General features: G+C 41.1%; 2 protein-coding genes across 2 annotated transcripts; one reads left to right on the top strand and one right to left on the bottom strand.

Annotated features, from left to right (window-relative positions):
• Positions 1-325: 325 nt before the first annotated feature.
• On the bottom strand, positions 326-12,929 carry KLHL31 (kelch like family member 31). The gene is made up of 3 exons (XM_059467286.1): positions 12,776-12,929; positions 9,189-10,392; positions 326-7,428 (listed from the first exon to the last, which is right to left on the bottom strand). Exons 2-3 carry the CDS (start codon positions 10,358-10,360, stop codon positions 6,696-6,698), a joined length of 1,905 nt encoding a protein of 634 aa, XP_059323269.1. The 5' UTR covers positions 10,361-10,392; positions 12,776-12,929; the 3' UTR covers positions 326-6,695.
• Positions 12,930-17,472: 4,543 nt separating this feature from the next.
• Positions 17,473-34,316, top strand: LOC132071477 (elongin-A-like). The gene is made up of 11 exons (XM_059469075.1): positions 17,473-17,648; positions 24,142-24,198; positions 25,854-25,966; positions 27,020-27,719; positions 29,092-29,191; positions 29,994-30,167; positions 30,704-30,801; positions 31,541-31,721; positions 32,039-32,162; positions 33,883-34,001; positions 34,113-34,316. Exons 1-11 carry the CDS (start codon positions 17,490-17,492, stop codon positions 34,169-34,171), a joined length of 1,884 nt encoding a protein of 627 aa, XP_059325058.1. The 5' UTR covers positions 17,473-17,489; the 3' UTR covers positions 34,172-34,316.
• The last annotated feature ends 26,334 nt before the right edge of the window (positions 34,317-60,650 follow it).

Raw genomic sequence — 60,650 nt, forward strand, 5'->3', positions numbered from 1 at the left:
CATACTCATTCATATTCACTTTATTGATCTTCATATTGACTGTAATAACTATTGGTATACTTGCTAGCAGTTATCTTTGCGGTAGTCTGAAATGAAGTAGAAAATTTTAGAGGATAAAGCCTCTGTGTCCTTGAGTGTTATGGAAACTTAGGAACCCACAGTCATGACCTCTGCACAGCCACAGGCCAGGCAACCCTTCAGGTTGTGACCTATAGAATCACAGTTTGAGCCAAGTCTTTGGTGTCACACAACAGGGATCAATTTTTGACATCTCAAACCCTCTCATCTGCGGCACAACTTAATTGCTCTTCAGAATTTGGACTAATTTTTTTTCCTTGAAATGTAGATGTTTTTATTTTTGGTACTGTTAGCCATACAATCAAAATGAAAACATATTCAGTTGCTAGTCAGACATCTGATTTATCATCACTTCTTGTCAGGCACTTTGATTACAACAAAAGACTGTGAAGTTAATTGTAAAAAAGCAAGTTGTTGTCTTTGTTATAAAATGGAAAAAATAAAAGTGGCTCCAGTGTCACATTGTGCAGCTTATTGTGAAGGTGGTTCGATAGCCTGGGTGTAACAAACATTCCAGTTGGCTGATATGAAAGCAAGGATCAGCCCAGGGCTCAGAAAACAAAGCATATTTCAACTGCAACCAGGCGTTTGTCAGAAAGGCAGTCTCGCAGTTTCCAACTGATTTTACAATAATTTGTTTGTGCCATGTGTCAACAGTTTTATTTAAAGCACGCAATGAAAAATACCAACATGCTGTTTTCCTCTTAATGACAACTTGCTGCACCACAAATTTTAGTTTTTAAGTTGTAACATTCTCACATTATACTTACAGATTTTTTTTCTGTTGTATTATGTTCCCTTGTGTTATCACAGTCCATCTTTAAAGTGTACACTTAGAAAACCCTTCTGTATAAGCAATCTAACAGTTATAAGCCAGGAAAATGCTTTATACAAATAAGTTATATTTTTAACTTTTCTTGTCAATAAAGAAGCTGATAAGACTGCAATTAGAGTAACAACATCTTCCATTCACAGTGTATCTAAATGTGTGTGTTCCCATTCTTACCAATAGAAATTGCCTATTCCTCAAAAGTTTATTAATTGCCTATATTGTTACTGAAAATTTTCATTGAGACAAGTATGTCTTTAGCATGGCAAAACTTATCTGGTATTAACCAAATCTCTCACACCAGCTGTATAGAATTGCATGTATTTTCCTTTATTCTTTAGGGAACTTCTGGGAACAGAGCTCTGTGCAGGGTCACACTTGCAAATGAGCACCAGCAACTCATTTCTTGACAAGGTTGTGGGTGTGATCCCCATACAGGCCATTCACTTAAAAGTTGGACTCTGTGATCCTTATGGTCCATTCCAACTCAGAATATTCTGTGATTCTGTGATGTTTCACCCTTTTTATCCAGCAGGCATTTCAGAATGTTTCCTTTTCTTTATTGTTGCCAACAGCAATGAGATTTTTATAGATTCACAGTTGAGATTTATGTACTGTTCACATCTGTGCATCTTCTTTGGTGCTCTGATAGTCATTCAGTTATGGATAAGAAAAGAGAAACTAAAAGAGACAAGAGATCTTCCTCTTTCAAGGAGAAGCCAAAGTATAAATCTGTGCATTACAATGTGCTTATACGCATTACAATGAGTACTTATACAAAGCAAATCTTTGACAAAAGAGAGGATTCATTGTAAAAAGGTCAAGAATCTATAGTAGGACTACTGGTTCCAATTGTATTCTCTGAGCAGGTGAATTCAGACTTTGAAAAAGATCTCCCAGCTTGGCTAAACAGTTAAAACAGACTGAAAATTCAGTTCAACTGAGAATTGAAGTTACAGACAATTGAAAATTGATATTTGTTTTCTATCAGAAAGATTATGAAAATCAAAGTACTGGAACATAAGCAAAGTGCTTATGGAAAGGGATATGTTCAAGTAGGTGCTTCTTTCCAGCACATTTTCCTCAAACATCCTTGAGGACTCGGAACAAAATCTTATTTTGCTTATGGCTCTAAGTGGGTCCATTTTGGCTTTTCCATGGACTACAGCACTTCCCATCCTGTGTGTGGCACAAAATAAACCTTTGGAGTACACATAGGATTTCACTGAACAGCCATTCCCAGGAAATATTATCCTTATATAGTAATTGAGTCTCAGAAAATGCCATGGGCTGGTATGGTAAGTGAATGGTGATGTTGAGGATCAGTCTAACACCCTCATGTTGGCTTTAATTAGACATTGATGTTTGCCTGCTCATGGATTTAGTTCTTATATTTTATTTTTCCAAATATAAATCCTTGAGAGTAACTTCTGTAGCAGAAGTCCCTCTGAATGCAAGAAGGTATGCATGCTCATACAACTATTTGTGTGACTGCTGGGTTTGCAACTAGAATTACCAAGCCAGCTGCTAAGGAAAACCTGCTCCCAAACCCAGTATGATTTGGTAAGAGTTAGAACTGTGAGGTAAACTAATCTAGGTTTCAGGATAATATAAATGTTCTCACTCAGTCATTTCATTCCTTGGATCCTTTTTTCCTGCAAGAACTGCCATTTAAAAATCTCAACACAAAGCCCTTTTTGAGACCTCACTGAGCTTGGTTGATGCTAATTTTGCCTGCTTCCCTCTTTGAAAGATTCAAGTTTACTGGACTCTTGACTGATCCACAGATGATCTTGCAGTTTAACTTCAAGAGAATAAATGATCATGATCTCGTCTTGGTTAAGAACTAAATACAACATCTTCCTTTCAGCACAACTTTCCAACAGTAAGTTCCTCCCTCACAATCTCTAACACACTCTCCCATACAACTAACAGTCAGGAATAAACAAGAAAACAAACCCTTGCAAACTGCTTCTCTCACACACTGAAGAAAGGCTCTTTCTAGATCTGAATTTGAAGCACAGCTATTTGAAGTACAAAATGCATGGGCGTTTTATATAGAATTTTGAGGAAAACAGCTTACATTAATTTGTTTTGTTTGGGTTTTCTTTTCCTATTACTAATATAGCATTAAAGAAGATCCCTAGTGCTTTAACAGTCTGTATCTCATACAGTTGGAAGTCCTCTGGTCTACTTAATATTACCGCATACAGTACTTCCTTGCACTTTAAAACTTCTTTTTGGTACACACAGTATTTCAAGTTCAACTGAGATGTCATTGTTAAACATGTAGAGATTGAATATATGGTAACAGACAATTAAAGAATACCATCCCATAAAACAGAACATAAAAGTAATTTTCACAGTTCTAACAAAAGAAGGTCACACATAAAATGTCACAAATAGCTCAGTATGTAGCATGATTCAACATAATATTAAGTCCAGCTAATAGTGTCACATATTAAGGGCCAAATCCTGGCTCAATGTGCAGTTGAAGCCTAAACAGATGTTTACAGAAAATAATGTAAAGCCAAACTGTAGTGTTCTATTGGTAACAATACAATTTGTTAATCTACCTAAGATTTTTGGCCTGAAATATGTACCTAACTTGTGCTACAGAAGGAACACATGGCCAGTGGTATTTGGCTCCTGTCCTAGGACATGTCTTCACAGATTTGTCATGGCCAAGGGCACTGGAGGCAGAGCAGCAGTCTTCCTTCTGGGTATGACACTTTCATCTACTGTTTTGCCAGAATTTGGCCAAGAGTTCAAAATCCTGTACATCTTATTCAGCAGTCCCACTGAAGTCAATGGAACCTTTTTTGTGAGTAAGATGAAAAGGATTTGGCCCCCAAAGTTTTTAACCCTTTAAGTAGTAAGAGAGAGGTTTCATTGCACTTAGCCCATCATTCATAAATAATTTACTGCTCAAAAGCAAGATGGTTGTTGATGTACATGAAGTGCTAGATCATATACAGGAAAGCATGCAGCAATGTCTGAATATTCATGGCATTTTGGAACTGAATTCCTAAAGGGAAAAAGAGACACTTGCATATGGCAATTCCATCCAATATCTGTTTGAGGCCACAATAGTTGTTTTTTCAATTCATAAATACAACCTCATGGATATGTTATAAATACTATGTAACTACACCATGAATACAGTTATAATTGAATTTGTACAGGTGTCTTCATTCGACTGGATGGATTAAAAAAATTGCAAAAGAATATTGGAACAGATGGTTATTTCTAAAGAACTTCCTAAATGCATTCATATGGAACATGTGGTCATGACTTAGGAAAAGAGAATTTTTTTCTCTCCTTCAGTAAAAGCTTTTGGTGACTGAAGGAGCAAGAATTTTCATACTTAAAGTAAGACTACTCTGTTACACTGTTCCACATTTGTTATTATTTGAATTACACAGAGTAGAGAACAACTATATGTTGGGATTTTAGCTAGCTAGAGATTGGAAAAGTACAAGGCCGTGGCTAATTCCAAGTCCTGCACCTGCAAGATAGCGTGTCCTTGGGCCTAGCTGGGTATGATAACAAGTAGACAGAGAGACGTGGGAAATAGGGAATGTAGGCCCAAAAGAATGAGGAAGAGTTGATGGTATAGTTTAACCAATCGATTGCTTGGATTACAGAATATTCATAACTTATTACTTGCTGTATAAGTGTCTGATGCTCTCTTCAATAAACAGAACTTGCTGAACACTCATATTGAGTGTCCGAGTTTTCCCCGCACCCGACAAACGGCTCATCCCCGACAAACCGCTCTTTCTGCAACAACTATATGCCAATTAAATGAATCAAAATTATAAGACAGTGCTACTTTGACCACAAGTCATTGGTGACAGTATATTCTAATAATATGCAGCACTCAAAAATACAGTTTGAAGCTTAAAATTGTGTATTTGGGATGCAAAGATGAACTCTAAGTTAGAACTGGAAAACAGGACTGAGTACCATGGAGTTTAATCCCAACCAACAGAGTGAATTACTTCATCTCTAATACCATGTCACGCTCATGCTGATCCTCAATATGCAGCTTTAACACAGCTATAAAGAGCTTGAGTCCTGAAAATGCTTGTCTTGACAACATCTGCACTGACAGACAATTTTATAGTGTTCCCTTTTTGCAAATGAGATAAAAATTTGTCTGCCTTATAAGCGTTGCTAAGAGCATGGCTTTTCACTGGCACTGAAGCCTGGAGCTGTCAATGATAATCTGAGGAAACTGAATGTGAAGCCTCCATGAATAGGTTAAGGTGAGTGCCCTTCTGGTTATAATAAATCATTTTAATTCCTTGTATTCTGTCTTTCCTCCCCAAAAGAAGGATGTAGACATTTCATGCTGATGTAGACATTTTGTGCTGACAGCAGTCCTTCAGTATCAAATCTTCACAGGACATGATGGACTGCATATCCCTTTGGCTATGGGAACAGGATTAGGTTTCATGCTTAATTCCCTCACCTCATGCTGAAATCAGGAAGAAAAGTTCTTGGAGGCAAACTAAGTTGAGTGAAGACTCCTGGGAAAACTTCAACACACAGAGCATTAGTCTAGCCTTTGGAATAATATGAATGAAATCTCCAAAGAAAGGGCTCTAATGAAGACTTCAGAAGGAGATGCATTATGTAACCCAGGAGAAGGTTACTTTGGGTGTTGTTGTGCCTACACCTGGCAAGAAAGGTGTTAAGGTATCTCTTTATTTCTAAAACTCTCTAAGGGAGTTTTCCCATGATTTCCTGTTTTCCACACAAATTCTGAAGGGCAGATCCTGAAGTCTTTATTCCATCTTTGTTCCTCATTCCAACTGGTTATTTGCTGGGGTAATGTAAGGAAGTTTGCTCTGTGCATCTTCCCCATGTTCACATGCCATTAGCCCTAGGTGTCTCCTGGCATGAACTCAGCTTTGAGGTTTTTCCACCTGGAATGAGAGGGGTGTCTCCCTGGCATGAGGAGGAGGATGAGGTGATGTTGCCTGGTGTACACAGGTCAGGAGAGCCATCTGACACCCAAAGTAGCCTCTTGGGGCTGGCCCATAGCGCTTATGGGAGCTACACTATTTTGTGGATTCAGATCTTGAAAGCCATGTCACAGCATTTGATACAGGAATTAAAGGGTTTCATGGCAGAAGATGAGGAACTCTTTCTACCTTCTGAAGGAGAAAATGCTTTGAGAAGTTTTTGTGAATACCACTGCACCAAAAGGAAAGTATGCACGTGCTATGTGTGGTATTTTTAGTTTGCCTTTTTTTCCCCCTTCTATTTGTGAAAATAGAAAATACTTAGAAAAGAACAAAACTGATCAATGTTATGATGACATGGCACATTTCTGATCTATATTGAGATTTATTAGTAGTCATATTTGACTTTCATTTTGGGTTCTGAAAGTGTCTAAAAATTAGTATTAAAAAGCCTCGTAACAAACTTCTCAAGCAAGTTTATCTCAATTTTACAGGTAAGGAAAACAAGGAATAAAGGAATTAAATTATTTGCCACAAACAGTATAGTAAGTCAGTGGCAAAGTCATGAAGAGAATGAAATTCATGGTTATGGGTTAACTCTCTTTTCCTGCTAAGAAAATCGATCTTATCCCTAATGTGCTGTTTCATGCCACCTGTACTAAAGTTCATGAAAACTGGCCAGTTTGCACTGTTACAAAGCACATTTGCAAAGCCAATGATTTTTTTTTCTATATAAGCACAAAAATTCTACTTAAAGGGTTAATTATATTGCTGTGCTGGTAAACATTTTTACTTATTGCTGGTTAGACCTGTCTTTAGATACTGACTGGGACAGAAGAGACTGAGCTGGCCCTGGACTCCCTCGTCTTGGTGTTGGGCATGGATATGGTACAACAAGATACGCCCACAGTGGCCTCAGGCAGCTCATCTTCCTCTGTCCATTCATTGAGATCTGGGTTATAGCACTGAATGCATTTCTTGTACTTTTTCTCTATTTCATTCCAGCCCCCCACTAAGTAAATTTTCCCGTTGAGGGTGGAGGCGCCAGCCGTGCTAACTCCGGTTTGAAGCGGCGCCACATAATTCCACTGGCCCGTGTACGGACTGTAACGCTCCACAGGGAGAACATCGACCCTCTCTGCTCGCCCCCCCAGCTGAGACCCACCCATGACATAGACCCTCTCCAGAAGGGACACTGCGCAGTGCCAGCCCCTCGGGGTGCTGAGGCTGGCCTTGTCCTGCCAGCTATCTTTGCTGGGGTCGTACATGCACACCGAGCGAGAGTAAGCATTATTGATGTAACCTCCCGTGACCAGGATCTGGCCATCCACCACGGCGCTGGCATGGCAGCACCGTGGCACCTCCAGCGGAGCCTTCATCTGCCACTGGTTAGTTGCAGGCACGTAGCACTCGACAGAGGAGAGGCAGCCCTCGGAGTTGCGGCCTCCCACCGCGAAGAGGAGCCCATTGAACACGTTCAGGCTGAAGTGCGTGCGCCGCTGATTCATGTTCGCCAAGTGAATCCAGCTATTGAAACGAGGGTCATATCTGAAAGGATTCAAGAGAGAAGATAAGTCTTACTTACTGCTCTGCTAAATTATACAGGACTCCTATGCCACTGCTGCAAGAGCAAAGTTGATAGAATTTTAGTTAGTTATTTTGCCTATTAAAAGTCAGCATAATTAAACTGGTATTCCTGATTAAATTTCAAAATAAATTTAGCTTTTGATTGGAGAAAAAATATTTTTGTATCATTCAAACCTGGTATTATTTTAAAGAAGTAAATCTGATTCTTCTGTAATTTGATTTTGTACAATAATTTCATTAGAATACTGGGAAGAGAAAATTTCAAGATGCAACAGAAATTTTAGAAGTTCTTTTGCAATTTACACCCACAGCAAAGATATGTAAATTTACTCATAGAGTTTTTAAAAACTTTAGGTTGTGATTTATACTTGCACCCTCTTTATGCTTTCTAAATGGTGAGGATGCTTACCCTGCCACTCCCATGGAGTAAGTTTTATGTGGAAAGAGCATCTGTGCTTCCTAACACCTTTGCTATCTGAAATAACATTCTTTGTCCTTGGCATTTAAATGACCTACTTTGAAATAAGAAATGGCAAATTATGACTCCTGAAGATGCTACGTGAAGTACATTAGCGGACCCACACACTTGTACTGCATGCTAAGGGGATCAGAGAACCACATGAGAAAAAGACTATGGGAAAGTAAATACTAATTATCATTCAGCATTCAGCATTGTCATCTGCAAGTCCACAGACATACTGATGTGACTTGACATGCTCAAGGTCAAAGGCACAACGAGGATTCCCCCACCTACTCCCTGCAACCAAGGTCAGCACTGAGGACACAACTCCTTGTGACAACGTGAGGCATAGCTTAAGGGCAGAAGGTCAAGAGAGCAGATATTTTTCTGACAAAGTAGATTACGCAATAAAATTGATTTAGAGAATGTTCCTCATTCATTAACTCCTGGTGTCCTCAGGAGAAGCAGACTGTTCCTTCTGGCAGCAGAAAAGGAAGCACTGGTAGGACTGTGGCTGTGTAATGCCATTGCATGTCCATAGTCTGTTAGCAGATAAAAGGCAGATAAAAATTTTCCCACCTCCAGCCTTTGCTTCAAGCTGCTGTGCACTGCCAGCCTTTAGACTGAACTATTTAAAAACATGTGACATTGCATATTAGTGCATGCACTCTTCTGACCTTGCTATCACCAGTGCAGTCTCGGATGACTATAGATAGGAACTGCAAAATTTTAGAAGCAAGGTTTTATTTGGGGTACACTGTAAAAGACAGCCTTCAAGCAATGGTACCATTGTTTTTAAACTCCTGATGATAATAATTAAAAAAAAGAGGACATGAAATTCAATACAAAAGCTGTTGAAAATATGGTGAATGAACAGAAAATGAAGGCTATATCTAAAAGATGTTTTGCCAAATTTTCTGTGAGGTATCAAAAGGTTTTGAAAATTTGAGAAGTCTTCTTAGATCATCCCATGACTTCCTACTTATGTTCCTATCTATTTCCTTCACTTGGAATAAGTTTTCTTCAGTTTTTCCTCACTTCTCAGTGTGCATGTGTAACCATGGTGAAATTTTTTGCATAACTTCAGTTGTATATTTCTGTTCATTCAAAGTTTAATATAGAATAGCATCTATACCTCCCCTACATTGTCCCCTTTTTCTTTATCCAAGTGGTTCATGTTGCATGACACAAGCCAGTTTAGTCTATCTACCTGCCCTCTGTGAACAGATACCTACATCCCTTTTAAAGAAATAGCAGTTACCTGCAGAAATTGCTGACTGCATGCTTGGCTTGGTTTCTGGCATCATTCTGGTCTTCCCCACCAGCCACATAGAGAAATCCATCCATCACTGTGACACACTGATTAAAACTTTTAGCAGGCATTTCACTTAGCTTCTTCCATCCGTTTTCAGGATCTCTGTATAAGATGTCTCTGCTAAGAGACTTTTCTGTTAAAGCAGGGCGTCCCCCAACAGTGACTAAGACTCTGAAACCTCCACGGATCCTTGTTCTTCTGGACTGAAGTGTATTCTGGTGATAGGGAAGCAAGTGATAGTTCATGGCATCCACCAGGAGCTTGTGGCAGTCTGCATCTTGCATCATTCTTGGCACAGTTTGAACATAATTGACAAGGTCTTGGGCCGAGATGGTACCAAAACGGATATTACTTAAGAGGTTGGCAGCAAACTTTACTCTTTTTTGGTCAAATTCCAGCCATTTTATTGCAATCTGGAATGCAACAATTTCAGAAGGCAACTGTAAGTCATCATCTGCAAGAAGTTCATTAATCTGATCAAAAGTAAGTTTTAGGAACTGATCAGTTTCTGAAAATTCAATGAAGTTGTCTCTAATAAATTTGTGCGCTGCTTCCTTGGTTGCTTTTAGTCCGTATGTTTCTGCAATATTTGCAATGTACATGCAGTTCTCAACACTGATTTCTTGGACTAGAAAATCACAGCACATCTTTGTAAGGGTGTGAATCTGTAGATAAATGGCTGTGGAAATAATACTACCTATTGTGTAAAGTGAGAGAGTAAGTTTTCCAGTGTAAGCATAGGTGATAACAGTAGCTAGACCCACTGGGGACACATCATTGAGGTCCACTCTTTGAGTGGACGGATCTTTCTTTAAGATGTTGTGAAAGTATTCACTGCTTGAAGCCATCACTACCTTATGAACATTGAAAGATTTGGTTTTGGTACTGATAGTCAAGTCACAAAGGAAATTTTCTTGTCTCATTTTGCTTAGACCTTCCAAGAGGTTTGGGCAGTATGATGGGTCAGAAACCTCAGACGAGATGCAGCTGAAACCATTTCCTCCTTCCAAGAGTCCATTCAAGCCATTTAGTTTACTGAGGGGGCTGTCTTCCACAATGATAGTTGTTTCGTTGATATCTGCTTTGTTCTTTTTCACATTCTTCTTCTTGGGGGCCATGACTGCAATGAAATATTACAGCCAAGCACTTGCTAAAAATAAAATTAAACACCACAGTTGTGAAATTTAATAGCTAAGTGATTATGCAACAAATTAACCTTTGTCAACACGTATAATGCCACAAAACCAAACACACAGGATAATCTGTCTTCCTAAGTTCTAGGTTGCAACATGGCTGCTTATTAGTAACAATCAATACTCCAACTGTGAAGAATATACCTACAAGTAATTCAGTAATTCCTGTTTGTTTTAAATAAAATGATCATAAATTAACATTCACCTATTATCACCACATTCAGAGAGTTAAATTCTCTAAATGGGTTTGCCAGAGTTTGTCATTAGAGAATGGCAAATCCATTCTCCAAATGGGTTTGCCAAATTTTACATTCTGGCAAACCCATTTAGAGAATTTAATTTTATATAATAAAGGTATGTATTTATTTAGAATTTAACTTTATATAACAAATTTATATATTTATTTAAATTAGACAGGTTCTAGACCTGAATTCATTAGCCTGAAGCACAGGAAAAATATGGGCCCCCAACTTCATTCATCCTTACTCGAGAGCTACAGACTTACAGGTGAGTTCAGAATTTGAGCAGGAAATATAAAGACTGGGAAAAATTATTTAAGAAACAAAAGCCAGATGAGACATAAAGAGAAAGAGGATTGTAATATGATGTCATATTGATTTTAGATTTAGGTCCTGCTTGAAAATACTTCCAGGTTTTTGTAACTTTTGGTTTTATAGACTGATAGTGTTCTATTTCCTGTGTCAGATGTGCAAATATTTTCTGCTCATAGCATAGTTGGATCGATTTTCAGTATCAGTAATTTGAAATCTATAATCATACTTCTAGGATTTTGTTGAGATTTAGGGAGAAGACGTCTAACTTCTATTTGAAAGAATGTCATACAAACTCTATCAGGATGTGTTATTTTAAACAAGTTCTGCACATGGAAAGGTAAGAATCAGTCCCACTGTTATGTTAGAGCACATATTTAAATTATATACATCAGCTCTAGGCGAGCTCTCAATGAAATAAAGAGCCACTTTTTTGTCCGATGCAATGCGAGACAGCCCCTAGTAACAAAGGAGTTACTTTGAAAAAATATATGTATGTACAAATATACTTGAAAGAAAGCACTGATCTTCAATAACACAGTTTAAACAGAATTGTGGAGATCAGCATTCAAATAGATTCAAACACAGCATTTATCTTCAGTGTTGATTTTAAAACAATTTACACATGCTAATTTTCCTTGTGATCCTTGCAGTCATAAAAACTTGAACATGAAAAAATGATGTTAATTAATTATAAATCAAATGACTGGTTTATTGCAGATAATTAAATCAAAAAACTTCAGTAATATTTCAATCTAGAATCTCAGCACACCACTTCTTCCTTAAGCACAGAGCATGTAACAAAATGGTAATTTAATTATAGAAAGGAATGGTTGCTGCCTGTGAGCACCAGCAGTTTTTTGCTGCTGCTGGGTGCCGGCCATGTGCAGAGCAGGCGAGGGAGAGGGCCATGTGTGCCCGGAGTGTCAGTGTCAGCCTGCGCTGACGCGAGCTGTGATCCCTGATATGCCACCGTGCCAGCGCAGGGGTCAGCTGCTGCCCGGCTCCCCCGCCCTGGCTGCATTCCAGGGCTGCATCTGTTGAGACCTATCAGAGTCACCTCCCAGAATAGCAACCTCCCAGCAGCTTGCCATTTTAAGACAGGTTCAGTTGAAGGTATAGCTGGTGTTTTAGTATACTTGGCTGTTTAACACAACTTTTGTTGCAAAAACACTATGATGTTGCAAGTGTCGCATATGTTTGTTGGCATGAAAAAGAAGCAAAACAAAACTTTTGGATAACTTTGTATGTTACACACATAGTTACAGCTTTGCATATTAATAGTCACAATTTTAAAGTTGGAGAGGGCATATTCTTTTGGCAGATTTATCTGTTGTTCTAAGTATTTTTAGAGGCCTGTAACTTAAAATTTTTAATACATGTAGCACTTCATGTTTATTGTCTCATTGCATCATTGCAGAGCTCATTTAAATACAACATTTTAAGCTCTCTGTTCAAAAATGCTCACTATCCAAAGTTTTTTCCTGAGAAATGCTTTTTCATCAGCAGAAATTTCACAAGATAGCTTAGTGTACTTGCACTGTAAGTGACAGGACATGCAAACCTACTGAAACAATTCAAACAATCCTATAAAACCAAGTTACTGAACTTTGAAAACACAGAGCGATTTGGTTTTCTATGATTGTTTGCTTTCACCTACTTTATTTTAGCTTAAGTACCAAAGGACACTTGGGGTCCCAAAACAATGCATTATACCAACCAGCCTCCCCCCTGCTTTAAAATGCCACCTTCTAAAAGCTATCAAAGTGAAGGGTTAAAAACTTCTTACCCTCCTCAGAAAGATACTGTTCCAGAGCTGTCCGTGAAAATGCCTCTTCCTTGGAAAACGTGAACACAAAAAGAGAGGAATTGTGGGGAAAAAGAGTGAGAAAGATCAGAGGCCACTTAAGTCCCAGCTCACTGGTTTTCAGTGAGGCACTTGGCTGTCACAGCGAGCAAGAGAGACCGGAGCCTGTGCTCGGGTGCTCTTTACAGTGACCCCTCCTCTCCATGCCTTGCTCCCTGCCTCTGCCCAGCCACAGGAGCTCAGCTTCCCTGAGCTGCCTGGCCACTGGAAATCAGGAGGACAAGCCTGGACCCTGCAAATGCACAGGTACACGGGAGAAAAGGGAGGGGAAGGTGAAGATAACTACAGCAGGTAATAACAGCCTCAGGTAAGTGTAGGGTGAACACTGGGAAAGCCCTATGGTTAGGGAAGGGCACAGATTTAGACTGGACATAAGGCAGGCACTTTATGATGAAGTGGTGAGGCACTGGAACAGGATCCACAGAGAAGGTGTGGAATCACCCCATTCCTGGAAATGTTCAAGGCCAGGTTGGACAGACTTTTAAAAATCTTTGTCTAGCAGAAGATGTCCCATGGCAGGGGGGTTGGAGCTACATGGTCTTTGAAGGTCCTATCAAAACCCATTCTATGATTATTATTATTCTATGACCTAAAATAACCCACAGAAAACAGCATGAAAATTCTGGCACTTTACACTTTCTTAGATTTTCCATGCTTTACTCCAGGCAGAGGAAAGGAGACCAGCTGATGGGGATTCAGTCATGTTCTGTTTTATGGAGTTAGGTCACTGCTTCCATAAAGACCTGCCTCAGCTTTCAAAGATTATGTCTCACATCCTGATATATTTTCAGAGATGTGAACTTTGATCTTCTGTCTCTCATGTGTGTATCCTAACTTGAGGCTTATACCATACACTGGAATAATTTATCTCTGCATCCTTGCCAGGCAACCTCAGGAATAATATAAAGCCAAATTGCCACATCCCAGGAGAATTTCATTCCACAGGAGAGATGAAAAGAGTCTAAGTATCTGCATGGGAGGGGAAGAGTACTGGGGGAAGTGGAAGTCTGAAAACATGAAAACTTTTTCTTGGATGTGCTTTGTATAATGCTTAATCATACAGATTTATTTGGCTGCCTTCAGGCTCAGATGGGCTTTTACAACATCTGTTGCAAAGTAACACTTGTCATTTTGAACAAAAGGGCATCACTGTATAGGTGGAGCTACATCACAAGGTAAGAATGAAAAAACAGAATAGGAAATTAGTCAGTCAAATGTGTGAAATGAGAGTGGACGAGAGGGACATAAGGCTCAGCCCTCTCAACAGCAACAAGGTAACCAGCTTTCCTTTTGAAAAACAGGGCCACAGCTACAAAAAACTAAGGACAAAGCCTCATTTTCATAGAATCATGGAATACCAGGTTGGAAAGAATACCAAGGATCACCTGGTTCCAACTTTCTTGACAAAATCATTGTCTTGACCACACAGCCCAGCACCCTCTTACAAATCTTAAAAGTGTCCAAGCTTGGGCAATCCACCACTTAGTTCCCTGGGGAGATTATATTCTCATTGTGAAAATTTTTCCTCTTGTGTCAAATCATAATCTCCTCAGGAGCAATTTGTAGCCACACCCCTTCACCTTTTCCTTGTGATTTCCTGTAAAAAGGGAGTCTCCATCTACAATGTTGTTGTGGTTTGACACTGGCCAAATGCCAGGCACCCACAGGAGTCGCTCACTCACCCTCCCCTGCTACGGCTGGGCAGAGGAGACAAAAATAACAAAGGTTTCATGAGTGAGATAAGGACTGGGAGAAATATTTCAAGGGCAAACCAGGCTCAACTTAAGTTACAAAGTGAATTACTAAAAAAATCAGACAAGGATAATGAGAAGTAAAATAAGCCCTTAAAACATTGTTCCTGCCCCAGCCCCTTCCTCCTTCCCACTGACTGTGCAGGAAGACAGGGCATGGGAGTTTGGTCAGTTCATCACCCGAGGTTTTCTTCTGCTTCTCAGGGAGAGAAGTCTTTCCCCTGTGAGGCCATGGAGTCCCTCCCATGGGAGACAGTTCTCCATGAACTTTTCTGGCATGGTTCTCTTCCCATGAGCAGCAGTCCTCCCAAAACTGCTGCAGTGTGAGTCTCCCCCACAGGCAAGCAGTCCTCCCAAAACTGCTGTGACGTGGGTCTCTCTTCCCTGGGGTGCAGTCCTCCAAGGACAGGCTGCTCCAGCCTGGAAGCAAGGGCTCTCCCTCTCCATTTGGGCCTCCCACTGGATCACAGCCTCCTCCAGGCATCCACCTGATCCAGCATGGGCACCTCTCCCACAGGCTGTGCATGGATCTCTGCATTCCCTGTGGATCCCCACGGGCTGTGGGTGGATCTCTGCATTCCCTGTGGATCCCCACGGGCTGTGGGTGGATCTCTGCATTCCCTGTGGATCCCCACGGGCTGCAGGTGGATTTTCAAATGCACTAATCTGAATGTATTGGGTAATCACACCAGTAATACCTTTTAGGAAGGATGAAATTCCTTACGTAGACAGGATGCAACTGTGAAAGCATACTGAATTTCAGTGGGAACTGCAGTCTTTTTAAAAAAAAGAGATGGAAAAGAAATGTGGGGTTTTTAAGCTGCTGAATTAATGTAAAAACAACATTGTTAGGAACAAATGCACAGGGTTTGATTTCACAGAGGTGGCTCTGAGGTACTGTGTTCAGCAAGGCACCCAGCCCCAGTGGGCCACTCAGACCTCCCCCTGTACTTGATCATCTCCTCTCACCTCCTTGCCTAGTTTGGCCAGTCAAGCCTCATTGATCCATCCCCTGAAATTCTACCAGGCTCTTCCCCTGAGCTCAAACAAAGCCTATTTCTCTTTCTGGTTTCAATCTTTCCTTGGAAACTCACTAAGCACTGGAAGTAGGGCATAGGGAGGTCCTTAAAGGTCAGAAGAGAGTTTGCAAGCCTTCAGCAGAGCTGACGGTACAACACATCCCTTGAGCATGGAGTGTCAGAGCAATTTTTGGAGCAATATGTGTATGTCAAGCCCACTTCTTCCTAAGAGGAGTCATGCATCAATGCCAAATAAACAAATCCTTGTAATAACCAGCATTGGCTGCAGTTTTGAAGGACTGAGTAAACTTGGAATTCTTTCCTCTTGACAGTTATGACAAGCAATACCAAAAATGCTTCAGTTAGGTCTGGGCTAAAAATATTTTTTGTGTTCTATTGAGATTTTAAATATTGTCTTCACTGCCCTGAAATCATTATTTTGCAGAATAACTGGGCAGCAAGAACATCCTCCTCATCCCAGGAAATCCAGGAGTTTGATAATTAGGCTTTCAAACAACACAGGGGAATTCCAGCTTCAATCACACAATTCATATGACAATCTGACCCTCAACTTCCCTACTCAATAAGGACTTTAATCATAATGCTGGTGTGGGCTGAATTTTTCTGAAGATTTCTTTGGCATAAACGCCACTCTGAACAAATAACGTTATATTATTTGGGCCAGAAAACTGAAGAGTGACTAGTTGTGAATGGCCTATTTTAAGGTAGGGTTGATGAAGTCTCTACATTCTGTGAAAATGAGTTAATTATTTCTGTAAAATAAAAACATGAGTATGGTAACTGGAGAGACAGTCTGCATCAGGGACGTGGATTTATTTTTTCCATTTCCAACCAGAGTGCTCTACCTACTGTATTGCCCTATCAGCTATTTTGGTTTCTCTAGCGATGAATTTGCTATAAAGTGTGCCAAGCTGTAATAAGATCTATTTTGCAAGAGCAGCAATCCTAACGTGCAAATATCAACTTTTGCCTACTTAAAATTCTGTTGTAGTTAAGACTGGATGCAATTTTTTTTAACATTTCCCTCAACACCACTTTAAAGGTGAAAGGGGGTCTGTGCACCTGGTCTGATTACATCTATAGTAACTTCACAGGGAATTCTGCAAACACACATTTTTAGGAAGGACTCATTCATCTTGGGAGTCTCACAAGCAAATGCTCAACCTCAGCAAGCTCCACGGCAGAGATCTCACTTCAGATGCGCAGTTCACACAGCGCAAAGACTGATTCCTTGTCACAAGCTTTTTAGGTAGTCCATGGGAGAGCCTTGCTGGAAGTTGCGGAGCCCAGAAGGGCTCAGGCCCTAAAAAAAAAAAAAAAGGCAAAAAAAAAAGCAGGACCTAAAGAAAAGGGTGTCCCCTTCAGTCCGAGTCAGGAGTGCAGCGGACTGCCTGCGGGCTTCACGGCTCGGCCTCGCCACCCCAACACACAGCACCGTTCCACAGGGCAGCCTCGCTGCCACAGTCACCAGGGATGCCTCGGGGTTGCTGCAGGTAACAGGGCAGGTACCAGCAAGTGACACTGTCCGTGTCCCACCTGCCGCACGCAGCACAGGGCCCGCGCCGAGGCGTTCCCTGGGCAGGCCGCTCCCTGACCCCTCTGCAGGGGCTCGCCCCAGCTACGCTGTGCCTGCTCAGTACCGCACTGTGCGAGCAAATGGAGCCCAGCGGGGCAGAGGAAAGCACACAGTCCGCGCTGTTGTTGCTGGTAGCTGGGCAGCCAACAAGCAGCCCGGCCGGGATGAACGGCCAATGGCGGAGTGGGCGCGTCTACAAGAACGCCGGGCGGCAACAGAGGAGCCCCCGCGGCGGTGCCAAGGCGGGGAAGCGGCGGAGTGGCGGTGCCATGGCGGAGAAAGGGCGGAGCGGCGGCGGTGCCGGCGGCGGTGCCGTGGCGGAGAAGGGGCGGAGTGGCGGTGCTGCCATGGCGGAGAAAGGGCGGAGCGCTGTGCGGAGGCTGCTGGGGCTGCAGGAGCGGCTGCGCCGTGCACAGCAGCCCGCAGAGGTACCCGGTCTGGTGGCCGAGCGTGGCAGCTGCTGGGCTGTTGTGAGAAATAGGTGCTTCTGCTTGGTTTTAGCGGCGCACAAAGAGGAGCGGGGCCTGTCACGCCCTGCTTTGTTGTTCTTGCTGGTCCAAGGAGGACTAAGCTGTTCTGAAACCAGCCCTGTAGGGTGTCGGGGTGCTCAGTAGCTGTGAGGAGTAGCTAAGGGACACCTGAGGCAGGCAGAGATGAGTGGGGAGCGCGATCAGAGCCGGTGCAGAGGCTGCATCGGGTTTTGGAGGGGCAGAGGGGGACACCCCCCGGCTGTGGGGCACAGGGGACCAAGGCGCACAGGAGACGCTCCCGTGCTGTGGGGAAGGGAGGACACCCCCGGGCTGTGGGGCAGAGGGGACACCAAGGCACGCCCCGCTCTCTCTGAGCAGCAGCCGGCACTCCCGAGGAAATGGGAGCACAGTAGCGTGTGCCAAATTGGCCTCAACGTTTTGTGAAATAATAAATTATATTTGACTGAGGATGGTGTATTCGAAACAGTGATGTGGTTTCTGCTTTTTTTTTTTTTTTTTTTTAATTCAATTTTTGGAGGGTCACATTCGCTTTGAAAATACAGGATGCTTTTATCTTTATGGGCTTCAAAGGCATTAAAACTTGATAGAAGTTTGTGGTTGGAGGCAGAGGGCAGCGGTAAAAATGGCATTGTATTTTGTAGTTGATGAGAATCTTAGCTATTAATCATGTCTACAGCGTGTTTTCCAAGTATGTGTGTATACAGATAGAAGAAATACTGGTTTTCATAGCCAATAATGGCTTATCTTCTTGAATTGTGATGTAGACAATATCTGTCTAAAATGCAAATATCTGTGTAGGTGCTTCTTAGAAGTTTTAATATGCAGTTCAATGAGCCTAAGATTTCTTCCTATGCTACAGAAACGATCAGCTATTACAGTGTCTGAATTTGTACTCGGGATTAGTGTTGGTACGCTATTTGAACAAGAGGTAGCAAAGGAAAAGAAAACAATTCTAGAAGTAATAAGTTCTTAAGTAACCTCAAACCAGTAAGTTTCAAAGCATTCTACTAATGTGAAAAATCAGACCAATTCTGGCTAATTTAGATTCATTGAGGGAGAAGATACAATGTTTTTATATGGCATAGCTTCACAGGCGCTGCATAAAATGGAGCTAATGGTGGTGCTGCAGCACTTCTGTCCCTGGTAAAACTGTCTAGTGAAATAGAAGTATTTATGGGTAACAGCCTGAGGAGTGGCAGGGAAAGTGAGAAACTGATAGCTGTAAATTGGCAGTCATGAAAGGTGCTCCTAACAGAAGTTGAATCTAGCAAGAGAAATCATGTGGTTAGTATCTTTAAAGGCAAAAAGCTGAGTTCTAGAAATTTGTGAAAAGAATTGCAAATCAATATCACAGATGTGTATGTAGGCTAGTGTTGTTGTTGTCAAATACTTCTGTTCCATACTGAGAATATTTAGCTTTGGATTTTTTAATATTGCTTAAAAGTTTTTGATAACCACAAAGAACATCAATTGCCTATTTCAAAAGCTTCCTGATGTGTGAGGTTTGATAGGTACCCACTGAGTTTTGAGAGAATTGACAAAGGAAAAACCAGTTATTGAATGATGCTTATGGTTCTAGGGAAAGTATGGAGAAAAAAGTACTGTGCTAGCATTAAAGGTCAGTGAGATGGTCTTCATTGGCATTGATCATACAGGAACGATGCATGAGCTTAAGATTGTCCCTGATGTAGAATTGAAGGGTAGTGCCGTGATCCTTACCGCTCCATGAGATGTTATGTAGATACATTCTGCCAAATCTATCTCAAATTGTATTTGGCTGACACTAATTGTTGTGAATTAGTGTAGGCAAACTTCAAGGCATCTGACTTGCTTCTGTATGGTGCTGATTAGAGCAGCAGTGGCATGGACCTGATAAAACACATGAAACTGATTTCAGCTGTGCTCGCCAAAAATAAGTGCCAGACCTCATAAGGAGACAGTGCTGGGTTGTGGGTTTGTGGTGGTTTTTGGGGGGTAGGAGAGTGATTATGCATCTCTTTGTGACGTGATGCTGCTGAAACTTACTTAATTTAGAAGACAACAAACATTGTAGGGAAATGCTACCCATACTGAAGTCATTTGTATGAAATGAAGTGAATCCCTTCTAGAAACCAAATTTGATCATGTGGTAGGCTACATTCATTTGAGCAACACATGTTTTACCATGGCTCAGTGGAAAGTCACAGCTAGGAGCTATGAATGTAGGTCATTCAGCATAGGAGACTGTATTTTGGAAAGCATTGACTCAGAAAATGATTTGGAGCTCTGATGTATTACCAGTTGAGCATGAAATTGCAGCAGAGTGCAGTGGCTTATGGGGTAAATGCTATCTTTGGGTAGCTTAGCAGGGTTATGTTATTATTGCTATATAGCATTAGAGGGACAATTACAGGAATATTATGTCCTGTTCTGAGGACTGTTTTTAAAAACATCACTGGCCTAGCTGGAAAGATTATAAGATAGCCAGAGAATGGCTGTAGCTCTGGCTAGCATAACTTAATGAAACTAAAGAGCCAAGGTAAAGTGTGTGATTAGTATTTACATTTATTTCTGCATTGTGTAAGATGATTGGAAGAAAGCTTCTTTAGTTAATTAACAGATCGTTAGATTTAGTAGCTAAACACAAAACTAAGAAATTGTTTTAGGTGAACAGCTGTGCTTGCCTTGAGAGGGTATTTGTTCAGGATTTTTTTTGGTTAGCTGAGGGCATAGGGATTATCTGCTTGGGACAGAGTTGGGTTTTTCTAAGGTGTTTTCCTCAAAGTCCAGGTAGTCTTTCAGATGAGTTGTCTAGCTCAGCCAGAAGTTAGTGACATGATGGAATTTCACAGGCTTTGTTATAGAAGAGAATAAGCTAAAGAATCATATGGATCTCTGTGAAAGGGAAATGCAGCTATTGAGTGAAGAGAGAGAAAACAGGAGTTACAATAGAGAAATGTAATCAGTCAGGACAGATGGTCTGGGAACCTGTTAGTGGGTGCCATCCTTCCTGAGGTTCCAGTCTCAGAGAGGAAAATAAGAGGAGACTACAGCACTTGGAGGAAGGATGGTGGAGCAACACTGGTGTAGTGGGAAAGACCAAACCCAGTGCACCTGGCAGCTGTTGTTACCACTCTGCTTTCAGTTTTGGCTCTGGAAAATTTTGTTTGCTTACATGCTTCTTTGCCATTGCTTATTACCATTGATCTCTGCTTTCCAAATTCCAGCCTGCTTTCCCTTCTTCCCTGCATCTTTGCTTGCTTTTGTTCCTCCTGTCATCTTTGCTTTTGTCTCACACCACGATGTGGATGCCAGCTCTCAGTTTGTCCACGAGGTTCTGCCTGTTTATATTGCATGAAGACCTAGGTCTTGGTTTTTCTTGGAATGTATTTTATGGGAAAAAAACCTGTCCTATAGGGTTTTGATTGTTCTTTATAAATCAGTATTTAGGAATTATGTAGACTAGTTTAGGAATTGTATATGAAGATAAATTTTCTTCAAAATTTTTCTATGAAGTTTACAATCTCTTTTAAAGTAGATAGTTTTTCCACGAGGATATAGCTGATAGTGATATGTGAGGTAAAACAGTCTGAAAACCAGTGGAGGTTTACATATGTATGTGTGTATATGGAAGCTCTTCCCTGAAGAAATTGCTAGAGCCAGTCCAGTGAGATGAGGGCCAAATAGGCCACAAATGTTGTGGTGAAAGAAATTGTTAGAGACAGATCCCTTGATAGTCAGTCTTTATTTTGTTTTTGAAGGCCTGCTCAGAACAGACTTCATCATTTTGCCTTATTTTATGCAATAATTATAATGGCATACTATATATAGGTATTAGGACAACAAAGTTGGTGTTTCTAGCAAGCTCTGGTTTTGGTGACAGACTTTTCTGTATCTTGTGGATCACAGTATACCTTTGCCCAAAGCCCAATATATAGTACTGGAGCTTTGTATTTGTGCTTTGTCTTTGGTAGAGAAATCACAGATCTCTAGCAAATAGGATAAACACAAAGTTTCTCTGCTGCTACAGATGCTTGCCACAAATTACATTTGCTTATTTTCTGATCGTTTCTGTAAGTAAGTTTGGTTCTACATCCCAAGAACTTGGGGATGTGTGATTTCTACTGGCAGGCTGGATGCAGCCATTTACTTTGTCCAGGTACAGAACAGAGTCTTGTACTAGTCCTGCACGTGCAGAGCTGCTGATTGCCCTGCAGCCTGAGTGGTTGGTATCACTTCTAAAAACCTTATCAGTGTGTCTGGTCCATTTTTTCTATTTTTCAAAATGAAACAGTGTTTTTTGTCTTAGTTTTCCAAATGTGATACACATTTCAAATAACCAAAATGAGCGATGTGGTCTGTAGTTTAGAAGACTTTGAAAGTTTTGTTTTTCATTAAAATGTGTTGACTGCTTTTGAACATGCTTGTCATCTAGGTACTTTTGTAATTTAGCCTGTTGGTTTGAAGTTGTATGAATAGTAATTGCCTGCTTCCTGAATTTTTTCTTCTGAAATAAACTTGGCTTTATGAGTTAACTTAATCCAAAATCCATCAAGAGAAACTATTTGAAACCCTAATTCTCTGTATTTTGATGAAAACATCCCTTAGTATTCCTCCACAAATAGGTTTGTCTCTGGCAAAGTAAATGGGATTTATTCCCAGTGGTTTGCATTGCTTGATTTTCTAGACATGTTAAATATCCCAATATAACATGTCAGCAGTGGGCTACTTCCTTTTTCATTGCAAAATAGATTTTATCAATGAGGATATAATTTTTTTAATTAAATAAAAGTGAACTAACTTGACACTGATCATCTCAAGCATTAAAAACTATGTCAACATTGTGAGCAATTACAATTTTTCTTGGGGATTGCCTTATTTAAGGCAATATATAAGCAGAACTTCGTATGGCTTTTGTGCTGGTTCTGAAATCTTGGTGAGGAAGCTTTTTTTAAAATTAATTATTTTATTTAATTTATTTTTAGGTGTCCTGCCATTTTGTAGCTAGCTGAACTTTTTGGGAGAGATTTTATTTGTTGCCTCTGGTCCTAGCTGTATGTTTTACCTTGTCTCGCAATTTCCCAGGCTGTGAAGCATTTCTGCTGTGCTTGTTTAGACCCAGAAGCACTGTTTCAGGGTGGAAGATTTACAGAAGAGCTGCATGCCAGGCATGTAGTTAGGTCCCACTGAACACAATGAAGATCAGTGTCAAGTGTGGGATTCCACTACTCAAATGCATTGTAGGAGCAATGAGACTTGCAGCAACAGTAGAGCAATATATCTCTGGAGTGCAACTTGTAAATTGTTTCTTTGAGCTTGCTATTCATTTTTAGTACCTCTTCCACCTCCTGCAATGCCTCTTCAGAAACAGTATCTAATATAATAAATGACAGTTCATCAGTTATTTAAATTAATATAGCTGCTTTTGTTGCCAGAAGATTTCTGGGTAGTGTGTTTTGTGTTCCTGCTGTTACTCTGAGAAGTGTCAATGATCTGAAACACTTGACTAGTATTTCAGGCTTTGTGAAAGCCCTCTGAAATGCTGCTATTTCAGTTGTGCATTAATTCTGTCATCTCTGTAGCATAGCTTCATGTGTGTGGTTTGCAGTGTTTTAGTGGCCACACTAAATTGGGGAATGCCATTCTTAAACAATCACAGAAAGATAAGACAAATTTGCTGTGTATGGTTAGCTGCAAGACTCTGGGGTGCTGTATGCTACCCATTGCCAAATAAATTGGGTTATACTGCTGTCAAAATTTATACTCGGCTCATAAATGTGACTTATTTGTTATTAAAACACTTCTCATAGAAAGATGAGCATTTTGAATGTGAAAAAAACTTTCCTGCTTTTATGGAAGTGTTGAGTTTGCTAACAGGTGTAAGCTTTGACAGTGGAAAAGAAAACAGTTGTTCTAGCTCGAGCTTGTTTTGTTAAAATTCAAATTGCGGTTATATTTTCAAAACCTTATTTTGTGCAGTCTGGGCTTGCACCAGCTCTGTGGTCCTTTCTTGGCCTGGATTGATGGAGTAGTGCTGCTGACTGAGAGGCTTGCTGGTTTTTGCTTGGTGGCTTTGCACAATGCAGCGTTTGTACTGGCTCTGTGGCAAACGAGGGCCACTGCCACAGCATGAGTAGGCATATATATGTAGCCTCTACTACTGTGCTACTGATATTTACTGTAATCTCTGTGGCAGTAATTTCAAACTACTTACTGGATTTTCTGTTGTTACTGAAATTGAGGGGTTGGCAGGACTGTACTGGTTCACAGCACTGACTGCAAACACTGCTTGATGTGCAGTAAAGGAGTGCTCATGTTTTCCAAGAGTTACTGGATGTTCCTTCTAACACTGTTGTGTATTTTTGGATTAAATATGTGAATGAGGATGAGAAGAACAGAATAAGATTTCCAAGTATTTGTTTAAAACAATAAATCTGATGTTTCCTTCCAGATTATAAAAACACTTAAGGTATTACAAGGTTTGGATTTATCACTGGATATTTTACTGGTAAGTGATCAGTAATAATACATTACACTCTTCTATAGTGAATTACTATGTAAATGCCAAGAGTGTGCATTTGTAGAAGTGGTGAACATGTTTCATTTTACAATTTTAAATTTATATCCTGTTTGGTTAGATTAATTTCCCAGAAGCTGGTCATCCAGTTTGATGAATGCAGTATTATGTCAACAGTGATAGAACTGAGCACATAGAGGACACTTTGCTAATCAGGATGGCTTCTTTTCAGTGTAAAACTGCCTTTAATCAATGCTTAAAGCAAATACAGGTGAACCATTCTTTAAGCCAGTTGTCTAACTCTCCCATCTTTCATTAGCAGCTCAAAGGTAGTTTCTTGCATTTAAAGAGGAGGAATCCCCAGTAATGATTCTATCCTCATCCAAGCTGCATCCTGTCAAATTCTATATTAGATATTCTCACACTGGTCGGTGAAGCTTCTAGCTATTATAAGCAATGTGTCTGTGTTTTGAAAAGAAGAAAAATGTTGGTTTTGTGAGAGTTGAATTCTTTGAAGAGCAAGAGGAAAAATATAGTTGCCAAGATATTTGCATGGTCTATTCAGGTAAAGGCATTTGTCTGCCTAGGCACAGGCAGACTTCTACTGAAATGAAGCAATATTTATTTTGTTTTCCAATAAAAATACATAATGTCACATTGCAATTAGTGCTTTAAAATGACAAAGGGTTTCTGCAGATGATTCATGTTCCCAGAATTTTTGCATGCTTTATAATGAGACAGACTTTGATGGAAGTCAAATAGAGGAAAGTGATGTCTTACAGCAGAGGGCTCCACATATTTTAATGCATTTGAAGAACATAAATAGCTTTATGAAGTAGTCCCACCAGATTTCTTCCATCTGTTTGCAATGACAAACTTACCAAATCAGGTTGCTCAAATTATATACAAGCTAAATATACTTGAAGTGAATTTAAGGAAGCCCTTTCTGGAGGAGGAGCTGATTATGTGGGAGTAACATGTATAGCTCAGACTTGGCAGGAGTATAGCTGTTAGCAAGAGCATTCACAGGTTGCAGTGAACCTACTCAATTCCATATTTTGCCTCATCTTAAAAGTGAGGCCTTGTGAATCAGATATTTACTGATAATACATTATTAAAATCACCTGTGATTCTACAAATGCTCGAAGTCTGCAAGATATTTTTGCTTAAAGAAACACACTACAATGAGACTTGAAGACACAATGGTACTGTGAAAAGAACTCTGCTGCTCTGACCCCTCAACCCTGTACTGCTTGTTGAGATGTATTTTATATTACACCATGCCCAACATATATGCTTTCTAATATGCTCAAGTGTACTTCATAAGCCTAAAGGAAATTTGAATTGATGCATGTTCTAGGCTTAAGCATTTGAGAGAAGTGAAATTCCTGAAATATGTACCTTTAATGGAGGAAAATTACTTATCTCAGTTTTATGAATTAAACCTTCATTTTGTTCCCCATATTTAGTTATAAATAACTACTTCCTTAATTTGTTTGCTGTATAAAGAGGGCATTTATTCTTCAGCTGCCATAGGACTGCTCTGAATATGAGGCTAATACTGTTTGTAGCAGTTGTAGAGGAGATTTTATTTGGGAGGAGAGTGTGATTTATTCTGCCCATCTTTCTTGCACTATCTTCAACAGGAAACTGGCATGGACAAAACAGTTAAAAGTTTTAGGGAACATGCCACTGCTGGGAATGTAGCTAAAAGTCTGTTAAAACAGTGGGAAAAGCTTATTTCTCCAGAAAGTAAAAGGTAGGTGTAAACTTTTTTCTTTGAATTTAATTATATTGTAGTGTAATTTGAAAATACAGATTAGAAACTTAGGAAGGTGTTTGGAATGACACAGGTATGTTGAATGTGGTGGTGGTTGAATTGGAATGTGACTTGAGAGAATGCAGCTGTAAAATATGAGGAAAACAATCAAACCATTATTGGTCAACTAGCCAGTTGGTACTCTGACTTCAGCTGGTTTTTGTGACTGGCACAAGTTCTTAGGTCCCAGCTGGTGCTAACAGGACTAAACCTGATGGGCACTGCTCTGCACTTGAGGAAGTTGGGAAACTTGCTCTTTCTTCCCACAGGTGGTGGTTAAATAAGGCAGCTCTCCAGTGATGTGGTTGTATAGAGGTTTTACTTGTAATGTTCTTGTGGACTGAGAGGGCCTTCCAACACTGGAGGAGGCACAGTGAAGCGATGCAGTTTCTTCTGAGACTGAAACAGCCACCACCACTGCCATGGCCAGGCCTGCTCTGCTTTAGGTGTTTCATGGAGTTCCAACAGTTCCAAACAGTTGAGCTGAGAAAGCCAAGGGAATAGTTTGACTAAAAAGTGCGTTTTAAATCTGAAAATGTTCAAATGACAGTGAAGTAAAATACTAGAACCTGTGATAAGCAAATCATAAAGGCTGACCTGTTAATCTGTTTCACCTACAGAACATGTAAATTTTTCTGACTCCTAGTTATTTCAAGCACCATGTCTTTGTTATAAAGCACGCAGGGAAGCTTTGTGAAAAGTGGTATCCAGCATGTTAAAAGCAGATAGTACTGCCAGGTTTATGTCCTACTCCCCACTTGTTTTGCTATCAATTATTGTTTCAATATTTAGCAGTGCTGGACCCAGGAGCTCTGTGATTCTGTACTGATAAAGGAAGAGTAAGAACACAGTGCAGAACTAAGTTCTGGGTTTTGGGAAACTATGACACATGGTGTGATTTTTATGCTTTTAGTTTTACTAATATCGGAAAACCAGATGTTTAAGAATTTAGCATCAACTACAGAATGGGATGTAATTTTTTTATTGTTGCAGTGATCACAGGGGAAGAAAAAATAATGGAAAAGAAAAACATGAGATGAAATCTTCTGTTTCCCAGGAGATTAAGCCTTCAGAGAAGCCTGGAACATCTCTCCCAGCCTTTACAAGTTCCAGCAGTGCTCCCATTAGTACAAAGCTGAATAAGGAGCATATTTGTAATGAAAAGACCCATCAAAGTACAAATTCTGAGTCTCCAAAAGAATGTGATAATAAAGTATGTAGCAGCAGTGGTTCTAAGCATGCTTCCCAGGGTACCAATTCTCAGGCTAAAGAAAGTGAGTTCAAAGGGAGCACCTCCACAGAGACAAAGAAAATTTCAAAAAAGCAGCATTCCTCTGCAGCCAATGAAGGCTTATTGTGCCTGAAAGAAAATCCTAGTAAGGATGCTTCCAAACAGGGAAATCCTAAACGTGTGAAGAAACCAAAACAAAATCTTGTCATGAAAGACCAAGCCAAATCATCTGGTGATGAGGAATTTGAACCCCCTACTATGTCTTTTGAGTCTTATCTTACTTACGATGAGGTTACCAACAAAAGAAAGAGAAAAGCTTGTTCTACAGGTGCACGGCCAAAAAAGTGCAGTAAAGAGAACAGCTCATTACTACAAAAGACTTCAAAACTTTCTCAGGCAAAAGAGGGAGTTGAAGATGTAAAAAAATGTGAGAGTGATCAATCAGAAACTCCAAGTAAAAAGGTAAATCACTACAGGGTTGAGATAAAAGCAGATAAATGGCAGACAAACAAGTGCTTTAGACTTTCATTTCACTGAAATTTATCTGTGTTTTTTTTAAGGAACAGATTGCATGACCCTGATGTATCAGCTGCATTGCAATTGCCAGTAATGGCAATAATGGGTAGAAAAGAGACACAGTTTTAAATTTAATTACTTGTATTTTTAGCATTGTTTCCAATATTACTATGGTATTTGATCCTTACCAACTAATCTGCATTTGACTTGCAAAGTGCAAAGGGAGTTACCTTTGGAAAGATGTCCACCTTTTTCTTTCTTGACCATCCTGGTTAGTGGCTGCTGCAGCTCTTTTTGTATAGAACAGTCCTTTTGTCAGATGCTATGGTTCTTTAATAGTGAATGTTAATGTTTGCAGTGGAACTGAACATTCTTTAAATGCATTACTGCATATAAAACTATATCATACATATAATACTCTGAGCTGTCCTAGTGTCTTGAAATGCAAAAAGCTTAAGTAACTCCTCTGCGGAAATATGTATGCAAAAAAATGTTTTAATTAGACCTTTTAAATGGAGACCTTTTGTGCACTGAAAATTAGGGTTATCTTCAGACTTATATCTTCACTGTGATGTGAAAGCTTTAGGCTTTTTTTATGGAAGATCTGCAATCTGAATGTGGGATGTTCTGTCCCAGATGGGAAAATATTAATGTAGAGGCTTATATATACTCAGATATTCAAGCAGTTGTGAAAAGTTACTATAGATACTTAAATGAAGTGCAGGGAATGCAAATTTTGGGCTGTAAGTGCCTGACTTGCAATTGGAGGATGCCCGAGATGCAATTTAGTTGTTGATGCATTTGTAGGGATGCTGATCCATTTGTAGGGACCCATACTTAACATGCTGCTGCATCTGTAAGTCCCTTTTTTGGGAGTTAGCTGTGAATGTTTTAGGCTGAATGGCTTACTGAGTGTGGTCTAGGAGACTTGATAGGACTAGGTGTAAAGCTGTTTCTTGTCTTTTAGAATTATGCCTTTTTCATCTTGCAGTTTTGCCTCATTTGCTGCATGTCTCAGTAGAGATTTATCTGAAAGCTCGTTAGCTCTGCATACCTACTCTGTTCTTTAATCTTTGTGTGCTGATTGCAGATGTCCCAGTAAGTTCCTTTTGTGGTATAGTCTTGGTTAGTGGGGTATGAAAGGATATACTGCAAAGTAATCCTGTGAATAAATGTTAGTGTAGAAAAGCAAGAATTCTAGTTATCCTAGTTAGTCTTGGGATTTGCATACATGTTTGGGGGTTTATTGTAGCTTGTTTTAAGCCTGGTTAACCCCAAATTTGTAATATTGAAGCAATCATTCCTTAACTGTGCACAGACCAAAGTGGCATCCCTCCAAGAGCTTCTTAATACTCCACTACCTAAAACTCTGCCAGGCATCTCAGAATCATCTCCCCCATATGCTGCAGACTTTACAGGTAAGTAATGCACAAGACTGATAAATGGGAAATAGTGCAGATGTTTATAGCTCTGCATAGAAATGTTTTATCCCCTTTTCCAATAAACTGTATTAGCTCATCAGTCCGTGGCAGAGAAGGGCCTCACTTCCTCATCTGTAGAAACTCTGTTGAAGCTGAAGGGAGTTACAAGGCCTTCCTTCTAATGGCTTACTGAGGAAAGTTACAACAGACTTAGAGAAGGCAGAAACCAAGTGGCTCTTCTACAGTCTCCATTTATCTTTACTCATGTCTATACTTAGAGCAGGCAAAGCTGTAGCAGAAATGATCTTAGGTAAAACAAATCTATGAGGCACTAGGTCCAGCTTTGGCATAGGAACCATTAGTATCATTATAGGTAGGTGACATAAAGTTCCAGTGGTTCCCCTAGCAGCTCGTCTCATGTGGCTTCCTACTACTAGGATCTTGAAACATTGCTGCTGCTACTGAAGCTTCTGGCTTCTCTAAGATAAATCAGGAGGATTAGTAAAGTTCTGTGGATGGGTAACAGAGCAATTGAGATGTGAATACAGCTCATGTAGACTGGAGATAAATAATGCAGGGCTGGTTTGAGTTGGTGCAGCTCACTTGCACTGTACATCTTGGAATTAAGATGATGGTGAATAGACTTCTGCAATTTACAATACATGCAAGGGTCCCATGCTGTCATGCAGTAACTTTGTATTAAGAAAATAGTTTGTATATGTAAGTAAAAGTCATTTATGTTTATCTCAGAGCTGAATGTTTAAAGCCTGGTGAAATCTGCCTGATGTTTTGCTTGCAGCATTCACAGTACCTGCTGTAGAAGCACCCCAGCAAGTCAATGAGATAGTTCAATTCACAGGGCAGAGACTGAACTCCAAAATGCAGGTTTACTCTGGCTCCAAGGCAGTCTGCCTTTCAAAGATGCTTACACTGTATGAGCAGTGTGTCCGCATGCTTCACAACAATATTGAGTGTGAGTACCTCAGGGGATTTGTAGCACTTGTGACTCTAAGGGTATGAGATTTTTATTTCTCCATGCCAACTACTGGCCTACTGAAATATATTGTCCCTCCCTACAAATGGTGACTTGGAGTAGGATGAAAAGCACTTGCAGAAATGGATTGATGACTGTGCTTTGTTTTGCAAGCTTACAATTTATAAAGATCAAAGTCTACTTATATATTTATAATGTCTTATAAATGATAAACTAAAAATTCTGCCCCTCCACCCCCATGGTTGTTGTGATTAAGACATTCTTCATTGCATAGGCAGAGGAGGAAATTATGTATATCAGTAAAGATGGGGCAATTACTATTCAAAGATGCTTTATCCATCCTCAAGTATAACTGCTAGTCAGTATGGAACTGCTGATTTACAAATATTTTCATAGCCTGGCATAGGATGTTGTGTTAGTGCTTGCTAAAATTAACTTGTATTTTTTTTTAGCTGAATGGTGTTACCCACTGAGTAAAATAAGTGAGATACTGAAAGTACTGTCCTCTTTTGTAGTGCTACAAGAAGCAGGAGGTGTGCCCTTTGAAATTCTTGAGCCTGTGCTAACACGTTGCACACCAGAGCAGTTGTTTCGAGTAGAGAAATGTAATCTGGTAAATTCTGCCTTGTTAAATTTGGGAAACTACAAAGTTCCCTAACCCCATGGGCTGCACTGGTTTTCTATCTTGTGCGCTAATTTATTTGAATTCAGCTGTCATTATTAAGTTCCCCTTTCTCAAGTTTAAAACATTCAGGAGAATTACTACTGATGACTAAGTGAAAGACAGTGTGTATACAAGAGTGTTTCTGATAGTAAGAAAGAAAAAAGATGACCATAGTATTTACCAATGAAATAGCTGGGAAAGTCAGAACCAACAGTGTTCAAGTTACAAAATATTAAGCCTGCAACACATATCAGTCAGGAAGTAGCTGCTGTGAGATTGCATGTATGTGGTAGATTTGTCTGTACTGTCAGGACCTGAGCTCCATGATGCACTTGGACATTGATGTTCTGAGCGCACAGTCCTTTGTAGGGCACGTTAGCCTTTCCTCTGTGTGCCTCAAGTTGAGAGCTGGAGTGGCCTGAGCCTGTGCTACAGACACAAGTCTGGCCTGTAACTGTGCTCACTGACTCCAGCTCTGCTGCTTCAAGCTGTGTCATTTCCAGGCTGCAGTCAGTGTCCCTGCATGGTATTGCCACGGTGTGGGTACCTGGGTCAGCACGTGTGGTGGGATTTGCTCTGCACCTTCTTCCACCAAAGGTTTGGGTTGTGTCTATAGGCTCAGAGAATAGGTACTCTTGAAAATGTTATTTTTAAATCTCTGATTTAAGATGTCTGTGCTTTAAATTAGATGTTTATAAAAGAGACTGACCACTTGTGGAAGAAACACTGCCAAAGAGACTTTAAAAATGAGAGCCTTCTGCAATATGAGTCTTGGCGTGAAATGTACTGGAGACTGTTTAATCAGAGAGAAGAAAAACTGAAGATACTTACAAAAACTATTCTTTCAGCTCAGTCTGAGAAACCAAAAGGTAAAATCTCTGATTAGCTCTTCCACTTACAAAACCCCTTGACAATATGTTTGGTTTAGTGATTTCTTTGCAGTGAGTACTAATGCTGTACTTCCAGGAGAAATCATCAAGAACAAACACTGTTACACTTAAAATGCAATTTGCTTAAAAATAAACAGATGCATTAATACAATACATTGGTGTATCCTGAAAATATTATGCATTAGAAAAATCTTACCTTACTGGTTGGACTAAGGATTCTAAGCTGCAATGCAAAGAGTTTTGGACATTAAGGAAGTGAAAAGTCATGTATCCTCTGCTCCTTGCTTCTATATTAGGCAGGCAAGTAAAAATGGCTTATGTGATTGGGGCAGCAAAACCACCCAGGAACATTTGCCGACAGCATGAAATCCATGGTGCAGCAGGACCTGTCATCCAGCTTCATCCCACAGGGAAGTGCAAGTAAGTGCTATGTACTATGCTTTTGTGTCTTTCAGTTCAAAATTATACTTGTAAAATAATTTAAAGTTCTACGTAACTCTATTTACTTTCCTTTTTAAAGTGTCTAGTAGCTAGAAACAAACTTGCCTTTTAAGTCTTGTGTACTCCTTGGCCATGTGTGCATTGTCATTGCACATTTCTCACAAGTGCCAGTGAATTCACTCTCCCAGCTGGAGTGTAAGTGGACGCTGTTTCTTTTCTCCAGATTGCACTAAAGCTGCTTGGCATCCTAGGGCAATTCCATTGTTGATGTTTTGGGTCTATTAACCTGCCTAGTAGCCTCACGTGTTCTCCTGCTTTGATAAAATCCCAGTCAGCTGCCTGGTGTGATACAGCTGACCAGAATGAACCTTGGGAACTTTAATACTTTTTTTTCCCCTGTGAATTTCAGAAGCTGAGTCAAACAAACTTGCTGCTCAAGGTGGTTGTAAGTATGGGTTAGGAACGGCAGCCTGGATGCAAGAATTTTCTTAAACTCAGCTTTTATACCAGATAAATTTTCATAACTGTGCCTTCAGCTGGTGAGATTTGGAAGGTTCTTTCCATATTGTTGCTATTTCCATCGAAAAGATAGTCCTTCACCAAGGCAGTAGCTTATGGCACTTTGAGTTTTACTTTTGCTTTCAGCTGCTCTGTGGGAGGTTGATTCTGTATTGTGACAGACCTGCCTTTCCAGTTTGTGCTTCAAGTACAGTAGCATACAAGTACATATGTCCTTTGTGCTCCAGTAATCTCTGGACCAGTAGCTGAATGATGTAGACCAAGCCTTGCATGATTTTTTTCTCAGACATGAAAGAAGTTCTAAGAAAGTCATTGGTTTGCCTTCTGGAGGACCAAAGGGTTTGTTTAGGCACAATAATTTAAACAATGAGTTCAACTTCACTGCTTTGACCTGTTGGTTTTTTAAGCTGCAGAATTTGTATAGCTGAAATTCTCACTTGAGAAGCTGGTCTTGCAGGAGCCAAACAATCCTGCTAAGGGTTTGTGTGCAGACATGCAGCTCCTTAGCAGGCTGCTATTCCCACTCAGGGTGCAGTGGTGCTGAGTGCTGGCAGAATGCTCAGTGTCTGGCTCTGAGGAGCACAGGGCTGGCCATGCTGGGTGACATTGTGCTGACACTTAAATGCTGTGTTGGGTTAATGGTCTTTAGCAGGAGGCACCAGCTCTGTGTATGGATCTGCCTCAGTCCTTTTCTTGCTGATTGAGGATTCCAACATGATGTTTAGTTAGTTACTGTACCTTTTGCTAGTCAGGTACAGAAGTTTTGTTTTTAAACATTTGCCCTCATTTTCTGTCAATGAGTCAGTTACAAGTTCAGCTGTGTTCAAAGAGGAAAATAAACACAAGGTTTATTTTGTGCAAACTAGAGCACAGGGCATTATGAATCACAGTGGTATTGCTGGCCATTTTGGTTTGTCACAGACGCTGATTATTTGACTTTAAAGACTAATAGGAGACATGAAATCTTATAAATGTAATATTTGTTCAACAATTAAAATGGAAAAGATGGTCATCTGTAATCCCTTCTAACCTGAATTATCCTATGACTTTGAAATGTATAAAGTCTCTTAAATGTACCCAATCAGGCTGTTGGTTTTGATTTTTTTTTCAAAATGAGCCAGAGCAAATAGCAGCTTGATATTAAATGCTAACTTTTTTCTTAATTTGCTTGTTTTAAAAGAACAGGGATTCCAGAAATGAGAGACAGAAATAACACATTATCAAATCTGATATATGCTGGCACTAGTAGAAGTTCTAGCTCAGGTGTCATGATTCAAGATGGAAAGAAGCCTACCAAAAGTAAGTGGCATTTCCTAACATGATCAATTTACTTGTTTTAACCTTCTGCCTAATTTTAAGTTGCTCATAGCTGTAATCCTAACTGGTCTCTTTGTTTTGTTGTTATTGAAGAAATAGCACCAATCATGAAGAAAACATTGAAAGCACTGAGGAGTAGAGTTGGACAATGATAAAATGAGGCTGTGTATTTGAAGTTTATTTGATGTGACTGTATGTATATTATGCTACAGTGAATGAAAGTAATGTCCATGTAAGCACTGTTCAATTTGCTTTAGTTAAAATAGTTCTGAAAAATTGCGTGGGTGAATAATAAGCAATAAATACTGAAACCTCAGAGTCCTTTCATACTGCTGCATTCTTACTTGATTTGGAATAGGGTCAGTACACACTAATGACAAATCAGTTTATATGAACCCTTATAGGTGATGTATTTATGAGCTTAAGCTGGTGAAGAGTCTGGGGCACAAGTTTTTGTAAGAATGGCTGAGGGAAGGGGGGTGGTTTAGTGTGGAGAAAAGCAGGCTGAGGGGAAGACCTTATTGTTCTCTATGGGTACCTGAAAGGAGGTAGTTCATGGGTTTATCTCTCCTCCCAAGTTACAGGACAAGATAAAATGGCCTCACATTGCACAAGTGAACGTTTAGATTGAATATTAGGAAAAATTTCACTGAAAGGGTTGTCATCATTGGAACAGGCTGCCCAGGGAAGTGGCTGTGTTGTCATTCCTAGAGATATTTAAAAGATGTGTTGATGTGGCATTTGAGGATCAGAGTGCTGGATTAACAGTTGGACATTGAGGTCTTTTCCAACCCAAACAACTCTGTGATTCTATGATTGTATGTAAGTGTGGAGATGAAAGAAAACGTGGACTATACTCTGATCTGCTACTCTCAGTCTGTCATGAAGAGGCCTAGCTCAAAACCTCACAGCCAGTTGTCTTAAAGTAAGGAAGCTATTTGGTCGTGCATGGCTGTCCTTTCAAGAGTTAGGGACTGCTGCAGTTTGGGGTTGGTCTATGAATGGGGTTTTTTTAAGAAATGAGATTTCTTTGTAGTTTCTTTTTCTAAACCAATTCATTTGCCTGAATTGTAAGCCTGACTTTGCCTTGAAGGCATGCCTTAGAAATCGAGGAGCTCTATCAATTGCACTTAGTTGTTGCAAATAGGTCTTAATACTTCCTTTGTACTTCTATGGGATTTGGCAGTTTAGAACTCCTCATGAAGCACAGGGTAAGGTTGTCATGAAACCTTTGAGTTGATGTCTCTTACTCAAAACACCTTATGTGTGAATTTCCTCATCCTGTATGTTAGGTATTGCAGGTAGATTACAAAAATACTGCTACTAAAAATGGCTTTTACAGCCATTAACTTAGTCACCCATACATAACAGCTTCTGTAAATGCCCTGTTTATACAGGGGTTTGTTTACACAGGTGTGCTGTTGTGTTGTGGGTTTTTTTCTATGTGTTACAGTGGCACTAAAAAGAATGGAAGTTGAAAACATGCATGTTGAACTGGAAATGCTGGGGGAAGCTTTTGCTGTTTCTGGAATCAAAACAAGCATTAACTAGTAGGAGAGGTAATGCAGCATCTGTCATACATACCTGAACAGTTCACCCCAGAAGCATTCTTTACAACACTTAAATCTGGCTGAATGACCAATATACTGCTCTTTGTTGCTGATCAGTTGGTGGCAGAAGCTAAACTCAGCTGAAGGTTTCTATCAAGCGTGGTATCCTTTTGTGTAAGAAAAGACAAAGTCATTGTTTTGGCTCTGGCATTTGAGAACACAGATCTAGCCATCCAGAACAGATATAGATGACGGGAATATCCACTTTGGAGTCTGAAGGATAAATAGTTGTTTTAACTAATAGAATTACATTGTTGATGGGCAATAACTTTTCCTATCCTTGACAATGGTAGCAGGGTTATGTGGAGGACAAATTTTACTTCAAGATTAGGTGGCTTTAATTTTCTCTTCTCATTTTCTCTCACTTCAAAGGCTGTAGATATAGCTCTGGTAAGAGGTGTGCAGAGGGTGCTTGTGGGATCAGATTGTCATCCTGACAATTTCTAATTTAGAAAATACAGTAGACAAGCAAATCTCTTTACTATAAATTATTTGGCACTACACATACTTTAGGGTAGGGTTTTTCTTTTGCTTGTGCTGTGGTCTGTTCCTATGGAATAATGCCTACCTGAGGCTGCAGTATGCTAGGATGCTCTGGGAATGCATTTTTGTGAGGAATCTTGTTTTTGTGGTTCATGATACAAAAAACCACAACACTGGTTTATTGTGTGGTGCAACACTGCTTGATAGTACAATGTAAATCAATTGTGGAGGCAAATTCAAAGCCAACTTCAAAGACACACCCTTTTAATCTAAACCAGAACGCTAATGTAGATTCTTCTGCAGTCTCCTGCCTATATACAGTTAGTTTAGTATACAGGAATTATTGCTGGATATGTGTTCCTGGCATCTGGCATACCTAACAGAACAGATGGTATTGGAGTATATTTGTCTGAGGTAGATGACTTTCCTTCTGGTGGATGGGTGAAAGATGTTTGGTTGGTTTTGTTGCTTATTCCCCAGGCTGGCTGCCACATCTCATCAGAGGAGACCTCTGATCCTTCTTGGAAAAGGGATTATTTTCACAGAAAGATTGAATGTTACAAGTGCACGATGGAGTTCTCTTTCCTAAAAACACATTGCAGCTCCTAGTCCTCCTGCAGTATCTCTGGAGCCTTTTATCCCAGCAGCATAATGCTTTTCCAGGTGATAAGCAACTTCCATGTTAATTTCTTGAAAAGTAAATAAGTAATGGGAGAAAAATATGGGCACAAAAGGAATGCCCTGCTGTTGTGGAAAGGACCACAAATGTGTAATGTTTCTTTTCCTCTTGAGCTTTTTTCTTTCAAGCATAGAAACCACTTTCCACTTCCTGACAGTGTTTGTTTCATAGCCTTCAGGAACATTTTCCATCCTCTTAGTGGTTGGGCCCAAGAAGAAAGCTTGGCCTGACTGCTATACCACTTAAAAAAGGAAGATGTCTGATGCTGCCATCTAAACAGTCCCTATGGCAGAAGGAAAACAGTTTTGAGGTGAAATGTTTGATCTTATGAGGCTCTGCTCAGAAGGCATGTGAATTCCAGGAGCTAAACTCTTCTTGGGGCCTTGTAGGTGTTTAAATGTTAGCTTTAGTGCTAGGAAAGGCCAAAATGGTGTGTAGGGTTGGCATGATCCTTCTGGAAGAGTTTGTAGACATCAATGTAGTGCCCCATGCATGCTGTTGTCAATTGTTGCTGTTCAGGGATCAGTATCTGAGCTGCTGCTAAAGCAAGGCACAGCTGGGATCCCTGTGAGTAGGGAGGTTGTTACAGCTCTGAGCCTGATGCCATTAGCTGTGTGGTACCTGGGGATGTCTGAGGATTTCTGGTAGTCATAGGAGATGACCTCAGCAGAGGGAAAAGAAATCCCCTTGCACAATGCAGATCTCAGACTTGCCATCTGAAAGCTTGGCAAAAGGTCTGTGCCAAGGTTTAGTGTGGTGAAAAATGCTGATGCACTGATGGATAACAAGACCATCCTCTATATACTGCTGTTGGGGAAAAAAACCAATCAAACAAACCACCACTTGACAAAACCCCAAATCACCCAGTGAGAGTTGCCTCATTCTTTATTTCCTTTCCCTGCCCTTCCTGTAAAGATAGAAAAGTTTTTGAGTGGGTGATTGAAGGTCTTGGTTAGACAGTCTACTGTCTCCCTTTTCAGCCACTCCTACCATTGAACACAGGTAAAATTTATCAAGATTGTTTTTCTGCAGTTGTAACTAGTTACTGCCAGTGAAGGAACAAGTCTCTCCTGGGTCACCACAGTGGCAGAAATGATCTTGGGTTTGTTTATTTACAGGACAAATGTATTGTGTTTTTTTTCTTTTTTTTCTTTCTCACTAATTTCCATATCAGCAATTCTTGCCTCCAGCTCCCAAAATATTTCCTTTTTGATCTGCTGAATCAGTTGGAGGAGAAAAAGAATGGTGTTGGGTTCTTCTGATCAATCATATTTGATCCAGGGTAGGGGCTGGGTTCAGCATTTCTTGGTGTGATCATTTGCCTTGGGTTTTCAGCAGTCTCTGTTTTGGGTACCATTGTTCAGCAGTGACACCTTTCAGGAAAGTGCTGGAGTCACTCTGCAGTTGTGCTGCTTGACACAAGAGTGGGAACAGGTTGTTCTTCTTCCTGCTTAATGGAAGTGATGTGCAATGTATCTGCCTCCTCTCTTACAAATTCTGGTAAACATTTTTTAATGTGCTTTATTCGGTTTTCTGTTTTTCACACATGAGTTGCATCCTTACACAGCTGTCCCATCTTCTCCCGCTCTAAACTTTTTTCACAGAGCTGAATTATGTTTCATTCCGTGGTACAGAGTTCTTTGTACAAAATTCCTCTGATTACATGTCTTGGGTTGTTTTTAAAACTTCAACCCTAATTGTTAGCAAAAAAGGGGCTCTGTGACTACACACATTATGGGGACAGAATTGCAGGCTTTTCAAAAGATAAATATAATATGTTGACAGTTTGGATCTAAACCAACAAAAAAAGCAGATGAAGAACAAGTATTCCCAGATGTGTAAAGGAATGTACTAATCCCAGAAGACTTGAGGAGATTGTTTCCACAGATGGACATACCAAATCCAACTTTGTGATGGCCTGGAGATCAAACATCCTGGAACATGAGGTCTAACAGTCCTGTACCTACCATACCCAATGTCCTCACCAGTGTGCCCTAGACAAAAATGATACTAGAAATGGAGCTTGGAAGTACTAGGTTTTCTAGAAGAAAATACATGATGAGACTGTCATAATTTTTCAGAAATGAAGCATCAAAACCTCAGAAAATTGCCAATTTTTTAAAGGCATAAAAATCTAATTTTAGAATCCAAGTGTTTCTCCTAATTTCTGATGATAAAACTAATTCAGGTCCGAATAGTGCGGGAGGTTGCAGTTTTATTTTTGCCCCCTTCAAATTGCAAAACTTTAAAATTCCTGCTTTAAATGTGAAACTACAAAGTCATGAATGTAATCTTTGTAGCTTAAGCCCTAAATGGTGTGCTTGCTGTGGGAAGTGCTGGTGGAAGCTTTCAGCAGCATATGTTATGTGAATTCTGTTTACAGAGAAGTTCCCTCTTTTTATCCCTGGTGACAGACCTAAAAATGGCACTTGCTGAGGGACAGGGCTGAACAACTCTGGAAAATCTTCTCTAGCTGTCCTCCTACAGAAATGTAAATAGGTATCCCAGCAGTAGACAAAGCTTTTTATGGCATTTCCAGGCCCTATCCCTTTGTGTTTATGGAATTGCTGAGGCTGCAGAAAGAGATGCTGCTTCAGAAGCAGGAAACTTAGCTGCTCAGGCAGAGATAAAGAGGAGCAAAGTACTCCTAGCCTCTGGAAGAACTGAGTCTCACCTGCAAGACTGGGAAAAAACTGCTGAGACCAGATTGCGAAGCAATATTCCCTCTTTTCAAGTTGCTGACCTCTCTGAGGGGCAAACATTGAAGCCCTCTTCCTTATACTATCTAGCTCAGTGAATTACGGGAGTTTCTTTCACCAGACAAGGCACATTTGCTGCTTACAGCTCTTCACAATGCTCGGGGTTCTCAGCTTTTCTCTCCCGCGGATGTGCTGTAGCCAGCTCTCTGCAAAATGCATTTTCCCACAGGTAACTTTGTTGATGTGCTTTTTAATACTTTTAGACCTTTCAGTCTAAAAGTTAGATAATTAGTCTGTCTCAAATTTTAGGTAACCACTAAAGTAGTGTATTAAGCATTAGTATCATGTTTGAGGTGTGCTGACAGCTGGACTGTGGGCTTAGGTATTTAGAAAAGCATGGAGAGAATGAAATGTTTTAAAGAAGTCCCAAAGGCTTATGCACAAAGCAGCTTCTCCAGGTTTCCAGAAAGCCTGAGACCTGAGTTTGCTTCTGCAGCTGAGGGATGGAAGATCACAGGCCCTGACCAGAGGTAGCAATCCCTCTATAGATAAGGAGAAAAGTATTCTATGTGGCTCTGAAAAGGCAAAATTGATATACTGGGCACCTCATTATAACAAGGAGGTCTCTGTGCCACAAGGTTTTGTTGTGACCTGGATGTTGATCACCAGCTGATTAATTAGCTGGCATCATTTCAAATTCCTTTCTGGGGTAAGGTGCAAGATCCATCACTTGTCCTTGTTAAACTTTATGTGGATGGTGATTGCCCAGCTGTCTGATTTGTCTGTGTTTCTCTGTTCTCAAGGGAGTCAACAGCTCCCCTCAATTTAGTGTCATCTGCAAACTTGCTCAGTATCCCTTCCTGTCCTGCATCCAAGTCACTTATGAAGATGTAGAAGAGCACAGGGCCCAAGATGGAGCCCTGGAACTCCACCAGTGACAGGTCACCAGTCTTGTGCCACCCCAGTCACTGTCACCCTTTGTGCCTGACCCATGAGCCAGTTGCTCACCCATCACATGATGTGTTTATTCAGCTGTGTGCTATTTTGTCCAGAAGGATCCTGTGAGAGACAGTATCAAAAGCTTTGCTGAAATCCAAGATTACATCAACTGCCTTCCCTTGATCAACTAGGTGGGCTACTTTGTTGTAAAAGGAAATTAGGTTTGACCAGTAGGACTTCCCCTTTATGAAGCCATGCTGGCTGTGGGTGATGAGTGTGTCATCCTTCAGGTGTTTTTCAGTAACTTTCAGAATAAATAAACTCTGCATAATTTTGCCAGTTATAGAAGATACCCTGACAGGCCTGCTTTTCCTGTAGTTTCCAAGTTCATCCTTCTTCTTGCATTTTTTGAAAATTGGGACAACATTTGCCAGCTTCCAGCCAGCTGGGGCCTCTCCAGATTCACAAGACCATTCAAAAGTTATTGAGAAAGATCTTGTGATGACATCAGCCAGCTCTTTAAATATCCTTGGATGAGTTGTTTCAGGTCCCATAGACTTAGAAGGGATCCAGGTGGAACAGCAGATCCCATGGGAGGTTCAGGGTTGACTGGGATCATAAAAGGTTTTAGTGGTCTTAAGAAGCAGTTAAAATGTAACATTCTCAGCAAGGTATGGGTCCCTAGAAGGGAAATGTCTGTGGTCTGTATTGAATGCCTTTTCCAGAAGTTTCCTCATCTGGAGAGCTGCAGTAAGCTGTACCTGTGTTTGCTCTGATGGTGGTATGGCAACATGTTCTTCATTACTGGGAGCTTGAGTCTCCTTGGTTTGCCTAGTGAGAGAAGTGTAGGAAAGAGTTTCCTCAAGAAAACCTTAGGGTTTGATTTACTATGAAGTTATTTAATCATTCAGTGTTATCAAAACTTTCAACACTCAGTGTATCTTGTTTCTCTATAATTTATATCAAGATCTTTGTGGAAGAACTCATGTATAATTTATAAAGTGTTTTTCTAGATTGTTTAAATAAGACTGAGCTATATTTTGCATATAAGTCAGTGTTAAGCATTGAAAACATGGTATAATTTTCTCAAAATTATGGCACTTACAGCACAGAATTTTTCTGACGATTTAAGGGAAAAACCAAGGGTGTAACAGACCATGTTTTTAGTGCTACTGTGACTAGCAGCAGCTGTTTACATTCTTAGTTCTGGTAGTTAAAACCCACTGATATTTTTGAGCTGCTCAGTGAGAAGGCAGCCATTCTTTTTCACCAGTATTTTTCTCATTGCTCTGCAATAGGAAGCTTCATCTCTTATCCCTTGTTTATAATAATCTGCTGAATTATTTTGAGAATGCTTTTCTTCTAGTAGTGAATTCTCAAAAAAATTACTATTTCCTATGGCACTACTGTTTCCCTTGGAGAGAAGATGCTTTTGCTTGGGTGCTGACTGTCTTCCTGGATGCCCATCTAGTATTCCCTGCTTTCTCTGTCAGCATGCTGATACTGGGGAAGTTATGGCTCTTACCTGTGGGGAGAGAGCAAAGAGCTGCCTTTTGCTTGTTATGCTTATTAAACCTAAGTTTAAAGGTTATTCAGTCTTTTAAAGGTAGTTATTAGGGAACAGAATGTGGTAAGAATTTTGACAGCAAAAGGCTAACAGTGTCACCACAAGAGTGCAGTCCTGAGGGTGGTAAGGATTTGGGAGGGTGCTGTGCATCCCATCTCCTGTGCCCTTCTTGGAGCATGGCTCCTGTCATTACTTGTCCATCCTTCGTGGTGGCTGCTCCATGGCCCAGGAAGGATTGTTACAGAGGGTTTCAAGTGCTGCAGAGAAGCTCTGAGAACCAGGTCCCTGATTCCTCCTGAAGCTGGGCACAGTTGGACTCTGTAACTCCTCTGGGCAATTATGGAAATTATTGTTTGGGTCATTTCCGCCTTAACAGCCCCTTTCCGAGAATGCTGGTGTGCAGCTTAGAGGGTTTATTTCCTCAAGACAGATGCCAAGCCACAAGCATGGAAAATCTGAAAGATCTGAGAAACCTCTGAGAGGTCAAGAATAATATAAAGTTTTTTCAGTCTGTCATCCAAAATGCTAGTGTAGCACTGTGCCTTGACAGCTCTCCCAGTAACATTGAGTAAAGTGAGTTTTGGTTCTACCTCTTTTTTTACCCAGAGCCTGCTGTGTCCTTACCTGCCCTCCCACCCCAACCTTCTGTGTTCACCCAGATCCTGCAGTCTGTCTTTGTGCCTCCTATTTTTATCATAACCCTTCCTCCTCCAGTTCCTGATGCCATATAGCAATGCTGCACAAAGAAATGTCTCTGTGAGAAGCCCTAGGGTGTATGCTGCTTTCTCTTGTGTTGCACATGCATGCTTTTCTTATTTTTAGGGGTGTCACCATAGTTTAGCTCCAACATCAAAACCATTCCCTGTTCCTCATTATAGATAATTCCATAAATGTATTTCCAGTGGCATTTTTTATTTTTCATGACACTCGAACAGGAAATTAAAGCTTCCTAGTTTCAGAGATGCAGCTGTTCCTTGCTAATGTATTCAAAATAATCCCAAAAATGAGAATGTGTTTGCTGTCTTCAAGTGTTTGTTCATACTTTTCAATCTGCTAAATTTGTTTTCTTTGCACTTTGACTTGCTGATTTGTTGTTAAGTGTTCCTGAAAGCAGGTGCTTCAAATTCAGGTTTAGAAAGTAATTTCCTGTGCTTGAAAATGGGACTTTACAAAAAAGGGAGCTTTCTCTTTGCCCAAACCTGCCTTGCTCTGAGGCATTGCTTGTCTGCAGCTCTGCTTACAGCCTCAGATGATGAGTGGGCTGTCCCTCTTTGGAAGTGAGTAGATAAACCTGCTGTCCTCTGCTCACCTAACCCTGGCTCCCATGCCTTTTGGCAGGTTTAAAAAAAGGCTGGCTTTTTCCTTGTTTTCACAGAGGAAGAACATTGTGCTATTTTATCTGAGACAGGATACTTCAAAGCAGTAGTAACTATGTTGGTCTCCATACAAGACCACACATGGCTCTGGTGGCCTCAGCGTGGCAATCTGCAAAGACCAGAGAGCAATGTCTGTGCTTGCATTTTTTGTAATTTAATCAGGTGTCACTTGTCCCTGTTAAATAAGAGGAAGACTTGCTGGAGGGAAGACTTCCTCAAATGCCTTGTAAGAGCACCATAATTTTCCATCTGGGCTATGTAAAATAAATCCTCTTGTCACACCAGTCCCTGTGGTCCAGCCTGGTGACAGGCAGCATGGCTGTGGCAGGCAGCAAACCTCCAGCTTTCATTCAGGAGGAGCCAGCAATTCACCTGAGTGTGCTGCTAATGGCCTGCCACTTTCCACTGCAGAAAATGAAGCACAAAAGGTTGATGGAGAGTGACATTAGTTTCAAGATATGCCATAACGTGTCTGTGTACAGACTGTGAGGCTCACTGCTTCTCTTCATGGGGAGCTTCATTGGCCCTTTATACTCATCCTCTTTTTACCTGCTCTAAATAGAGCAGGTTGTTAGGTCATCTACAAATCTCTTGTTTGCATGAGATAAAGCTTACATCAAAATGGGTGTTTCAGAAAGTTAGAGAAACCCAGTGCTGCCAGGACAGAGAGGTGGTAATGTTTACCTTAGGGGAATGTTAATAGGAATCATCCACTGAAGTCCTCCAGACTCTGATTGGAGAGTAAATCTGAGTGGAGATGTTGATTCCAAACACGGCAGTGGATGGGCAGGGGAGGGCATGCAGATTGAACTTGGAAAAGCTAATTTTCCATTGCTTGGATAATCCTTTCAGAATCCGTTTTTTGAGCATCAGGGCAAGATCCTATCTCTTTATTAATGCCTCTATGGTGCCTGTGTTGGAGTGGAATGGGTGTCAGTGGATGAGTAGCTGTGCAAAGGCTGTTTCCATAGCCGGTCAGCAGGAGATAGCTGTGAAGCTGAACTATTTAAATCTGTGCTATTATGCAGCACTTGGGATTTATTCTAGAAAATTATGCTGGAACTTGAGAAACACAGGAATGGCAATATGCACTCAAACAGTCAGATGAATTGCAATATTCACAGTCCATTAAGTCCAATAAAATATCCACTATCATTAAAGTGGAAAACCAAAGGTCTGTGATATACATCTGTTATTTTTCAATATGTTAAGCCTAACTTGTATCCATTCAAACTTCAAAATTGTAAGCTAATCTGGTGAAAGGATGAATCTTTTCAAAACACAGCATATGTTGCCTCACTATTTTCAAACCTCACCAGGAAACAGCCAGGAATTCTCTCTTATATATTTTGGGGATCTTTTACAGACAACTGGGTTAGATCCAGATCACTGGCTCAGGCTGATACAGACAAAATGATGATGTTTTAACATCCAGTTTGTATTAAAGGAGAGTAGGGATTTATTTATTTATATTTTCACTCTCTAGAGGATGAGCCATAGGTGCTAAATAGCTTTCTGAATGTTTTTAGCTGAAAAGAACAGCTTTCATACATTACGAAGTGGAAGGGGGAGGGAGTATTTAGTCACTTCCACAGGCATCCAAGGTTGATTCTTATATCAATAATGGCTCTATAAACTTTATACTATTGGAAAAATCAAAATACATTTTTGATGTTGTTTTTTTACTTACTGTACTTACACTTTTTCTCCCTGAAGTAGAAAGGATGACAAAATCTTTGCCTTTATGCCTCTCAGATGAAAACAGGCACTATGAAAGCAAATTAGACACATGAGCGGGAAGTAATGTGGTTGTTTTGTCATTTTTCAGCCTGCATACAGTGAGGTTTCTGTCTGATGGGCTGGTGAAAGGAATGCAAGGATGAGTTGCTTGCCACCATGTAATCTGTCAATATATAATTTGTCAACATATAATCTAAAGCAGCCTCTGGAGAAATAAGTGCATGCTTTGTGGTTGCATTCATAATGAATTCAATGAAATGCAGATACCTTGTGTAAAGCCCGGATAATCTAGCCATAAAACTATGCTAATCGAAAAGATCTTTTTCATTTCAGGATGAAGTTCTTGTCAGCTGGCAGGGGCTCTATGTAAAAAACATGTGTCAGTGCTGTTGAAGGAAGAAAAGGACCTTCCAGTATTGGTATTCAGTTGTTTTGCCAGTTTCAGCACAGGTTGCAACACCTCTCAGAGTTCCAAGCCACTTTTTCCCCACCTGTCCCTGCCTGCTGTCTGTAATTTAGGTGCGCCTCATGAGCTCCTCTGTGAAGTTTATGTAATTAAAATAACCTTTGTTGAGGAACAAAGAGCAATTCAGTTTGACTGGGAACCTTGACTTTGCTTAGTGCACTGGTTTTCTCAACACAATGTGAAATCAAGTAGCTGAGTATGACAGTAATGGTCCAGAAAATACATAGGATACTAGAGACACAGAACACTAAGAGTAATGAGGAGAAAAATAACCTGAATTTCTCACTCATGCTCTTTGCTTCCACATTCCAATGCAGAAGCCTATATGCTGTTAGCCAGCAGGCATGGCCTCCCCACATACCACCTATCATACAGGAACTTTTTAATACAGGATCCAGAAATCCATGGTGGGATTCTCATTCTACTCTTCATAAGCCCCAAGCTAGAGAAGAGAAATGTGTTACAAGTCTGAAGAGTCAGTGTGTGAACACTACAGGTCTCCTTCAAAGAAAGTAAATTCCTGGTACTTCCCAGCACACTTTTTGCTCACCATTTTATTTTTATGAGCTCTAAATATATGAAAATGAAATGAAAAAGCTGTAAAATTTTCAAGTCTAAGATAGAACAATGTGAACTGATCAAAACTGGCATTGATACAGTCTCTCTTTCCTCTTGCTATATGTTCCTGGCACCTTCTTTACACCAAGCTGAGTGTTTTTCTGACTAAGCTGCGAGCCAAATTGGTAAAAATAGACTCCCAAACTGCTGACCAAACATTTCCCCTCCTTTCTTCAATCAGATCTAATGCTCATGTACTATATGCTGTGTTGATTCAGCATTCAAAACCAATGAAATAAAGAGCCGGTCTGTTTCTTTGTATTTCTCATACCGGTTTGGTTTCCCACCAGGATCAGCAAGCTTGCTCTTACCCCACAGCTGTGACCAATTCACAGGAGAGCTTGAGGAAGGGGAGGCAAAGGAGAAGAGCTTTTTTTGTTGTTGTTAGTAGAAACCTAACTAGAGAGGTTTAGGCTTAAGAGTGGTTCAGGATACTCAAAATTGACCTGAAGCCCTCTGAGAAATGGTCCAGCCTGTGCTTGGCTGCAAGAGCACTGGCAAAGTGTGAGAGAGTTGTCTTACTGGGGAGTTTCGGGGCTAAACCATCTCTTTTGCTGATCACAGTTCTGGGTTCAGTTTCTGACATAGTGTATAAGCCTAAAGCAACTCACTGTGTAAGTGGTTTAAGCTTAGATTGAAAGTGTGGCCCCAGAGTCTAAAAATGTGCAACTGATAAAAAGTATATTGAATTGGTACTTGTCCCATGGAATTGGGAACTGAAGTAGTTCAGAGAGCAGATTCAGCTACTAATGATGGCTGGATTGGATTCCAGTTGCATCAGCTTGCATGAACTGTCTATAATGTGCCTGCATGAGCATCAGTGCTGGCTGGCACAGCAGAGAGAGCAGGGGAGAAGAGGACAAGGCTATAGCATCATAGGCTTAAATTGCAATGACATTTTGTGCTGGAGTGAGCTGAGCAGCAGGTTACATCTGTCCAGGTGGGGAGACTTAATCAGTGCAACTACAATCAGCCTAGACCAGAAAAAAGAAGTGGGAGCGGCAGGTGGAGACTGCACCATGCACTCCATGTTGAAATGGATTGATGGAGGGTGGGAGGAGGTCTGGGGTGCTCTTTTCCTCTCTGTTTTTAAGCACTTGGCTTTGCTGGTTCAGAGGTATGAATTGTATGAAGCACTACCTGAAAAATCTTCTGGGGCATGTAGATACAGTCCAGAGTGACATTTGTTCAAATCAGCTTTTGAGGAAGGTAAGGGTTTTTCTTTTTGCTGGCCTTACCCAGCTCATCCGGAAACTCAGCACAGTTTCGCAATTCTGAGCTATGAAATTCAGTTCCTAATGTTGAGTGAGATGTTTCTTATAGCAGACAGTGATATTATACATGTTATACAGGCCGTTCTCCAGGGGAATTCATGGCCTGCAAATGTGCAAAAGCTCTAGTGGTCCATTTTCTTTAGATGTTACTTTACTTTTTTCATATTTTCATTCTGCTTCTTCTATGTTCTGTACAAGGCACAACATTCTCATCCTAGAATGTGATATTGTTGACTCGCGTGTTACTGCACTTTCATGGCAGGAAAGCATGAATTTGATCTATTATTATTTTAGTTCTTCTCCTACTCTGTGTATTTAGAATTTAGATTAATTACTGCAACTATCATTGTAATATAGGAACTAGGTGTAAATATTCAAATTGGTACTTCTAAGGCTAAATTACTAAAAGCAAGGTGTACAACACTTGCTGTACAGATTGGTTCCAAAGGGACTGGCTAGGTGCTGAGAGTTTCTAAAACTCCCAGCTATATTTACTCTCTGCTGGTAAATAAGAGACCTAGAGACCAACCTGGAAACCTGATGGGACTTGGAAACTTGCAGTTTATTAAATGGTTTTTACTTTTTTGTTTGTTTTTTTCAATGTAAATATCAGCACAAGCCTACGATGACAGGGAAGCAGAGAAAGAAAGGTGAAACAATCTGTTCTCGGTATTGCTGAGTTATTTGAGCTTGCCTCAGTTTGTTACAACCATGAGCCCTGTAATTAAATAGAATTCATTCCAGCACAGAGGATTTCTGTAAAAGCCTTTGCTCCACACACACTTCAGGTCTCTGTGAAGGGCAGAAATTTGGCATAACTGGTGAGGTTCTACCCCAGACATAAATCCTTGATGAAAATCCCAGTTACAATATTCAGCCACTGGATGTCCTCATTTTCAAAGGTCTGCAAAGGTTGATCAGCTGGAAAGCCACGTGTTGTTGACAGTTTGCACAGCATTGCATAAAAATATTCTTGCATAAAAATATTCTGTGTGTATTGGGTGTTGCTAAACTCCAAGCTTACCACCCATGTAGCAATGGAATCAGTTTCACTTATCAAGATAATTGAACTACTACTGGATAGAGAACAAGTATTTTCTAATCTCTCTTTCTTTTCTTTTCTGTTATTTTCTTGGGTTTTTGGGGGGCTTTTTTAATGACTTAACAGTAATTTATGTAACACTTTGCTTTGCAGGACTTGCATTCCTAAACACTGAGAAGTACACTACATTTCTTCCTTTTTCCAGTGCTACCTTTGCTGGAATTTACTGCAGTTTTTACTGTGACTTTGGACAGCTGCTTTGGTTTTTAAAGTTTCTGTGAATTCTCTAGGGCACATCCCTCTGCTTGCAAGAGTCCTGATTGTCTGATCCTCAAAGACTTTGCCAGGGTTGGGTAACCACATTTTCTGTCTAGCTACACCTGCCCAGAGAGCGTAACTTTACTTGCTCTCAGAATCATAGAATGGTTTGGATTGGAAGCAACCTCAAAGATCATCTAGTTCCAGTGCCCCTGCCATGGACAGGGACCTTTCACTCCACCAGGTTGCTCAGAGCCCCATCCAACCTGGCCTGGTTTCTCCTGCAGCTCATGAGCCATCATCACCCCTCTTTCCTGGGCTGCAGGCATTTCTCAGCCCAAACTTCCCCTGCAGCTAAAGCTCTCATCCAGCCTCCTCATTCTTGCAGCTCTAACAGCATCATCCTCATTGCCAAACATTCCTGTCTTCTGATTATGATTTTACATTGCGTGTCAGACATCCTCCAACACCTTATAAAAATCTGAGCTAGCAGAAAGATTGACAATGGCCTGTCTGTAGTGTGTGTGGGCTTCTTGTTTGTCCATGAAATGGACAATGAAAATCTGTATTGCTGATGTTTTCAGTTTTAAATTGCAAGGAAAAAAGGTCTACTTCTCTTATATTTCTGCCTTTTATTTCTTTAATTTAAGGTGTTCTTAAACCACATTCTACCAAGGCAGCAGCTTGTACTTGTTTTATAAACAAATTATAATTTGTTTGAAATTGTGAAAGCAGGTTTTACTGTGAGTGGAAGACAAACTCAGAAAAAAAAATTATTGCTAGGCTTCTTTCCTTCATTAGGGAAACTGACCTTCTGGTATTAATGGATACACTTACATTAGATACCTACCATTCATGTACCAGTTTTGTTCTTACCAGGCTGGTGCCTAAGGCATCTCTCCAGCAGGAGTCAGCCTCTGTAGCTGCTGAAGTCTCTCTAAGATGACTGATGCCAGGTATGCATTTATTTATCTCCTCACTCAGTAGTTCAGCACCGAGTGAGTGCTTCAGAAAAAGAGATGTACGTTATGTTTCCACACACTGTTCTGCAGGACTGATAGATGCTCATGGAAAGTTGCTCACCCCCTTTGCATTCTTTCATGCAGACTGTGGAAAGGGAGTCATGCCTAGGGCTGCTCAGGTGAGCAGAAACCTGGGGTGCTCCTGATAGGAGTCTCAGTCCTGGAATTTGCTCCAGCTAAGTAACTGTGGTGATTTCTGGACTCTGGAACAAGAGTTCATAAATTTCTTTCAAAATTCTTATGAAAGATTCAGAAGATGGAAGACAGAGAAGAAAACACCATGGGCAGATCTGGATGACACAATTCTTGTCATAATTCTGTTACCTTAATCCCAAGTATGTGCTTCTGTTTCCATAATGGGGAGAAGAGCCAAGGGTGGTAGGAGCAGATGGCTCTGCAGACACAGTGAGGAGCAAAGAGCAGCTTCTGAAGGAGATGAGTGTTGCAGGGCTTCTCCTATCCCAGAGCTGCCAGCAGCTGAGGAGCTGGGAAATGGTTGACTGGAAATGAGCTCTCTCCACTCTTGGAGGCTAACTTGGCTGTGGGAGTGAATCAGAAGTCATTTCCCTGCCCTAGGAATTGTGATACTCTGAAATTTGCTCACGTTAGGCTAAATTATTGTCTCTCAGAAAACACAGCTTCTAAACTGTGGAACTGTAGGAACTGGTGACAGCCTGCAGACTGCTCAGCCTTCTCCCTGTAGGTGAAGACTTATTGATCCCTTTTTGTCATTCTGAAGGGCATTGTGGGCCATGCAAGCAGTGGTGGCAAAAACAGGTGAAGAAGAAATGGAGTCCAACACCTATGTACTGAGGTTGTACACTTCCACTTTTCCCTCTGGTGCTCATGGTCATCCCTGGAGAGCTGAAGTTTGCTGTGATTTTGCAGGGATCTACCTACTCTTTCCTCTTGTGGCTTTTGAAGAGCTCTTTGGAAAATGTCAGGTGCTGCTTTTAGGGATTGTAAAACTGGAGATTTAACTTGGAGAGATGAAAAGATATTAAAGGTTTTGCAAGCACCAAACCCTCGATTTACAGCAAACACAGAGGATTTTGCTTCCTCAGGACAAAAGCCCTGATGCAGCTTAAAATCGATAATTGATCTATTTCCATTTACAGATACATCTGCATTCATTCAGGCTAGGAAACCTTAGTCCTGGGTGAAAATTTTCCTTTTAAGCAGCTTGTACTCAGGCTGCCTACATATGTATCTGTTCTTCAAGTGGGCAACACTTAGTCCCTTCTAGAAATGAGCCAGGGACATTTTTTTCTACAGGAAGCCAAGAGTAGGACTGACAAGACAGATGGAAGCTGCTGAACTGTTACACAGCTTGTTAGGGAAGTGCAGAGCCCTTTAAAGTTGAGGCTGCAGCCAGGATTTACCTCTTGAGAAATGGCAGCAATCCCCAAAGTAAGTAGTTTGCACGGGCTACAAATCTCCTCAAAATAAGCAGCATGGATGCAGCCAGTAAGGCTGAACTCCAAATAAACCCTTTTTATTTCAGCTATAATATGGGATGACACAAACATAGTGTGACTCTCCCCTGTTTGGTGCTCTGTGTCCCAGATCCCTGACTCTGCAACCACTCCAAGCTGTGGGTCACACATCTATAGACCTTCTCTAGAAAAAAATTCCTGCTATGTTCACAAGCGATCTGTGAGGAATTTTGGTTTTGCTTCAGCTGGTTAATGAAGCAGTGTTTTGCTCCAGCTGGATGCTTAATGCAGCACCTGGACAACCCGGGCAGCATGACGCAGTCCATGGGGGATTTGTGGGATTTTTAGCTGCTAAATACTAGACTTGTTACATGCACATGCTGCTGGCCTTTGTGAACTGTTTTGGTTTTTTTTTTTTTTTTTTTTTTTTCCAAAGGAATCTTGGACAAGTTTCATGATTGTGGCACCAAAAGGCCCATTGGTAGCAGGAGGCTGAGCTTGCTGCTTTCTGGTAAAAAGGCTCTTTTTTGTCCAAAGCAAATGGTCACAGCAGCAAAACCACTGTACATCTTTTCAAGATACACATAGTGTATTGTCTGCTAAGGGTATTCTTAGAACCAGATGATCATTTCAGCTGAAACTTTGTTAAAATACCTGAATCTGAGCCAGACATGTAAGGCAGAAGACATTGTCTTGACAGCTGGAGTTTGGGGAGGTTGCAAGCAAGTAGAAACTAGATCTTACAGAAGGAAGTGCTGGGCTAGCTAATGATGGAGATTATAATCTCCTTGCATTGCTCTTGATGACAGAAGGACAAAAGGTGCCCTTCTGCTTCCTAGGGAGGATTCCAGATTAAAGAAAGGGCCTTTGTTTTTGGTGAGGGGGATTTTGGCTGAGGAAAGTTAGCAGGTAAGCCAAGATAGGAAACCTGCAGCAGCTTGGCATTGTGTGTGAGGTAGAAGCTGCCTATTTGGTGCTGAGTGTACCTCCAGGAGCTAGAAAAGGCAACATGCTTTTGGTTTTGACTTTATTTATAGCAGTTGTGTACTCTCAACTTCCCTCTTTTCAAATTCCAGCCCTGAGATCAATTAAAAATACAGCATAAACCTTCCTACCTTCCAGAAAATAAATGATGTGATCTCATGGTGGTCCTGTAGGAGATGCACAGGGTTAAGTGGGAGAATGAAAAGAATCAAGGAAAAACTGCATCATACAGCTATATCTGTATTAGGGCCAACATCTTTATCCTGGGATCAGATTCCTGCTGAGATTTTGCTTGAGGGCAGCTTGTGCTTCCTGCTGGGAAGAGAACACAGGGTGAGCCACAAGATGACCATGGCTGTGTTGGGAAAGTTGGAGGAAAAGCAACATACAGGAAAGGGGGCCCTGGCTGTGCTCTGTTTCTTGGGGGTGGCCCATGACCTAGCAGCACTTCTATCTGGAGACAACCCCATCTGTACAGCTCTTAAACCTGAGAGCACTGATGTATCTGGACAGCCTAAACCAAGGAAGCCCATGGTAGGGAGTGGGAGATGAGAAGTCAAGTCCCTGCCACAAGCAAGGAGCCTGGCGCCATGCACAGCAAAGTGGTATGGACAGCTAGGCTGCAAAATTACAGCCAAAATTACAAGGTGCTGCTTGCCAACTGTGTGGCTGAAGGGGCATGCCAGAGCAGAGTGGGTTTCCCTCTCACCCCTGTCTGGCCTCTTGTCAGCCTACGCCTCTGTGCAGTGCCTGGACAAAGCACTAAAAACTGGAAATAGAAATACAGAATTGAAAACTGGAGTAAAATGTCCAGGCCCAGGGTCTGTGTTTCTGTGATGGTTGGAAAACTGGTGGGTATAGTAGAGGTGGATTTTGAGTCCTAGTAAAATACCAGTATTGTACTTCATTATCTGTATATAGGCCTTGCCCCCGTAGGTCCCAGTTGTTCTTGATGGGCTGAAGCTGTGATGTCCTTCATTGGGCTGCAGCTGTGGCTAGTGAAGATAACTGGGATAAAAGGGGGGTGGGTTGGCCAGTCAGGGAGAGCCTTGAAGGAGCCCTGACTAAGAAGGAACCACATGTAGAAGAAGGAGTCTGTGCTGTGAAGATCTACAGCCATAAGAAAACACCGAGAGAAGGTATGGGACTCTAGAAATCTAATAACAACAGTATGGGACTCTAGAAATATGAATACAACAGGTAGCATTTCACAATTAAAGCTGAGCAGTATCCACAGTGGGTGGGGTGCTTCCATGCCAGGATTCCCACAATGGGCAAGACAAGATGTATATTGCACCTCTGGTGTCAGCTGGAAGAAGCCTATTTCTTGAAGCACCATGCCCTTTTCTGGTCCACATATTTTCAAGTAATCTCATTTCACATTTGCAGTCATCTCAAATCTTATCACAATCAAATTAATTTCAATATTTTCTTCCAACATAACAGTCCTAACTGAGCACATGGTACCTTGGAAAACCTCTTCTCTCATAAAATGACCAAGGAGAGGCAGAGCAGTTCTCTGTGGCGGGATGTGCAGTGACCATCTAGCTGAGCTTCTGGGCTGGTGGCAGTTCCTTGCAGTGAGGAGTTTGCTGAAGGGTCACACTCCAGCCCACTTTGCTTTCCATTCACTCCTTCTGTTTGCCTGCAGAGCTTTGGAGGTGCATGCATGGACTTCCTAGTTCACCACTGTATCTCTGTTTGCCAAGTGTTTACTTGACCTAAATTCTTTTGAAAACCATCATTTGTGACAACTTAGCACAGGCTCTACAGAACTGGGTAGCTGATTAATAAGCCCTGTGAACTGGACTCATAAGCTCTGACATTTTATCAACAGTACAAGCAGGGTTTTTTTTAATTTTATTTTATTAATTTTTTAATGCTACTGATTTCTTAAACTGTATTTTTTTCTAATTGTAAGATTGACCTGTTGTATATTTATCCTAAATTGTTAGTTTACCTTTCAGTCCTCAGCATAACATCTCTCCAGAAAGGGATTTAATTCTGAAAACAGTCGTGATTCTTACTGAGTAGCTACATCGTACCAAGTAACTCCCTGGATTTGGAGGTTTGCTTTTAATGCCAGTTGTTACTGGGATATGATTAAAGGCAGAAATATATTTTACCTGGTGCAGTGGCTTACTATACTTTTTCCATTTGGTATTCCAAATAATTACTGTTATATTTTATTTGTCCTTGGTCTAATTCCTTAAATAAGCAACTTTCACAGTTCAGTTCCTCTTTCTCTGAGGAGAAGTGTCAGAAATTTCTTCATCTTTTTCCTGAAGATAAGTAACACTTTTATAACATGATATTTTATAACCTAAATTTAAAAAATAATCTGTGGTAAAATTCATTGAAGTACAGCTTTCCAGTTAACATGCATTTATATGAGTAATATAGGAAATTAGTGAAAGGATTGCATTTCTGAATGCTAAATATGGAATCGTGTGTATGCAATTGTTGATAATACCCCATTTGAATTGGGCATTGAATTCCCTTCCAGCTGAGAGGAAGAAAATAAGAAACCACATATAAAGAAGCCAAGGTTAAAAAAAAATTACAAGCCAGTCAAAATAATCTTCATTGCTGTAAAATTTACATTAGCCCTGGTTAAATTTACATTTACTAGCTGCTTCTTCCTCCTCTCCATAAAACATGCTCCAGGTCCACCAATGAGTCCACAAAATGATGGGCTGTAAGAATGCTCCTGATATGGGTTCTTGACATGCCAAGTGCTGTTCCTTGTCACCACCCTGGCACTGGTGGGAGCCACCAGCTCAGCTTCCCCCAGGCAGATGTGATCTCCTGACCCTCGCGATGCTGGAAGCCCACGGGAGGCTGGGGGTCTCTCATCATTCGGCCACTGGAGGTCATGAAATGATGATGAGATTTAATGCCTACCAAATCCCCAGGCTGGGCTGATAGGCAGCAGGGTGACTGATCTACCTTGTGCTTGTATCTGCCTTTTTACTTCATGCTCAGTCCAGCAGTGTGGTTGTTTCTGCTGGCCATAGGAAATTGAGCACCAAACTACATCCGGTCAAGGATTATTTAGTTACTTCATGGTGTTGATATGAAAAAATAAACATAGACCTGAATGCATGTCTCTACTTGCTCTCTTCATGGTGGTTGAAGAAGCAAAATTTTCTGTGCAAAGTTGTATAGAACCATCTGAAAACAGCAAAAACTTGAAAAAATGGTTGGGACCCAGAATCTACCCATCAGCTGCCATAGCCAGCCCACCAACTGGGAGGGGGAAAAAAGAAGGAAAAAGCCCATCCCAGCTGCTAGACTGTCTTTTCCTTATTTGCATGAACACATTATTAATTCTTCTGGCCAAAGAAGATGAGGGGTGTCAGCCCTTGAAAGTTGGTGTGAAATATGAAACTGCTGGATACAATGCAACCACATATGACTGGCCACTCCTTACAAACCAAACTAAAGCAAGAAGGATTAAATCAAAGTAATACCTCATGTGATTACAGCTCATTGTGTTCAAATAAAAGCTGACGTTAACATGAATGATTTGTTTGGTGGTGGGGGTGGAGAGGATAGGAGATGCTACAACTTCTGCTCACAGTGATTGCTATTTATAACTCTGTAAAACCACAGTGAACGTGTTAAATGCGCTGCCACGAGCGTGTGCTGCTTCAGCTTGGTCTTATGGCTAGAATAATTCATTGTGGCTCTTAGCCCTGCCTTTGTACTAGCAATATATTATGTGATCCCGTGTCAGTTATTCTAGGCATACAAAAACCTTGTAGATGTGGTGCTACCTGTGATGATTAAGCCATAATTTGTGACTGTAGCTGTGTAATCGGTGTGGGAATGCTTTACAGTCACATCTACCTGCTGTTTTTACAGCCCTCCTCTAAACAATTTACATAGAAACTAAGAACAAATGGGACCAGAGTCCTCAGCCAGCAAAACTGAGCAAAGAGAAGTATGTCAATGCTAATTACCTCCAGCACCCTGCTGGGGCTGCCTTCAGCAGCTCTGCAGGCTGTGATACAGTGGGTTCAGTAGTATTCCTGTTAAATTTGCTCAGAGATGCTGGGGAAGTAATCTTCCAGCAGAAATCCAGAGCTAGCTAAATTATTTTCCCCCAAAACTAGTCCTGTTAGCTATAGTACTTGGGTCTTTCTGTCTTTGTACTCTTCTTGTTTTGACCTGGATTCTCTGTGCCATGTAACCATATCTCTTTACAGCAAGGCTTAGAAATCTGGGGAAAGGAAGAAGTCCTGAATGCAGAAGGAGACTTCAGGAACTTGGCCTGCTTTATTTTTATTTTATCTGAATGGAGGTTTTTTTGGGATTAGTTTTTTTTTTTTTTTTTTTTTTTTTTGCATTTTTTTTAGTTATTCATTGTACTTTTCCTAGTGCTAAGTGGATTTTGAACTGAGCTTTATGAATTACTTAAACTATGCTGATGCAAAATCTATTTCTATCCATTCTTTATGTTTTCTTTATATCCCACAATGTACATTACTATTAAATTCTGATTGAGTATTACTGCTTTCCTTGTAGCAGCACTAACCTCCTGTGCACTCACTCAAGCCCATGGATATCCTTGCTCTAGGCCTTTTTGTAAGAATCTCAACTTGAAACTTGGTGTTCTTTGCTTGAATTGCCTTTTGACGAGCCAGAAAGCAATTCTGTCTGAGCTGTGCTGAGGAGGGAGAGCTACAGCATGACCTTGCTCTTGCTTCTTTCAAATCATAACTTCCAGGAACACTCCTGAGATCAGTCCAGCCTTATCTGTATTTCACATTTCATTGTCTGAGTTCTTTGTAAGTCACAGAAACCTAATTTTTTGTTCAGGATCACTCAGGATGATGGTATCTAGTAAGAGAAATTGAGATTTTCAGCACTGAAGCTCTTGGCTATATGCCCAGACCAAGATGGAGTGACTGAAGGATGGCTCTTTGTTTGATGGACTTTGGTCATGACCAGTCTCCCAGGTTTCAGCTATGAAGTGACTGTGTGTATAACTGGTACCCCTGGTGTCATTCCCAACAGAGAGCCCAGGAAGCACTGAACTGTTCAGCAGCGTGATCTCTTGCACTCAACACAGCTCTGCTGGCAGTGCCATGCAGGAGAGTTTGCTCACCTCCTGCTGTGTATGGCCTGCAAATAACCGGCTGCAGCCTTTGTTAATGAGCACCTTAACACCATTTAATGGGGGCAACTGGGACTGTCACAAACCCTGATGTGGGCTCCCTGATCACAGTATGAATAGCAGGAAGAAGTGTGAACTGAGATCTCACATGAGAGCAGACTTCATCTGTTCCCCTCTGAATCAGAGCTGGTAGAAGTCTGACCTTGTCTGCACAAGACTGAAGAAAGCGGTCGGCTGGGAGAGAAGCACAGAGCTGCTCCCCACACTCATTTACTCCTCCTGCAGTAGAGGTACTGGCTCTACCTCTCTTATCAAATGGCAGCTGGAACCAGGTAATCCTCCTGCAGAACTGTGAGACCAGCACAACTTAATTCCTTCTGCATGTAAGCCACACCTTGGCTTGCTGTGGAAATGTGTAATGCAGCAGGACTGCTTCTATCAGAGAGGGCAACACTGCTCTGACCCCCCAGGGGCACAGTGCCCCAAGTAATAAGGTTGTCAGGTATGTGTTAGTATGAATCCTGGCAACGTGCTGTCCTCCTTTCTCACAACTTGCATGCCTGGCTATAGCTTCTAGTTACTGTATTGCATCACAATTCTCTTTTCTCACCCTTTTTTCAAGACCTTTCCCACCAAAACTTGTCCCAATATGAGATATCTTCTTCATTTAGGGAAGGTTTTTTATTGTGCTATTTCGTAGTGCAGAAGAACCACAGATACCAGTAGCTTATTACACTGACCAAAGCTGAACAAGTTTGCTTGCTTGAGAGGTTGCTTTCTACAGTGAGAATACTATTTTCCCAAGAATGGCACTGATTTGCCTTTTGACTTCCTCAGTGCTTATTTCCACACCATAACTTCAGGCTGTACTTTCACCTCTGCAGTGGGCCACGGGCACTAACACTGATTTAATGTCCTAAGCTTCCAAGGATTTTATCAAAATTCTGCGACACTAGCTGTCCAACGTAGAGAAAAGAAAGATCTTTATCCTTGTATTGAGAGTCGGCTGGTGAAGGCAGATCTCATAAATAAGTATTAAGCTTTCTTGCAATCACTCTGTCCCCCCTGGACTCCCTGAGACTCATGAGAAGCGTGCAAATTTTGACTCATTCTTCATTAAAGTACACAGACTCACCCGATTGTCAGTCACCCTCCTGTTACTGCCTAGACTTGTCACAGTGAGGCCTAGTCATGAGACACATGACAGCATCTGCAGAAGTGACATCTCATGTCAGATTTTGTGTCCATGTCATGGAAGAAAGGTTTAAGCTGTTTACAAGCATCTGAGACAATCAGTGTAGTGCTGGGATCTGAAGTGCTCTTTGTCTGGAGGGCATGCTGGGCATTTCTCCCAAATGGCACAGAGGATGGTGGGACAGAGAGCAGTGTAAGATGGTGAGAGAACCTTTCCACTGAGGCCACTGCTAGAGATCTTGCCTGTTGTCAGATTCAGCTGGTTCTGGACAATGTGGATGCTTCCAGACAAGCAGAAGATGGACACAAGGTCCTGAGGTGCCACTGACCAGTCTGTTTTTTAGAGCCATCCTTCTGTTCAGCAATTAAGCAAGTCACATTGTTCTCCAGTTTCAAATGCTTTGATTTATCCCATTCCCATTATGTAGTCCTTTGTAGTACTGCATGTCCTAGGTAAACTGGGAGTAGTCAGCAGTAGCCCTCCCTTGTTCATGTGCCCTGCTGCATGGCTCCTCTGTAGTCTCACTTCTTCAGAGAGTTCCCTAGAAACAGAGGCATTGAGGTCACTGAATTTAGGCAAAGCAATCTTGGCAGCAAATCTGCTTTTGGTCACAGAGGCTTGTGAACAGTTTGAGCCTTATATCTGCCTTGATATTTGTTCAGTTGATCTCTGCTGAGCCTCCACATTCCCTGCATCTGGTTCAATACCTTCTGTGTCAAATCTTGGGGTGGATCTGCCATGAGAAGATTGATTTTCCTAACCTAGCTCCTCTGCCTGGAATCAGGGAGGACCAGTCTCACCAGCAGCTGCAAGAAGTGCATCTGAAGTGCCTGGCTGGGACCCACTAATTGTGACAGAGATGGTCCTCATGTCCACCTCTGAAATCTGCTGGGCAGCTTCCTGCATCCCTGTCTTTGCCAATCTCTGCCAGAGCACAACAATGGTTTGATTTCTCCTGTTGAAGTGATCTAATCTCCTGCTGCGGGGCTGGGAAGGTTCAGGAGTGCTGGTGTGTGCCTGCCCTGTTTCTGAGCACATGTGAACACATTTATGAATGCTCTTTTGTAATTACTGAATATATTGATGGAAGGAAGAAACAATTGGTTCTGACAGCTATTTTTAAAGGATATTTATAAGAAAAAGTTAACATTTCAAAAGTTTCTTGTTTTGTAGGTCTGCAAAGAATAACAGTATGTAAGTACCTAAGATGTTGTTTTTAAAACCAAAAAATAGGCAGATCACTCCAATTCCCACAGAAATTTAACAAGTGCAGCTTGCAGGATTTATCAGCTGATTTAAGAAGAACCCAACAATAAATACATTGCAACTTTGTAAGATTAAGTATTGTTGGTACCATGCAGGGATTGAAGAACAGAGACAATTACAATAAACTCCCTCTCCCCTATTCCTATATCTGCACCCAATTATAATTATGCAAGAAATTAGCAATATTTCAAGAACAGCGCTGATGTTAACTCCCTCTTTTCAAAAGTATTTTGTGTTGCTGTGTAGATTACAAAATTGCTATTATGCAACCAGAAAAACGAGATCCTTTAAGACTGTTTTGCCATCAGAGCACAGGAGCACATCGCCCCACTCGCAGAGCTGGGGAGTGGGACTGCCGGACCCAGAGCCGGCGGACGCGGGCAGAGAACTGCGGGAGTATTTGTCTTTGTTAACCCTTGTGACCCAACGATTGCCCTTTTGAAAGTGGATTTTAAACCCTCATATTTCAGAAAGCCTTGAGTATAGTATATATTTCTTTTTTTTAATTTTTTTTTTTTAATGTTAGACCAATGCAGTTTGAGAGGGAAAACATTACTCACGGCCAGGTACCTCGAGTGCGTTCCATGCATTTTATTGTGTTACATTCTAGACAGAGTTCTAACAATTGAAAAGAAACTGTGAGCGTGGTCTGCGCACGCTCCCGCTCGGTGTTCCCGGGCGCTTCAGGTAGGGATCGGCATGTCCCAGAGTGGGTAAAAGGAGCGTCCCGAACCGCTCCCCGGCACTCCCGGGGATTGCGGCCGCCGCCCGCCTCGCGGGGCGCTGGCCGAGCCCGCCCGGGGCGGCTGCGGGCCCGGCCGCTGCGGGGGAGCCGCGCCCCGCCAGTCCCCGGGG

Source organism: Ammospiza nelsoni, chromosome 3, assembly GCF_027579445.1.
Source record: "Ammospiza nelsoni isolate bAmmNel1 chromosome 3, bAmmNel1.pri, whole genome shotgun sequence".
Taxonomy (NCBI): Eukaryota; Metazoa; Chordata; class Aves; order Passeriformes; family Passerellidae; genus Ammospiza; species Ammospiza nelsoni.

Coding starts and splice junctions, on each gene's coding strand:
- LOC132071477 (XM_059469075.1), top strand. CDS start 17,490: ATGGCGGAGAAAGGGCGGAGCGGCGGCGGTGCCGGCGGCGGTGCCGTG. Junction 31,722..32,038: donor TCAGTCTGAGAAACCAAAAG/GTAAAATCTCTG, acceptor CTTCTATATTAG/GCAGGCAAGTAAAAATGGCT. Junction 34,002..34,112: donor TGGAAAGAAGCCTACCAAAA/GTAAGTGGCATT, acceptor TTGTTATTGAAG/AAATAGCACCAATCATGAAG.
- KLHL31 (XM_059467286.1), bottom strand. CDS start 10,360: ATGGCCCCCAAGAAGAAGAATGTGAAAAAGAACAAAGCAGATATCAAC. Junction 7,429..9,188: donor GCAGTCAGCAATTTCTGCAG/GTAACTGCTATT, acceptor GAATCCTTTCAG/ATATGACCCTCGTTTCAATA.